General features: G+C 33.2%; 5 protein-coding genes across 8 annotated transcripts; 4 read left to right on the plus strand and 1 right to left on the minus strand.

Annotated features, from left to right (window-relative positions):
* The first annotated feature begins 2,167 nt into the window (after positions 1-2,167).
* LOC7492042 (protein PSK SIMULATOR 1) lies at positions 2,168-8,802 on the plus strand. 2 transcript variants are annotated; one of them, XM_002300182.4, is made up of 13 exons: positions 2,168-2,296; positions 2,421-2,729; positions 3,354-3,676; positions 3,785-3,877; positions 3,974-4,064; positions 4,352-4,436; positions 5,208-5,305; positions 5,472-5,541; positions 6,222-6,325; positions 7,435-7,551; positions 7,635-7,711; positions 7,844-7,888; positions 7,999-8,802. In XM_002300182.4, exons 1-13 carry the CDS (start codon positions 2,216-2,218, stop codon positions 8,552-8,554), a joined length of 2,049 nt encoding a protein of 682 aa, XP_002300218.2. In that variant the 5' UTR covers positions 2,168-2,215; the 3' UTR covers positions 8,555-8,802. The 2 variants fall into 2 exon arrangements, with proteins under 2 accessions (XP_002300218.2, XP_024442070.1); XM_024586302.2 differs by having other exon boundaries at positions 2,174-2,296; positions 2,404-2,729.
* A 59-nt stretch (positions 8,803-8,861) lies between these two features.
* On the minus strand, positions 8,862-15,185 carry LOC18095207 (uncharacterized protein At5g08430). Its single transcript, XM_024586310.2, has 9 exons — positions 14,949-15,185; positions 13,196-13,275; positions 12,780-12,967; positions 11,271-12,123; positions 10,905-11,017; positions 10,461-10,520; positions 9,952-10,002; positions 9,738-9,808; positions 8,862-9,316 (listed from the first exon to the last, which is right to left on the minus strand). The coding sequence occupies exons 1-9, from the start codon at positions 15,056-15,058 to the stop codon at positions 9,169-9,171; spliced, it is 1,674 nt and encodes a 557-aa protein (XP_024442078.1). The 5' UTR covers positions 15,059-15,185; the 3' UTR covers positions 8,862-9,168.
* A 14,336-nt stretch (positions 15,186-29,521) lies between these two features.
* On the plus strand, positions 29,522-35,243 carry LOC7465020 (probable LRR receptor-like serine/threonine-protein kinase At5g63710). Of its 3 annotated transcripts, none has more exons than XM_024585278.2 (12): positions 29,522-29,708; positions 30,745-30,915; positions 31,698-31,827; positions 31,992-32,063; positions 32,544-32,687; positions 32,838-32,933; positions 33,022-33,087; positions 33,380-33,450; positions 33,537-33,680; positions 33,778-34,119; positions 34,240-34,634; positions 34,723-35,243. In XM_024585278.2, the coding sequence occupies exons 1-12, from the start codon at positions 29,690-29,692 to the stop codon at positions 35,032-35,034; spliced, it is 1,962 nt and encodes a 653-aa protein (XP_024441046.1). In that variant the 5' UTR covers positions 29,522-29,689; the 3' UTR covers positions 35,035-35,243. The 3 variants fall into 3 exon arrangements, with proteins under 3 accessions (XP_024441046.1, XP_002300217.2, XP_024441056.1); XM_024585288.2 differs by lacking the exon at positions 29,522-29,708 and adding an exon at positions 29,736-29,771; XM_002300181.4 differs by lacking the exon at positions 32,838-32,933 and having other exon boundaries at positions 29,527-29,708.
* A 1,932-nt stretch (positions 35,244-37,175) lies between these two features.
* LOC18095209 (uncharacterized protein At1g10890) lies at positions 37,176-40,468 on the plus strand. Its single transcript, XM_024585318.2, has 4 exons — positions 37,176-37,343; positions 37,679-37,909; positions 38,262-38,481; positions 39,972-40,468. Exons 1-4 carry the CDS (start codon positions 37,213-37,215, stop codon positions 40,233-40,235), a joined length of 846 nt encoding a protein of 281 aa, XP_024441086.1. The 5' UTR covers positions 37,176-37,212; the 3' UTR covers positions 40,236-40,468.
* Positions 40,469-42,883: 2,415 nt separating this feature from the next.
* On the plus strand, positions 42,884-44,748 carry LOC7465018 (aspartic proteinase nepenthesin-1). Its single transcript, XM_002300179.4, has one exon. It carries the CDS (start codon positions 43,321-43,323, stop codon positions 44,638-44,640), a length of 1,320 nt encoding a protein of 439 aa, XP_002300215.2. The 5' UTR covers positions 42,884-43,320; the 3' UTR covers positions 44,641-44,748.
* Positions 44,749-64,864: the final 20,116 nt, after the last annotated feature.

Raw genomic sequence — 64,864 nt, forward strand, 5'->3', positions numbered from 1 at the left:
TTGTTAAAAACTATCTAACTCTTATTATCCACCCACATCATATTAACTTCGACTTTTTTTTTGTTTTAGTTTAACGTGGGTGTCCGGGTCAGCTTGCACGCACCTCGACTAATCCCACGGGTCCTGAAGTTAACGACCATGTAAGCCTCCAGTGATCATCATATGAACAACCACAGGGCTCGAACCTGAGACTATAGAGGGAGCAAACCTCTTGATCCCAAGTTCTTACCACTGGGCCACCACCTAGATGGTTATATTAACTTCAACTTTAATTTGATACTGTGGATGTGTGATACACACCCTCCTAGGTTAGGTACCTACCTCTTATTTCTGCAACCAAAGCAACAATATCAACATGATCCAATCCTATTAATGTGAGTTGTATTTCAACTGACATTAACATTTTTATTTCTTTAGAAGATTTCTACTTCTAACTTCTCCTAGAAAAAGCATTGCCTAACCTTCTCAAAGCCCTCGTAAATATAGTTCTATAACTCTGCTTAGATCTCGGGGTATGAGTATCAATAATTTTTATTATTTTTATTTAAAATAATATTATTTTAGAAGAAATAAATAATATTATTTTAGAATAAATTAAAAAAATTGGCTACAACAAGCAAGTAAACTGACAGGCCAGGCGAAGTTTCAAATCTGTGCCTATAACTGGCCCGCCCCGACGCAACACAGCCACCTGCCGCCAAGAACGACATCCGCTGGATAAGGTCGAATAAGTGATCAGTTCATACTAGTCAAAGCCCATAGTTTGACTATATTAAAATAAGAAGCAGACGCCTGCTGCTGTCTTTCTATTACAACAACAAGACTTCTTCTTTTGATTCATTATCTGTCTGACTATTGGACACCATTAAAAACAGCACACCAAATTAATGTCTAAGAATCACATATGGTCCCTTTAGTTTTCATGTTTATCAATTCAAATACTCTACTTTATATTAAGTTAAATCAACTCCTCTATCTTAAATAAAAGTCAATTTGACATCTTTCATGTGACCTTCATCTAGCTGTTTAATTATTTTTTTTACCTTAACAATATAGAAATCCTTGTACCCTTTCATTGTTCAACAAAATTATCTATTTCTTTGATTGAGTTTTAGGTAAATCATTTACTTCTGAAATAATATGTTAATAAGAAATTATTTTTTCATGTTAATAATATGGAGTTTCTGGCCACCATTTAACTAGTGACAAAGTTGGATAAAGAGTTAAATGACCTTTGATTGAAAAAAAGGATCAAAATGATTTAAATGAAAATATAGAATTTGATTTGATAAAGGTAAAAAGTGGTTTTTTAAAAAAGTGAATTCTTGAAAAGTGAATTATTTTTCGATGTTTGGTAGTTTTATGGAAAATAAGTTGGAAAACATTTTCCAGTATTTGATTATGTCATGGAAAATGAGCTGGAAAATAACTTATTAATTTTTTTTTCAAGTTTATTTAAATGATAAGGAACAAATCTTATAAATTAAAAAGTTGAATGAGAATGAAATTGAAAAAAAATCTAATTTTATAAATTATCTCAAATAAAATAAATAACAATCAAAATAATAGAGATCAAATCTAATAGATAAAAAAAAATTGAAAGATAATGAAATTAAAATAATAGTAATTATAATTTCATAAATTATTTCAAATAAAATAAGTAACAATCAAAAGAATGAGAAAACAAATTTGATAGATATAAAATTTTAATTAAAAAAATAATAAGAGAAAAACAAATAACAATATAAAAATTAATATAAAAATCAAATTAAATCAAATTCTAAGGGGTGAAATTGAAAAAAAAAATATTCAAAACAAAATATATAGGAATCAAAAGTTTGAGGATCAAATTTGTTATAATCAACAAATAATATGATATTTCTAAATTTTTCACAACTTCTGGAAAATGTTTTTTGCCCAAAATAAAAGGAAAACACTTTTCTGAAAACCAAATCAAATTTTTTTTTAACTGGAAAGTGTTTTCTATTGACTAATTTTTTCAATAACAAACAAACACAAGAAAATTTAAAAAGTAATTTTCAGAAAACCACTTTCTGCCAAATAAATGAGGCCTAAATCACCTTTGATTGAAAAAAAAAGGATCAAAATGATTTACATGAAAGTACAGAATTTGATTTGATAAAGGTAAAAAGTAGGAGGATCACATGTGATTGTTTAACAGCATTAAAGAATTCTCATTAATGGTTTAGGCGGGATGGCTATGTCGGGTGGACTTTTACACACTCTAGCTCCCCCCTCTCTCTCTCTGGAAAAATCCACTTCTTTTATTCATCTGGTAAAGCACTTGTAAAGTTTCAATTTTCAATTTTTCTTTCTTTTTCAGCTTCAAATTTGTGTTCCAAATTGGGTATTTGCTGTTTTTGGATTCACAATTTGTGTTAGTGTTGATTGATCACTAGACAATAACCATGGGGGGGACTTGTTCAAAGAAATCCAATGCCAGTAACAAAAAATCCAATCCATATGCAAAGTCTAAGGGGAATGGTGTTGATTCTTATTGCAACAAGCCACATATTTCAAGTACTCAACAAGTGAAGGAAAAAATAGAGAAAAAGGAATTGCAAGAGGCAAATTTAAAGCAGCGGACAAAGGAGTCATTTTTATATGCTAAAAATGATGTTGGAGACGAGTTTTATGATGGGATTCCTAGATATCCATCATCATCAATAAAATCAAGATCAATTCGCAGACAAGCAGCTGTTGCCAAGGTAAAGTTTGCAATTTTTTTTGGTTTGGTCAACTGAAGTTTTCATGTTTTTTCTTGCAAGAGCAGTTAGTTGTGGCTATTTTTCAAGACTAGTTCTTTTATGTTTTGTTGTAAATTAAGGCAAGCTTGTTGATGATTTAAAAGTGTCGGATAGTGTAGATGGAAAGCTTGATGTGGTGAAACTTGGATTGGAGTCAAACATAGAGAAAAGTAGTTTAAATTGAGTAAACAGGTAGCATCAGCTCTTAATCCCAGTTATCGAATCCTTAATCACCAAAATTGTCCATCCTTAAATCAATTTATTTTTCATCTAATTGTGAAAACTTTGGCGAGGCGAATGGATATCAAGTATATGGCATGCTAGAGTAAATAGGAATAGTCTCCTATATACGATGTTGGATTGGAGGAAAGTTCTTGTTTTTTGAACAAACCAGACCAGAAGCATGATGAGATTGCATTAGTGATTGTAACTGGAATATTTACGAAAGCTTATATGTGTAATCAGCATTGTTGGATGGCTGAAGACCCAGATGAATAATCTAGATTATAACCTACTACAATTCTGCAGTGGTCTGCTAATTTGATATGCATTGAAAATATTTAAGTGAAATGCTATAATCTGCAGGTTTCGGAGGTTAGTTCACGTATAAGTAGAGCTGGCACTCTTGGACTAGGGAAAGCAGTGGAGGTCCTGGACACACTAGGGAGTAGCATCACAAATTTAAACCCTAATATTTTTGCTTCTAGTGTAGCAACCAAGGGCAATGAACTTGGAATTTTAGCTTTTGAGGTAGCAAACACAGTTGTCAAGGGTTCCAACCTTATGCAATCTCTTTCTATACGAAGTGTAAGTTATTTGAAAGAAGAGGTGCTTCCTTCAGAAGGCGTGCAAAATCTGATATCAAAAGATATGGATGAACTTTTGAGGATCGTTGCAGCTGACAAGAGGTGAGTGCCTTACAAATTAGCATCATAATGCATCTATGGGCAAGCTCTCTTCCTATTTGTCTTTTTTCTGTAACAGTATCTTGAAGTCTTCATTTACTTGTTTTGCAGAGAAGAGCTGAAAATATTTTCAGGAGAGGTGGTTCGTTTTGGAAATCGATGTAAAGATTCTCAATGGCACAACTTGGACCGTTATTTTGAGAAGTAATACATATAGCACGGTACCTTGTTTGTCCATTATATTTACAATATACTTCTAAAGTATTGATTACTGATTGAAATTCTTTATTTGATTTCTAGAATTAGCAGAGTACAAACTCCTAGTAAGGGATTGCGGGAGGAGGCAGAATCCATAATAGAACTTTTAACGATTCTGGTTCAGTATACAGCCGTGAGTACAATATTCTTTCTTGCTATGATTTGGCGAACTTTAATTGGTGGATGGATGGCCTCTTTAGCACTTTAATATGGTTGTGCCCGAAAAACTATTCTTGACATTTACGATATACATCCATGGAGTCTGCAGCTTTACATTAATTTTTTATTTATCTGCCTTCCTGATGTGATGATTTATGCTTTGCATAACTGGAGTATTGTGATAAGTTGTGTAAACTTTTGCTGTTACATCATGTGCTTTGGTTTCAAAGAATGATGACATAAATGTTCTTGGGTTTGCAGGAGCTATACCATGAATTGCAAATTTTGGATAAAATGGAACAAGAATGTCAACAGAGGGAGGATGCTGCAGCTTCTAATCAGAAAGGTTATTTTTTAACTTCTATATTGTTATCTGAGAGCTGCTCTTGAATAAAAAATGCTGCCATTCGTGCTTCATAAAAGAGTGTGATGTGAATGTGAATTACACTCTATGCTGAACCTATTGAACTGTGTATATGGCATCCTTTTAGTTACCAAACAGTATGCCCGCTCCTTTGTCCAGAAACTAATGAGAAATGATGTTATTGACTGAACATATCACCTTTGTTGCCGAAATTGACTGGGCCCTGATCACAAAGTGAAAGAAACTAAAAGACATTTAATGTAAATACATCTAGATGAGATGAAGAAAGCTACATTCTTTGAATGGATTTTTATAAATGATAGGATATGGTGCTTTATCTATGCTTTCTTCATCACAATATTGATATATACACACACACACACACACACACAAAAAAAAAAAAAAGAGACCACTTTCTTTATTTGTTAATCTGGGTACTGATTTTGACATTGCTGCAATGTTGTGAGTTGTGCTTATATGATGGTAACATTTAATTTTGTTTGTTATATTTTACATATGACTAATCCTAAAGGTATACAGAGGCCATTTGTTATGTTGCAGTTACTAGAAATTGAAAATATCCGTGTTAAATAGTTTTAGGATTCTGAAAGTCGAGGTGATTGACATGATTGTAGTTGAGAATTCTGATAATGTATCAATTGCTAATTAATGTAGTAACCTGCACCCAGTGCCCTGGGGCACTTGTTAGTGAGGTACTAATTTAAGTTTGTGTCTTTGCTCTCTGAAATGCAGGAGAAAGCCCTGCAATGTTAAGGACAGAAATAAGAAACCAAAGAAAACGAATACAAAATGTAAAGAAGAAATCACTCTGGTCTAGAAGTTTGGAAGAGGTAGCATTACTGATTGTTTTGCTTCTTTCTGTTGCTACATAATTGAAATTATGATTTTTGATTTATGGCAACAAATATCATTGATTATCTACCAAGGTTGTTGATAGAGTAAATAGAATCTCAATAATTGGAATACTTCTTCTAGTGACCTAATTATCTTATGCAGGTTATGGAGAAGTTTGTAGATATTGTCCATTTCTTAATCCTCGAGATAGGCAATGCATATGGTAGCTTCGGTATGTGTTTGGCCATGGTCTTGAGCATGTCTTATTTATGCTCTCCAAGTGCATGTTTTACTTTCATTTTCTTCAAAATATGTAATTTTCATGTTCGAAAATTGCTAGTTCTGGTGTTATCACATTTTGGTTTTAGTTTCAACTCAAAATTACAGGGAAAGTTACTAACCCAAAACATCAAGTCGCAAAGAAATTATTTGAAGTGTATGCTTCTGCAGTATTCCTTGTCAATGTCAACTTTCCCTGTGATTTCATCACAGAAGTCAATCTAATTTTCCTTGTGATTTCTGTTTTGAATATGAATGATCAATTTATATTTTTTTTCAATCAAAATTAATCTTTTATCATTGAAAAATTTCTTAAGGATGCACTTGTATATTCAGTGTAATAAGTTTTCACCATTAACCAATGAAAATGTACTACCATTTGGTATCATTTTCTTTTCTTTTCTTTTTTTCAATACTTGAAACCATTTTGAATAAGAAAAAAGAACATTATACGTGGAGTTCAAACTCGGCAATGGAAAGTAGAAAAGTTTTTCTTGCAACTACTGGCCCACAGATTTTCCTTGGGATTTATGCTTCTGCATATTTGACTTTCCATCCTTTACTCGAAGGAGTTCTTGCATAAATTGATTTCATTTATTATAATATTTGATGGCATTTAGTTGTATACTGCAGATGATTCCATACAAGATAAAGAATCTGTGAGCAATCCTGCAAGATTGGGACCTGCTGGTCTTTCTTTACATTATGCAAATGTAGTTATGCAAATTGATAACCTTGTAAGTGCCATCTATGTTCATCATGTTAAATCTCATTCTGCATTTTGTCTATCCACTATTCTTCAAAGTTAGTAATTATTAGTCTTACAATTTGTAATCAAGATTGGTTGCTATGTGACATTATTTCACATATCTGATGGGCTTCTAATATAGCAAGAACAGTCTTACTCTTAAAGGAAAGCGAAGAGAATCAGAAAGGTTGTGGGAAGAAAAATCTGGAATGAGTTGAACTATTTTTCCATAATTTCTGCACCCATAAGCATGGACGAGCTATCTTATTTTCCATATGTACTATACTACGTGCATAGAATGACTCTGATGGAGTCCCTTACATGCTGCACTAGATTTCAAAGTTTTCATCTTGTAAAATTACATGTTTCGCCTGCAATTCACCAAACTGCAACCGATATTACTTTTGGATGCATTTATGTGCACAACCTTGCATTCATGTATCATGCAGTTACCATGTAAGAATGAAAAGAGTTATTAACAACTTCGTAACAGAACCTTAGAAATGAAAATGGATATCTGTGTGCGTGTGCACCATTGCATGGGTGGTTGTTTATTGTTTATTTTAGAATTCTGACTTAGCCAGTGCGTACTTGAAGAAAAGATGATTTGGCCTTTTGAATAGGACCATGAACTGCTAAATTGGGGTCTTAAGAGGGCTAGTCTCGATTCAGTTACAATGCATTAACTTCAAACACTTGAACACTGAGCTGCTCTATTTTGCATTGCAAGTAAAACGAATAGCCCTCATGCTTCATAAATTTCTAGCTCATTTTCTATCCACAGACAGCTTCAAGGGCCACAACCCTATTAAATGTAAGGCACACCCTCATGTTTTGCTCTGAACCAGACTAAGTTGACAGCTTACAGTGCCCCTGCTAAGCTGAATGACTTGGAACATGATTTGAAGATTTCACACCCTCATTTCCTACTGGTTATCATCTTTGCTTGTTGCTCAGTTTCCCCGCCTTAATTGCACTTTTTTAGTTCACCTGTGTTAAAAAAATTGAGCTCCCTGCTTTCTTATGATCTCCCCATTCATGCATGTACTTGTGTTCTTGGAATCTTGCCTCAAGGCCTTTCTAATTATAGATTCTCAGGTGGCACGATCAAGCTCCATGCCTCCAAATAGTAAGGATGCATTGTACCAGAACTTGCTGCCTGGTGTAAAATCAGCTCTGCGTTCCAAATTGCTATCTTTTCATGTCAAAGATGAGGTATTACTTTTCCCCTTGGTTTTTATTTTCTTAGCCATGCAGATGCTCTAGTTGTTTACATCAGTTGTGATTTGCCTCTCCAGCTTACCATTACGGAAATTAAAGATGAGATGGAGAAGACATTGCAGTGGCTGGTTCCAATGTCCATTAATACAGCCAAGTATGCAATGCCATTATTTTCCCTCCCTAAAAACTGAAAATTTCTCCTGCTTTATATCCTTAATTTTGCTGTGTGTCTCGCTGCCTAATCGTTATCATCGTTTCGCTTTGCATTTTAACTGATCTAAAACAGAGCCCATCACGGTTTTGGTTGGGTAGGAGAGTGGGCAAGTATCGGGTGAGTCCTTAGGTTTCTACCAATTGTTTCTCAGTTTTTCCAATTTATTTTGTTAATACGAGTAAGCAGAATGGCCAGAGTGAACTAAGATATGGTCGTTTTGCATACAGGTCTGAGCCCAATAGAAAGTCTGCTGCTGCAGCAGCTGACATAATCCGGATTGAAACACTCCACCACGCCGACAAGGAGAAAACAGAAGCCTATATTCTTGAACAGGTATTGTGGCTTCACCATCTTGTCAGAAAAACCAAGAGTGTTTCTGGTGGTGGTAGCACACTGGGTCAGAAGTCGAATCAGAAGCAAAAACAAGAGTTGCCCAATGCACCCGAGTTGCCTGACACCATTGTAATGTCAGATGCGCCATCGCTAATAACCAATGACCAAACAATTTTGCTGGAAGCTAGTGAGAAAAAACAGATACTAGAAAACAGGAAGAGCCAGGACTACGACTCGGTGGATACCCAGTTGAGAGATGATGATGGGCCGAGTAAGAGCAACAGTCATTCCCCTCCAAGGGAAAATGAAGACTCAGCTACTGTAAAAAGTGTTCCTTCTGTGCTTCCCATCACTGATGTTGGTATTGATAAGGAGAACGAATCAGATACCATTGACAGAGTTAATGTGCTCAAAAACGAAGGAAAGCATGGACCTGTTACTGCTAAGTAGCCGTTCGTTGCAACCTTAGTTTCCAGTGAAAAGCATCAAACACCAGGAAACTAGTGCAACCTTCTTTCCAAACAGACCCTGAAAACTTAAAAATCATTCTGCAGTTCCATAATCGGTTTTGGGGTTCACGAGAAATTGAATGTTAATAGTAAAGTTGATATGCTCAGATAACTGATAGAACGATATACATTATATGCAAGTGACAAGAAATTTAAGTAATACGCAAACAGAAAAGGCCTTCCCATGTATTTATTGTATTAGTCTTCGTAATTAAAGTTGGCATAGGCTTGGGGCCAGAAAGGAGAGCTTTTGTGCATCATCAAATTTTTTCAACCATGATTTTGCTACAATATCAATCCCCAAATCTAGGATGATAAGCAACCATATGTTGTAAATTATAATATATAGTGCAAATTTATGACATAATACACCCATCCCTGACATTAAACAAAATTTTCTCCCAAATAGTTTGCTAACAAAAAGGATGACCAAGTTGCTTAAAGCAGTTTCAGTCTCAAAATCCATCAGAGATATGGCCAAGCTTGGGTATTTTCCAGTTTAAGTGCTGGGTGATTTCTACACCCCTACACCAGCCCGCACCCCTGCATGATCCATCATATTGGTCTGTATCGTTTCTGAAACATCTGTGGAGAAGTTTTGCACTCGACCATCTGTTGAATGACCTTTGGCGACTGTTGTAACAATCGTTCCTGCTCAGACGGTTTCTTAAGCAGTTCTAGTTCATCTAAATATTCAAACAACGTTTGACACCAATAAAAGGTTAAGGTAACAATCATTCATTGAGATAGTTAATAGCTTGTGAAAAATGCATAATGTTACATGTTCGTTTATGATGGTGAACGGATGACAATGATGACAAATAAAAGAAAAAATCAGTACCAAGTAAATTTTAGAAAGGTATAATTCAGCAAAAGCTAGACCTATAGCATCCCCATCATACCAATATGACAGATTTGATTAGCATGTATGGTGCAAAAAAAGAATATAGGGGACGCATGGCAGAGCCAAGAACTTCGTTTTAGGCTTTAAAGAGGGTGAGTGTACTTCCAATATAATCTCAGGGAAGTTTATGTAAGAGGTTCGAGAAAGAAAATTTGAAGATGATGGAATATGTTACCAAAGCCAACACTTTTATTAAATAGCATACACCATGAAAGGATATTCTCTTCTCCATCCCTTCTCATTCGCTAAATCAATGCGTTTTTGTAACCTTGCCAGCTCTTTCTCAATCCACTGCAGCAAAATGTTTCCCATTAATAACTAGTGAAATGAGAAGTTTTTATAGCAAGCAATATGTAAGTTTGTTTAACTTTTTCAGGATGCAAAGGGTAAGAAAAACATTATTAAGAGGTATAGCATCAAGTCTGAATACATACATGTTTTGTTATATCCACATGCAGCTGTTCTGCCTTCTGTTCAAGCTCCACCTGTCAAGAAAGGCATCCCCATCAATTATTGCCGTAACCTATTACTTTACCCATATTAAGGAGAGAAAAAAAGGACAATTAAGTTGGCAAATTGTTTGACCTATTGTAAATATTCCGTTACCATACAACCAGAAATATTACAGAAAACAGCTTCCATTTCCTAGCTAAACAGTTCCTCAAAGGATATAACTCCACATTTTCGAAAACAGGTATAAAGTTGAATTTCCCTTCTTTAATTATAGGTTTCGAGTGATTCTTTTCTTATCTACAAAACTAGCAACTTGAACTCCGATAATGATGATTACTCTGACGTCCTTAATATTAAAGTCTTAAAATTTCTTGAGATAATCAAAATATATTTGAAATAGTAGAATGCTAAGGAAAAAGCAATATGATTGAGCGTTCAGAAATGTTGCACCTCAAGAGAAAGAGATAAAACTATTCTTTGAAAATCTTACAATAGTAGGTTTCGGATGTAACCCTTCCTCCACATTTTGTCTCAAATCCTCAATTTCATCCTGCAAATGACAAGAATGTGCCTAATACATCAATAAACAGTTCAACCACTATGTGAAGATAATTCAGCAAAGCCCTATTATGCTATGAGTAATGCAAAATGGTAACTTAATTGAGAGACACTGCCATCAGAACTGGCATTTCTCAGAATTGCTTAGTAAGAGGGAAGAACAACAATGTTGCAAAGGGATAGGTAAATAGAATACAAATAAAAATGATAAGAAAAAATGGTAGACTAGTGAATTATCCATTTCCCATGATAAGCACGGAAGACTCGGATAATTATTGACAATACTGTTTCATTTAGAGGAAACCTTCAAAACCTATATTTATTCGCAGAATAAAACATATCATTATTTCTATTTGAAAGCTTCGATAGCAGTTACCTCAGATAAGTCCAAATCTGAAAGCATTGAAAAGCATACATCTATTGGCATACTGGAAACTCTAAAAAGAATTTCACTCTTATTCTCTCCAATTACTGAGGATTGCTTTATACCTGAGATAAAAACAAGAAATAAAATAATGAAATGTGAATAACCTCTGAAACATAGAACATATGTTTAGGCGCAAAAATGAGCTACATTGTGTGAAATTTACCACAAATTACCAATCATGTTTCCACTTTATGCAAATAGGAATAAAAACATAAACGAAAAGATTTGGTTTTGCAGAACTGAAAATAAGCTGCCATCCCCTTCATGCATTAATAATAATTGAATGCTATGGTTGGTCCAGATACAGTGACCTACCTGTAACTTGTGAGAGCTGGTAAGAATTTCTAGCACTGGGGTCTCTGGAGTCATTTTTTACTTTCACAAAGCTTCCCACTATCTTACCTTCAAAACTTTCAGGCTCCTTCAACAGTTCCTCCACTAAGCTTTTCCTCAAGTAGACAAGTTTGATATTCTCAGTAACTATAGCTGCAAAACCACTGTCATGGAGTCTAGGAACTGCTTCTATTTCTTCAGACTTCGTTCGAGAGCCCATTGAGTTCCGTTTCTTGAATGTTATAGTGGATTTTTCACTTTTTTCTTGAAAACTTATTTCGACTCCATCTATATTTTCATCATCCTCTGACTGTGAATCAATTAAGTTTGCAGTAAAATGGTATTCCAGAAGATTAAGTATGGCATTTTTATACATAGATTTCCTTCTAAAAATTGAATAGAGCTTTTCATCACAAATAACTTTCTTTTTCTTTACGGGATCAAGAAGTTCCTTTTCTTGAATGTATGCACAGATGATTGTATTAACTTCATATTGTGATAGCTCTTTTGTTGTATCTTTTCCAAGAAATGTGAGGAACTCAATAAGCTGTTTTGATCCCCATCCATCAAATTCAATTGGCTTTGACCCCTTCCTTTTTCCTCTTGTTTTGTAGGCTTCAGTAATTTCCAGATCACTATCATATATCACCAAGTCACCATCATTTTTGCTCTTCCCAATTTTAGTTGACTTGAAGCTGCGTTTGGAATGCTTTCTCAGCCCAAGCTCTGCCAAATTGACATCATCCCATGTCAAGCCTTCTGCTTCCTTTATGATTTCCCAATATTCCAGGAACAGGCATTCATACGTATCTCGATCTGTCAAGTCTATTTCACCCTGCAAATTGATATACATACAAAATACAGCCACAGTGGAACAATCATCATCATAACTTCGTTCTCACATCCAAAAAAGAGTAGAGTTTATCAATAAATTGAAAGAAAGCATAGATGCCCAACCGTTGAGAGTTCATAGATGAATCTAAGTTTCTATTTCAATCTGATTCATTGTTTAAATGGCTAAAATCCTCTTCATTTGTTGAAAAACTTCCAAGTCCTTTCCATTGGTATCCCTACTTTTCAACAATCACCTAGGAATCAGATTCTTGCTTATCTACTAAAATGCAGATCCATGGTGCTAAAAAACCAGGAAAATTCATGAAACATATCCCTGCAAGATACATAAGTCAACTTTCTTCCCTTCTTCATTCTTTAATTAAAATATATTATGTTTACCAAACAATTACCTAAAAGTGTTGGCAGACAAAATGACCTGTCTAAGTATTCAATGTGATACGCTTATTGCATTTTCTTTCCGAGTGTTTGCAGAATTTGAGAAAAAACTAAACTCTCCAGTCTGTCACAAGCCAACCCAAAACCTGCTATAATGTATTTATTGGGTCCTTCTGAAATGCAGTATGCAGACAAGAACTAGTACAGAATGCACATGTGCATGTTGCTATTAAAAAATGACACACAAGGTGATATGCTTACCCCATCAGCATCCACATCATCTTTATCTTCTACACAATGTACATACTCTACACATTCTTCACACAATCCTTTATTCCCTCTAACAGCTAAGAACTTAGCAGCACTGATGCAGCGACTGCATACAGCTTTAGGACAGCAGTAGCAATATAATTTGGTGGCTTTATGACATTTGGTACAAGAATGCCGAGCTGAAACATCAAAATTTTTTATACATGCTACATAAGTTTTCCTGTCATATTCTTTACAAAGAAAGTTGAGAAAAAGGAAACCTAATACATTAAGATATTTCAAAGTAGCATGGCTAACACAGTGTAATCTACCTCATGCATACTGTAACTACACTTGCTTAGAAATATTTGAATAGAAGACATAATTTCAAGTTAGATTATCATCACATATAACTTTTAGTGACTTACCACAAGTCCATTGCTGACCAGTTCCCGGAAAGGAATCACCCTTTTTCACACACTCTGTATGGTAAACCTTTAGACAATCACTAGAAAGAGGACAAAAGTTAGAAAGGCAACAATGACATTGACAATTTTATTTTAAGAGATGCATGGAAGTAGCTGTCGCACATACTTCAGAGGAAAGTCAAGAAATGAGTGCAGTTTCAATGCAGGATTACCACAATCAGATTATAGCCGTCCCCATAAATTATTCACGGACATGGATTAAATCATGATTTATGGACAAGTGTATATAACAGCAAAGCTTTCTGCAGTATGTACTCATTATAATAATATATGGCAGGTTTTCTCAATTCTCATCATTAGAGATATCTATTTGACTGTCAGAAAACAAGGATGACAACGCTAATTGAAAACCGCTCAACTATCTCAATGTATTAAACACCACCATGCTTCATAACAGTACACTATCCAAGTGACTAACTTCCATTTAGGAACATCAGTATTTTCTTTCTTTTATTTTCCTTGTTGAAGAGAGGCTCGACTTTCATAAAGTAATGAACCTATTACTCCTACCAAAGCTAGCAACATTCATACTGTAAATAGATTGAGCCAAACAGAGAAATTCACCATGATAATAAACATAAGGCAATGCAACATGATCACATGTTATTGTGTTGATGTTTTTGGAAAAATACAATCAGTATTCCCCTTTCTAGATAGAAGAAAACACAACTTTCTTAGTCATCCATACCTTCAAATTTTAGGCATTCTCCATAGCTGAATCTATCTGACATTGAGTTCAGAAAAAACAAATTGTGCACAAATAAAAATTACAGGTACAACATTGCTTGTGACTGCATTTTCAGCGAGTGATAGATTTAAAAATGATCAATGATGATCATAATTGAATGCTAAACATAAACTATCAAAGAAAAAGATCACAAGATATTGTTTCTTAAACAATTAAATCCTAGTACTTTCTATTATTTTAATGTTTTACAAGTACAAGATTTCCATCCACTAACCCTATCTAAGCTTTAATTCAAAGGAAGTGCTCAAGAAAACACTTATGACACACAAAATGTCAACTTTTATTGAGCACAAAAATGAAACAAGATCATCAAATTCAAACAACAAGGACCTCTTTTTCCTAGTTTCCATCAACTTACCAATTAATACCAAAATCACGATTTCACAAGCTCCTAGGCCTATCAATACTGAAATCAAGAACTTCCATATTCAAAAGAAAAAATAGACTTTGGTTGGTAAGAAATTTAATTTCCCAAAGGCAAAGATACTGCCGATCTTGGCTTTTCCACGGACATTCAGTGGCTGTGAAATTCAAAAATAAAAATCACAGAAAACTCTAAATTCTTGAAAAAGGCATTGAAGAATCTGCCATGTTCAAGGTGACAATCTAACAATGTACATAATATAGTGCCTTGATTAAAAATCAAGATATAACAAGAAAATGGATTGTTTCAACTTGGGAAAGCAAAAGCAAATATTACTACAATCCTTGTATGTTATAGCAGCATACATGAGGCAAGTTCAGTCCAACGGACAGAAACTCACCAAGACAAAACTACCCTTTGACCCCCAAAAGACGGAAACTAGCACTCCAATCTCCAGGCATGCAAAATATCTCAGTCATCAATAGCAAAAGAAGAAACAAGAAGAACCCAACAAGACAGTGACTTTGAACAGTAAAGATTGAACTTGAAAGTCAGAAAATAGAAGGAAAAAAAAATCTTACTCAAAGTCACAGAGAATTAACTCTCCACCATCTTTGCAAACAAAACACCAGTCTTCACAGTCTCTTTCTTTAACTATCTCTTGCTTTTTGTCCTTCGTTACCTTCTTCATTGTACAGTATTCACACAATGGTTGAGGAGCACTTACTACTGCCTCTCTTTTCGCTCTCGAAGAACCCAAAAGGACACCTCCAAACAAACATAAAAAATAACAAAGCAAATACTTGCACGATATTCGAGAAGCAAAAAGCCACCGCGGTTCTTGAAACCAAAGTGGTAGTTGGTGGTTGTTTTTTAAGTTTTTTCTTATTTTGTAGCAATTATGACATAACATAGGTGATTCGAAAATAAAAAGGATAAAAATAATGAAAATAAAGAATATATGTTTTTTTTATATTTTTATTTTGAAAATATATAAATTTATTCTAAGATTATATTAAATATGGATTTATTTTATATCTCTTTCTGTTTTATTTTTTTTTAATTTTGAAATACTAAAAAAAAAACAACTTAAATGTACTTACTATACAGGCATTCTTGACATACCCTTGTTTTTTTTATATAGTTATTAATATTTGAACTTGTTCGATTGAAAGAATTTACTGAGCATAAAACGATTAGGCGAAGATAGTCATAGCTTTTTATCAAGCAATTTTTTCATATACATTAATTAATAAACCACAATTTAGTGTCATAAGTTTTAGGTTATATAATAATAAAAAAAATACTTATTTGATATATAATAATTAAATAAATTAAAATTATTAATATTAAGATTTGTTTCATTGAAAAACAGCATCAAACAAATAATATTTTTAACTTTTTATCATGTAATTTGTTTATATACATTAATTAGCTAATAGCATAATGTCATGTCCAGGGCCCGGCCTGCAAGACATTTCAATTATTTTTATTACTTAATGATTAAGTACGAGAAGATGTAATATTTTTTTATTTAAATAGATGGGCCCTTCTAATAGTAAATATATTTGTTATCTTTTACTTTAAAACTCTTTATTCTATGCTACCTACGTGGAAAGAAAAAATATATAGTCATAAATAATTTTTTCAATTGAATGAGCTTTATTGTCTTCTCTCTTGCAGCCTTAATATAAAAGGTATAAAACAAAAATAATTTGTGCCCCAATTAATTCATCTTTCATTAAATAAAATAAGGTAATTGAGCATTAATAACTCAAACTTAAAATTTGTTTTTGTTTTGTTTTGAGATGTTTGTTAAGAATTTGATGAGGTTTTTTTAAAATTCTATCATTTTTGTTTTTTTTTTTTTTTTTGCTCAGATCTGCTAGTTCTACCAAATTTTTTTTGAATTCATGTTATAGTAATTTTTTCTAATTAATTAGATATATTTTATTGGTTTGTTTTTATTACACTTTGATTTTTTTTATGTTTTGTTTTTAGTAGAGCCACCAAAATTATCAATTTTTTCTCACAATATATATTTTGATTTTAGGTTGAACCATGAAAAAATAAGAAGAATTGATTCTTTTTTTAAATAAAAAAATATTGACAACTCACAGCCTAATGAACCAACTCCAATATGTAATGTTGAAATTATGGTTAAGCAGCTTCAATGTGCTTCAATTTACAAAGAACCTGCATTGATTAGTGAGCAGCCTCTTACTAGAATCAACATTGCTTTAATTAGAGATCCAAGCAATCGTCCTTAAATTTGAAAATACCCGGTTAATCAACAAGATGAAATTCGAAGGGCATACATTAATTTGGGGCCATATCAACCTTTGATGTTTGAAAATCCGCTGACTGGTGAAAAACATCCTCGTCGATTTCAATCTCATTGGTTCAAAAGTCATCCGTGGCTTCAATGTTCAAAGAAAAGTACTGCATTTTGTTTCCCTTGCTATTTATTTCCAAGTAAATCATCTGGAAAGCCAGGATCATACACATTTATTGTTAAAGGATTCAATTGTTGGAAGAAAATTAATGATGGGGAACGGTGTGCTTTTTTGACTCATTTGGGAAAAAGTCAAAATTCAGCTCATAAATTTGCTATCAGGTGCTTGGAAAATTTAAAAATCCAATCATGTCATATTGAGAAGGTAGTTAAGAGGCAAACTACTCAAGAAAATCTAAATAATCGATTGCGTATTAAAGCTTCAATAGATATTGTTTGTTGGCTCACATTTCAAGCATGTGCTTTTAAAGGACATGATAAACGTCTAGAATAAAAAAACTGAGGTAATTTTCTTGAAATGATGGAAATTTTAGCATCATACAATGAATAAATAGGTGTTTTTGTTTTGGGTAATGCTCCACAAAATGCTAAATACACCTCACATCAAATTCAAAAAGAACTCTTGCATGTCTTTGCTAGAAATGTTCAGTCTCAATTCGTCATGAGATTGGTGATGTAAGATTTTGTTTAATTATTGATAAAGCTCGTGATGAATCCAGAAGAAAGCAAATGACCCTTGACCCTTGTTATTAGGTTTGTTGATAGAAGTGGATTTATACGAGAATTATTTTTAGATATAGTTCATGTCAAAGATACAACTGCTTCAACTCTTAAGGAAAAAATTTCCTTTGTTTTATCTCATCACAATCTTGATGTTCAAAATATTAGGGGCCAGGGGTATGATGGTGCTAGTAATATGCGTGGAGAGTGGAATGGTTTGCAAACTTTATTCATTAATGATTTCCCTTATACATATTATGTACATTGCTTAGCTTATCAATTACAATTAGCTCTTATTGCTACAACTAGAAATATCTGATGTTCACACTTTCTTTCAGAATTTGATTTTTATTATTAACATTGTTAGTGCTTTTTGTAAGCGTAATGATGAATTACGGGTTTTTCAAGCAGCTACAATTGAACATTTAGTTGATATTAGTGAGATTGAAATGGGTAAATGAGTTAATCAAGTAGGTGGTTTATAATGACCTGGAAATAGCAGATGGAGTTCGCATTTCAAATCAATTTGCAGTTTGATAAAAATGTATGGGGCAACTTGCTTGGTTCTTGAAAACATTACTTTAGATGGATGTACTTATTCTCAATGTGGTGATGTGGTTTTTTCATTTAAGTTGCTAATGTCATTTGATTTTGCATTCATCTTACATATAATGAAGAATGTTATGGGAATTACTGATGTGCTTTGTCAAGCCCTGCAACAAAGATCTCAAGACATTTTAAATGCTATGCATTTGGTGACTACCACAAAGACTTTAATTCAGAAGTTAAGAGATGATAGCTGGGAAACTCTTTTAGAAGAAGTAACATCATTTTGTAAGCATCAAGACATTGAAGTTCCTAATATGAATGCTTATTTTTCTAATGTAGGACGATCTCGCCTTAAAAAAAAATCAGTAGCAGTTGAACATCACTACCGAGTTGATATATTTACAGCTATCATTGATCAACAATTGCAAGAGCTAAATAATATATTCAATGAGCAGACGATCGAGCTTCTTAAGTTGAGCACATCTTTAGATCCTAAAAATAGTTATAAATTATTCAATGTTGAAGATATATGCTTACTAGTTGACAAGTTCTATCCTGAAGATTTTTCTGACCAAGAAAAAAATCATTTGAGACTTCAGTTGTAGCATTATGAGCTTGATGTACCCAACCATTCAAAGTTAAAGAACATGTCATCGATTGCTAATTTATATCAAGGATTGGTTGAAACAGAAAAATCAATAATTTATGCACTCGTTAGCAGGTTGATTCGGCTTATTTTGACTCTTCTTGTTTTAACAGCAACTACTGAACGAATTTTTTCAGTGATGAAGATTGTTAAAACAAGACTTCACAATTGGATGGAGGATAATTTTCTTGTAAATTATTTGATTGTCTATATAGAAAAAAGAAATTGCTAAAAGATTCACAATTGATATGATAATTGATTATTTATATTCTATGAAAGAACGACGAGCACAATTAAAATAAATATGTAAGAATCATTCTTTATTATTTTTTACTTTATTTCAAAGTTTATCAAACATAAATAATGCTTCGCTTTAGCTAATGTTTCTTATATACTTTGTATGTTTATATTTGATAGGTATAAAAACCAACAAAATTAAAGTGATAGATATATTATAAAAATGAAATTAACTTTATCACTTTGACTCAATTTGGTATTGCTCCAAACCTCTTACCTTATACAAAGGTCATTGTGTGTTTGTAGTAAGTTCTTTGAATAAAACTAAATCATGCAGTTTTTTTTTACAACTCATGTACAATAAATTAAAAAAATATTATATCTTGTTATATTAATTTTGGCCCCCGTAACAAATAATCCTAGCCCTGCCCCTGTTTCCGACCATAATAAAGTAGTAAAGTCCAACAATGAGGGCTTTTCTAATAATTACTAGTTATATAACCAACATTGTAATTTTTTTTTAAAAAAATATTAAGTATGAAGATTATTTTATATGTTTTTCACATAAAAAAATGAAAGTATAAATTAAAAAATTTATGTGAATATCTAATTAAATAAATTGATAATCATTTATGTAAATAAATGGAAAAAAATAGTTAACAATAATCAAAAGAGAAATTGAAAAAAAAAAAAAAAAGATGAATGTAGATCAAGATATTCAACAATACAAAATGAGATATTCACCCGATTGTGTTTACTGAATTTGATTATTTAAATCAATAAAAGATAAATCTACATCCTAAAAAACTCATGACCTAAAAGATAAACACAAATAAAACTGATCGAATAAACCCACACTCTAAAAAAATATCATGTAAGGTCGAACACATCATTAATATTATTTAAAAATAAATATTTTTTATTTTGAAAAATAAATTTCTTTTGTTTAAAACAAAAAATATATAAATGAATTACAAGAATGAGGATCGAAATCGAAAAAAAAAAAGGACAATTGTGTATTTGACATGTTAAGAGAGAGAAAATAAGGGGAAAAAAAAACAAACGACCACCATACGTTGCCATGCATCAAACCATGTGGAAGCGAACACGATAGTGCATCCAAATAGACAATGAAGGGCCAATTTGCCCACTAGGTGACGTCACACGCGTCGCCTGAAAGAAGCAACCGCATATAGCCATATTTGATCACCACTAGCACGTGCTAGCAACTTTTCTGATTTAAAAATTCAAAAGACAACATAAAAATAACAAAACTCCCTCAATAACCCTAGTAATTACACAAAATATCGGGGTGAAAGTAAAAAAAGTAACCCCAACTGCAAAGTTTTTTTTTTGGTCTTTTATAAGGTTAAAAACTACTTCCACTATACATGAATAATGAGAAAACAAAAAAGGTCCTTGTCCAATAGCTCAACATTTTTTTTATCCTAAGGGTAAAGAAGTATTTTTACTATTAAGAAGCTTATGAAAAATCAATAAATCTTTTGGTCAACAACTTTAGATTTTGTTGATTTTGGGGGTAAAATCATATTTTTATTGTGTTAAAAAAAAATAAAAAAATATACAAACACCTCCTAATAATTTTTTAATGACCAATAGACCAATGGAAAAAACCAAATCACCCCTAGTCTCGAGGCTTAATTTTTTTTCCCACTCAAAGACAAATAGATAATTTCACTATAACAATCAACAATAAATTACTACAATGAAATTTTGACACCTTTAAAGTTTATGTTAATAGTTCGATTCTACCGGGCATATATATATATATATATATATATATATATATATATATATATATATATATATAAGGGACCAGTGTTTCACTTTAGCGCGGGTTACTGTTCATTGTGAGTGAATTTATTGTGGATTGCGTTGTGTTGCACTGTGGATCCATTGTGAGTGCTTTCACTGTAGACTGCACTGTAACGCGGGTACTGTGCACTATGAGTGCTTGCACTGTGGACTGTACTGTTGGTGGGGGCATTTGGGAGGCTGCAGCCCCAAGCACGAGGCTGGAAGTGCGCCCCCTAGGGCTGCACACATATGGCGCTTAGGTTGCCTGCCTGGGGCTGGGCAAACACAGCGCCACCTGGCGCTTGGTCTGCATCCTCTTGGGTGCAGGCCAAGCGCCACGTGGTGCTTGGGCAGCACCACCCCAAGCCTGCAGCACAGCGCCACCTGGCGCTTGGTCTGCTTGCTCTTGGGTGCAGCCCAAACGCCACGTGGCTTTTGGGTTGCCTATACTTTTAGTATAATTACAAGTATTGGTATTAAAAATATTATTCTTAGTTTTCTTATTATTCTTTTTTTAGTATAATTAATTTTTAGAGTATTAATAGTGAAGATATTATTGTTTGTTTTGTTTTTTTTTTTTGTATAATTAATACTAAAAGAATTATTATATTTTTTCTTAATATAAAAAAATATTATTGTTTTTTTAGTCTAATTAATAGTGTTGATCTCAAAACTATTATTATTTGTTCTCTTAATATTATTTTTTGGTATAATTAATAGTATTAATCTCTAAAATATTATTATGTTTGGTGTTATAAATAATATGATTTTTATAATAATTCATATTATTGCTACTAAAAATATTATTATTTGTATTATAAAAATTTTAGTATTTTCATTTAAATTTATAAGAGCATAAATATTATTATCATCATCAATAAATTTTAAAAAACTGCTATTACTATAAAAAAAATCACTTTGGGACACATGGCGTTTGGGTTCCCTCCTGGGGGCGGACAACCCAAGCGCCACGTGGCGCTTGGCCTGCTTCCTCATGGCTGCAGTCCAAGCGCCAGGTGGCGCTTTGGCTTGGGCACTCAGAGGCATGGCCCAAGGCTAGCCTTGGGCCTGGCAGGGCAGGACCAAAAATAGAATTGGTTCCTGGCCGCGAACAGACCAAGCGTCACATGGCGTTTGGGCAGCACCACCCCATGCCCGCAGCACAGCGCCACCTGTCGCTTGGTCTGCTTCCTTTTGGGTGCAGTCAAAGCGCCACGTAGCGCTTGGGCTGCCTACACTTTTAGTGTAATTGCAAGTATTGGTATTAAAAATATTATTATTAGTTTTCTTATTATTCTTTTTTTAGTATAATTAATTTTTAGGGTATAAATAGTAAAAATATTATTGTTTGTTTTGTTGATATTTTTTTTGTATAATTAATATTAAAAGAATTATTATATTGTTTCTTAATATAAAAAATTATTATTGTTTTTGTAGTCTAATTAATATTGTTGATCTCAAAACTATTGTTATTTGTTCTCTTAATATTATTTTTTAGTATAATTAATAGTATTAATCTCTAAAATATTATTATATTTGGTGTTATAAATAATATGATTTTTATAATAATTCATACTATTGCTACTAAAAATATTATTATTTGTATTATAAAATTTTTAGTATTTTCATTAAAATTTATAAGAGCATAAATATTATTATCATCATTAATAAATTTTAAAAAACTGTTATTACTATGAAAAAAATCACGTTGGGACACGTGGCCCTCAACACAGCGCCACATGGTGCTTGGGCTGCCTACACTTTTAGTATAATTACAAGTATTGGTATTAAAAATATTATTATTAGTTTTTTTATTCTTTTTTTTAGTATAATTAATATTTAGAGTACTAATAGTCAAAATATTCTTGTTTGTTTTGTTGATATTTTTTTGTATAATTAATATTAAAATAATTATTATATTTTTTCTTAATATAAAAAAATATTATTATTTTTTAGTCTAATTAATAGTGTTGATCTCAAAACTATTGTTATTTGTTCTCTTAATTTTATTTTTTAGTATAATTAATTGTATTAATCTCTAAAATATTATTATATTTGGTGTTATAAATAATATGATTTTTATAATAATTCATACTATTGCTACTAAAAATATTATTATTTGTATTATAAAATTTTTAGTATTTTCATTAAAATTTATAAGAGCATAAATATTATTATCATCATTAATAAATTTTAAAAAACTGCTATTACTATAAAAAAATCACGTTGGGACACATGGCGCTTGGGTTCCCTCCTGAGGGCGGACAACCCAAGTGCCACGTGGTGCTTGAGCTGCTTCCTCTTGGCTGCAGTCCAAGCGCCAGGTGGCGCTTTGGCTTGGGCATTCATAAGCATGGCCCAAGGCTAGCCTTGGGTCTGGCAGGGCAGGACCTAAAATAGAATTGGGTCCTGGCTACGGGCAGACCAAGCGTCATGTGGCGCTTGGGCAGCACCACCCCAAGCCCTCAGCACGGCGCCACCTGACGCTTAGTCTACTTCCTTTTGGGTGCAACTTGGGCTATACTTGGATCAGGTTGGGCAGGACCCAAAAATACCCTTGGGTCCTGATCGCAGCAGGACCCAAATATGCTTGAGACCTAGCCTGGTAGGACCCAAATAGGCTTGGGTCTTGCTCCCAATGTTTTTTGGAAGTTAAAGGTGAGTCCGCTGTGTAGCGCGGGCCACTTAACTAGTATATACATATAATGGGAAAGACATGTCAATGTATTGATTTAATGTATTGTTATGGACAACATTATTATTATAGGAAAAAAAAAACAACAGAAACATCGATAAAAAATATTCAATCACGGTTTATCAATAAAAAAATTATTAGTAATTTCTGACAAAAACAACAATAAAATTAAAATTCCATTGATGTTTTTAAGAGGAAATTAAACTTAATAGCCTTTTCAAATACAACCTCAACAAAAACTTTCTGTCATAGTTTCCATGTTCAACCAAAAACCTCCTCTCTTTTCTTTTTCTTTCTAAAACCTTCACTAACCCACACAAATCTAGCCACCATAACCTGTCGGTGCCAAGAAATCTTGTTTTGGGGGGAAAATTAATTTTTTTTTTCTAGAGAGTAAAAGTTAAAATTTACTAGTTTTAGGTCTAAAAGTTAAAATTATTCAAGGAAAAAGCAAGAAAAAAAAAATTACAGGGGCGCAACACCTCTCCTAAGGCTTAAGCTTCCCTTTTTTTGTTCTTTTTTTTTGTCAAGTTTCATTTCATCAAGTAAGGAAACTCATCCATTCATCCATTTATGTCTTAACCTAGTTATGTTCCAAGTTAATCTATTAAAAATTGTTTGTAGTTTTTTGTACCTTGTTTATATACTTAATTAAGTGTTTTAGTTGCTGTATTAGTGTATTAATGTATAATTTAGACTTTAGTGTTTTTGTACTTCTTTAGGAATATTTTTTTATTGGAGTGCATATATATAAAAAAAGCCTTATTTAAATTATTCAAAAAACTATACCAATAATTTTGCAATTCTAAATGAATTTCCCCCCTGAAAATGCTCATTGGAATAGTAGTTGAATATAGTGGGAAGTAGTTTACATGGGTTTGATGTATTTTGGGGATTATGTCGTCAAAGAAAACACAGATCCATCAGTAGTAGCAAATTATAAAAATGGTGCGAGTGGATTCCTTAAAACTCATATTCAAAAAAAAAAAAAAAAAAAAAAAAATTGAAAATCACGGAAAGAATCTGCTATGGAAAGAATATTTCGTCGATAATTTTAATTTTAATTTTTTTTTTATTTTTTTAGTAGTTTTAATGCCAATAAAATATATCTTCCATAATTTTGTTAGTATTTGAAATTATCAACAAAATTATTGTGAAATAAAAAAGTCAACAACCTATTTTAATTATAGTATTTTATTAACAATTTTGTCAATAATTTTTAATAACAACAATTTTTTTAAAATACCAACATAATATTTTATTTATATTCTCTAATTTTATGTAATGATTAGACATTGAATAAATGGAGGCTAGGATATTATTGATACTCATAATAATAATAATAATAATAATAATAATAATAATAATAATAATAAATCTTGAGGGGGGTGACTTAACTGGTCAAACTCTATATTTGTTCCCTAAAGATTACCAGTTTGAGTCTCACAAACCTTAAGGTCACTGAAAGTTTACATAATCGTTAATTTCAGGATCCGTAGAATTAATCGAAGTATACATAAACTGGTCAGAAACCAATATTAATAATAATAAAAATAATAACAATCGATAAATTGGCATATCGATTATCACACTAATATATTTATCAGGGTGGACCTATATTGTGGCCCCGCAACACCCATTGACATCATTGAGCGTCACAGTTGCTATATTAATAAACGAATATGAAAATTTTCAGTTTCAAATTTGACGAGGCATTAACTCTTTCCATGATTGTTTTCTCCACTTCCCAGGGATGGCAGCATTCTAGCAGAGTTCAAGATTAATGCCACCGAATTACGTTTTTGACCCTTACCGATTCACCTAATAAGTGTTTCCTTTTGCCTTACAATATATATTTAAAAAAAAAATTAATTTTTTTTAAAAACATTAAATTAATATATTTTTTTATATTTTTAGATGATTTTGATATATTGATGTTAAATATATAATAAAATATAAAAATATTATTTTAATATATTTTTAAATAATTATTTTTTAAAATACCTTGTGCTACAATACCAAATACAATCATCCAGTGTCATTCTTCATAAGTGTATAACTGAAATCCACAACTTCAGATTTGAATTGGATCTAAATTTATAAAACACGGACTAGTCAAGCAAGTTGACTCGGAATATTATTAACCTAAAACTTTAAATTGATTCGAGTTGAAAAAAAAAACAAGAAAAAGAACTGACCCGATTAAAAACTCGGAGTGACATGTGACTCGGTCACCTTAGTCCAAACCTAGTAAAAAATCCTTTGACTTTTTAATTTTTTTTATTAAAACAATATTATTTTAATATGTATTTTTTTTAAAAAAAAATAGATGAACTCTCCTAACCTAGAGCCTGGAGTCTTACCTCATATCTCCGATGAATCAGATAACTGATGATAAATGACACTGTCCTCATTTTTTATTTTTTAAGTTAAAATACACTTTATATATATATATATATATCCTAGAAATCATTTAAAAAGATTATTCTGATTAATTAATTAATTAATTTAAAAATATTTTTATCACAGTAACATATACAAATGCTAATTTTACTGGATGAAAAAAAAAATCTCTTCAAGTATACACATTCTCGTTGTATGCTTGTTTTGTCGAGCATTATAAGAAAAATATAATCAATCCCACAATGTCCATTCCATTTTGGCATTTAATTTTTTTTTTCCATATATATTGTAATTGTTGAATAGATTGTGCAATTATTTTGGGCTGATCAATCATTTCATTGATCCGAACGAAGGAAGTGATGGAAAAAAAAAGAAACGACGGCTCGAAGAAAAAAAACATGGATACCTTGCAAAGCTTCACACTGCTCATCATTGGAAAGTTTACCACATGAATCAGTAGCTTCCTGTCTACGTTTACTGTATTTTGCTAATTGCCCTAAACTGATTGAAGCAGTTTGAATAAGGCAAAAAGTCCATTACCCACATGGTTTAAAAATAAACTTAGCAAATTCTGAAGGATGTAACTCAATTGGTCAGGTTCTGGATTTGCTTTTTGGAGGATACCAGTTCAAGTGCCATAAATCTCAGGGCTACTGGAGGCTTACATAATCGTTAATTTCAGAACCTTGAGGATTAGTCGATGTGCGTGTAAACTGACCCGAACACCCACAGTTACCAAAAATAAATAAATAAACTTGGTAAGGGCTAGACTCTAAACCAAAGAATTATCGAGTCATTGGATCGATTCATTGGGTTGGGACACTTTGATAAAAATGCAAGTAACTACACAAAAGGCTATATCAAGATTTTTTGGAAAGTAGCAGTTAACCTTGTAACATCCCGTGAAGACCACCTTTAGGAAAGACAATTATTAAGTAAATATATTAACTATCTAGTAGGTAGTCTAGTGGTAAGAGCTTGGAATTAAAAGGTTTGCTTCTCCTGTAGTCTCAAGTTCGAGCCCTGAGGTTGCTAATATGATGATCACTAGAGGCTTACATGGTCGTTAATTTCAGGGCCCGTGAGATTAAAAAAAATATCTAACTTGGAAGTGAAGAGAAAGTGGAGCTTGTCCTAGATTGTGGAAACACAATTGACTGTGGAGAAGATTGGAGTCTACCTCCTATATGGCAAGATGAGGCAAGGCTTATAATGTATTTGTTTTCTTGGTTATGTATAATATAATTATGTATAAAAATTAACCATAAAAAGTTACTTTTTCTTAATTTTTTAAATTTTTTTAATAGCTTCCATGCACAAACCCAACCACAAAAATAAATATATTCTTAGAGTGTGTTTATTTTTGTAGTTGGGGTTGAGTTCGAAACTGTCTACAACGCACAAAATTCAACCACAAAACGCTAGTTTATCTTATTTTTTCTATCTTTTTAAGTGGATTCCATGCACAAACCTTAATCTCAACTACAAAAAAAACACATCCTAAAATGTGTTTGATTTTGTGGTTGAGATTAAAATTAGTTAAAACCCAATTATATACAAAACTCAACCATAAAAAAGTTAGTTTTACTTGTTTTTTCTATTTTTTTGGTTCCATGCACAAATTTTGATTCCAACCATGAAAACAAACGTATCCTTATCATGACACGTGGAAGGATCAAGTTGCGGTGAGAAGCAACAAGAAGCCAAAAATAAAAAAATTAAAGTAGGAGACTAGTTAAGAAAGTGTTGATGAAAACATGGATGTGGAATAGCATCAGGAATTTGTGTTTTCAATCTTGTTATAATGTTTTTATATTTCATTGCTTCATTTTTAAAATGGAAGAATATGATTCTTTCTTAAGGAATCTTAGCTTCCACTTGAAACAAATTCTGAGTACGTATCAATTATAGTATTTGTTAAATTATATAATATCCTTATTTACTTTTAAAAAAAGAAGCATATGATGTTTTAATTTGTGTTTCCTTTACTTATATTATTAAAAAAAAATTGTTTTATCAACACAACACCACACAATATAACACTGTTTATTAAAAAAAATTCTGACGTGGAAAATGAAAATTTTGTACATATAAATGCATTAGTCAATCATCAGATATTTAAATAATCAGAGAAGATATATAAAGGAAAATGTGGTCAATAGCTTTAAAAATGTAACGTGTATTCTTCGTGATAGACTAGCCCTATGAAATTGGTAGAGTGGAGCATGCTTTTATTGGACAAGCATTTGGCACAAGTTTTATTATTGATATGCGAGATCGAGTTATAGGAAATTGAAAATGTAATAAAAGTGGGGTTGTTACAATTAACTTGGTATAATTCAAAATATAAATAACAACAACATCTTATTTTGCTTAAATTGATCGATTGTTTAAGGGTACAAATTATTTGATTAAATAAATAGTTAAAGTTATTACTGTCTCAAACGGTTAATAAAACCAATTGATCGACTGAGTAGAGAAACTAAAGAACTATGAGAGAAAATGGTTAATCGAGTCACTAAATTGAGTTATTCTGGTTGACCGTTATCATTGACAATAGATTGTGACAAAAAAAAATTTAAAGTTATTACTGTCTCAAACGGTCAATAAAACCAATTGATCGACTGAGTAGAGAAACTAAAGAACTATGAGAGAAAATGGTTAATCAAGTCACTAAATTGAGTTATTCTGGTTGACCGTTATCATTGACAATAGATTGTGACAAAAAAAAAATAGTCGCGTTCTTGACATTAATTGAAGAGGAAATTATCTATAAATTATATTATAAACTTGAGGTTGTTACAATTATCATAGTTTTAAAACTCAACTCAAGGATTTTTCCGAGATAAGTCTCGAGTTACGTGTTAGAAGGGTCAACATAAAATAAAAATAGTTATTATCATAATTTTAAAACTTTATTCGATCGAGGGTCAAACCGGGGCAAGGCCCGGGTCACGAATCAGAAGGATAAATTAGGGTTAATTTAAAGATAAAAGTTGTTATTATCATAGTTTTAAAACAAGACTTGGGGATCGACCGGGGCAAGGCCTATGTCATGGGTCAGGAGGGTCAACCTAGTTGACTTAATTTTTTTTTTAAAATAATCAACGCAACCTTATTTTGACCAAAATCTTTTTTCAAAAAAATCAATGAGTTTTTGACCCGTGTTTTATCTCAGGTTCACTTGTTTTTTTGATGTGGTCAGGTTGAGTCAATCCTTCCTTTATGTTTTCTTAAACTCGAATCAATCTAGGTCCCATGTCAACCCACCAAGTTAGTCTTATTTTTATAACTAAGAATTAATGACTCAATAAAGAAAGAAAAGAACCAAGAGAACAAAGAATATATAAAAAAGCCTTTTAAGTTTTACCTTACACTTATATATTTCTAATTTATCCCAATAGATGACTTCCATATACCATGAATTTGACCTAATTGCATACCCTGATCCCAAATTCTCGTACCACAACCCAAACGTTTGGATATTTTAAAAGATTAATGAGGCCAAGAAAAATTGACTAAGGAAGAATTGACTTTGTCTCCGCAGAGCATGGTTTATTTCATAATGGAAGCTTCTCTAAAGACAGATGCTAATAGTCTTCTGATAGATATGTATCAGAGGCATCTCACCGGGTTAATTTGGATATTTTAAAAGCAACAACACCAAAAAAAAGTGTTAATCATTATCTTAATCCAATCCAATTGCAAGAAAAAGCATAGCAAAGTTTAATTAGTGGGATTCTCATTCTCGTCCTCCACCAATACACCACTAGTCCCTCCCATATTCTCTGTTATTGGCCTTTCAAGAATTCCATATTTTTTCATATCAAAATGCTTTGTGGGTCCATTGCATTAATCATCATTTATTCCTTATGATCATCATGATAGTGGCTGCGTTCAGCTTCTTCGTTTTCTTCTTCTTGTGCCACCACCTTTTTTTCAGTCTTCTGCACTTTCCATGACTGAAGTTAATAGTGGTATGTTTCTTTTCATTCCTTCTTGATGTATCTGTCTGCCTGTCTGTTATGTACATTTGTCGTGTGAGTTTCTTGCAACTGTTACATTCCAAACAAGAGATTAATTTTTTGTGTAATTCTTTCTTGGTTGTTGTCAATTTCATAGCTTCTCTCTTTTGTTCTTCAGGCTAGTATATATTTTATTTTTTGCATGTCCGTGTGGGGGATCACTAGCTGGTTGAGTTTATTACTGATGCTGAGGGATGGTAGCTAGGTTCTGTAGTTGACGATCATTTTGTTGAAAGATTATGAATTTGAAGTCCAAATCTGCTGTTTTTCACTACTAAGAGAAAACATAAAGAAACATTGCTTGTTCTATGATCAAGCCAAGTAGCTTTGTACCAAGAAATTGGGACAGAAAAGTTGAACGAACCTTGACCATTAACAATTTATGGTCCTGCAAAGTTTGTGGTGGGAAAATAATACTTGTCTCGTTGTTGTGAAAGTAACACATCATGTATTCTTATAGGGAAAAATTCCTTAAACGGCAAGAAAGAAATAATAAAATGAAAAAAGAAAAGAAAAAACAAAATCTATCTTGTTTCATTAGGGTGTGTGGTGGGAATAAGTAGATTTTGAGCTTCCATTTTCCCATCAGATGCTTTTCTTGTGGAAGATGAGGATCATGGGAATATTTTTCTGTCAGAATTATGTATGAAATTTATTTATGGGATGTGCAGAAGCTTAGATTGAACTTGTTCTGACTACCTGATAGAATGTTTTTCTTTTTTGGTGTGCTCTCCTTTTCCTTCTTTCACCATCTTAGGCCATATTAGGGTAGCATAATTGAGTCTCCTAGAGTCTAGATGCAAGCATAAAGGAAACTTGCATACAAAAAAGTTAAACCTAAAGTGCATGATCTTAAGAAAGAAGGATATATTTTGTTAGTGAAATCAATAGTGAATGCTTTGGTCTATTACTTTAAATGAGGAGTAATGGTAAAATTAGAGCATGCGCTTAATTTTTCTTTAAACTGATAAAACTTTTGCTTTATTAGAGCATCCAAGTGGTGGCAAGAGGTCTGCTGCTGAATCCTTCGGCTACACCAAATTCGGATACATGTTTGGAGTGTTCTCCATCAGGAATCCTCTGAAACTAGTTATCAACTGTCTTGTTCTGCTCAATTTTTTACAAATCATTAATTCATCCAAGGAACCTGACACTGAAGGTATGGTGTTATCTACAATTTGCTTTACTACAATGTCATTTGTTGGCTCCAAATACTAATACTGGTGGAAAGATACAAGGCTTGGAGATAGTTTGAAACTTCAGGCCTGAAAATGTATCCTGGCCTCAAAAAGTGGATCATTGGCATTTAAAAAATTATGGGAGTCTCTATAAGTTTTCATTTCTTTTCTTTAAGCTTTGTTCTCCCTCTGTAGTATCATTCCTTGGAAATAGTTTTACTGATTTCAGGCTCAATGTAAATCCATGAATTAATATCTTGGTGGAAGTTTGGTAGTCTTGAAAGAAAGCATCACATTTAAACTCTGTTCAGACATTTCTCAGAATGTTTTGATTTTGAAAGTTATCGGGACCCAATTATTATGATTTTGATCTTGAGGGAAAGAAGAAAACAATTTCTGTCATCATTTAGCATGTTTCTATTGTTGCTCGAGAGCAGAAAGGCAAGCTACACTTCTTAAACTCAATTGCTTTATGTCTTGGAAAACTGCTATTAATTCACTGTAATTTCTTCAAATCTGGATATATTTATACAACATTACCTTGGGAAAGAACCTTATTGGTTGGATAATTCACTTACAGAAATCTAACTTGTATAGCCAATTATGCTTATGAATGAGAAAGGTACAATATATAGTTGTCTCTTCCTGTTTTCATTTTGAAAATATTATCTATTTAATGAAATATGGGGAGCTGCTGCCAGTCATTACCTTCTACCGAGCATCAGATATTTACTGACACGTTTCAACTTTCTCTAATGTTCAGGTGGTGCTTTAAGAGATCTTCTACTGGCACTAAATGATTCCAATGGACAAATAGATTGGGATCCTAATTTAGTGAGCCCTTGCTATAGTTGGACTAATGTCTATTGCAAAAACGGACATGTTGTATTCCTGTAAGTGTCTGTATTTGGAATACACTTCTGTTTTGCCTATTTTTGCAACACACTACTGTTATCCAGTGGGACTGCTGCATTTTTATTTGAGTCTTCCTTGATTGACAGTGCTTTCGTCAGTAAATTTTGCAGTGCATTTACTCTGTGAACGTACTACTTTGCAGGAGCTTGAATTCACTTGGACTTTCAGGAACTCTTTCACCTGCAATCACTAAACTGAAGTTTTTGGTTTCCCTGTGAGTTTTTGGTTAGCTTGTAATTCACATGGATTTTCAGTTATATGTTTGCAGAAGCATTCATCTAACTATCAACTGAGACAGTTTGGCCAACCCAAATGTGAACCAATCTATTTCTAATACGAATTGATGTCCCTATTGAATCTGATTTTTCATGTGAAAATACTGATGGCAATAATTTACTCAGTTTTCCGGGATGCAAGACCTACTGTCAAAAAAACCTAGCACTTCCACTGCTTAACATGAATATAAAGTTTCGGGACGAAGATCGATGCAATTGAACGGTAGAGGATGAAGTTAAAATTGATACTAATCTAGGAGAACTATCACTTTAATGTCATATTGTTTTCTTTTTATGATCTTATTTACATACCATAATAGAATTAAAAAAAAAATATTACCTTTTGTGTTTCCAGAGGAGGTATGAGTGCTGGTGGTGAATTATGGCCATGTTTTTAAAACCTACCCTTCTCCATGCAGGGAATTAAGGAACAATAATCTATCAGGGTCCTTGCCTGATTATCTGGGCAACATGGTGCAACTAAAAAATCTGAATCTTGCCAGCAATAAATTCAGTGGTTCGATACCTGACACTTGGGATCAGCTATCCAATTTAAAATTTTTGTAAGGATTCTTTAATGCCTCTTGAAGAGTCATATTTCCTTGCTTTGTTATTCTTATATGCATGAAGCAGCACATCATCTTTGTTTTAACAGTTTCTTAGAAGATGGCTTTGTTTTAAATTTCAGTCATTTTACTGTTTCTTCCATCAAGGAATCAACATTATGAGGTTCTACAAGGCTTTTCGGTAGTCTTGCTCTTGCGAATATCATCATTCTTAAAACATTTCTTGGTTGCTTTACATGGCTGGTTAGCCTTTTACATATTGTTTGTAGTTATATTTCTCTAACTATGGTCGTACTAAGTTCAATTGCTCATGATTCTTTTTCTCTGACAGGGATGTCTCATCTAACAATTTAACAGGAAGAATACCAGATAAACTCTTTTCAGTTGCAACATTCAAGTAAATCCCACTCGAATCTTCATCTCATTGATCATCTTTTGTTTGGATTCATTTGTCTAACCATAGCTGGTCACTTTCTTTCTCATCAACTTGGTTAAAAGAAATCTCCTAACTGTGAAAACATGGTGGAAGGAGAGCTTAAAAGAGAACCCATCATTTAATGATAGAAATCAAGATTAATGTGTATAGTGATTCTTTGTAATTTAAGTTCTAAAACTTTTATCATCTTTTACTGGTAGGCACATAGTTATGAAGCTTGGTTTGCTTGACATTAATTGTTATGTATCTTCAGTTTTACAGCGACTTATATTGCTTGTGGCCTGAGCTTTGAAGAACCTTGCCTGTCAAGGTCTCCTCTTCCAGGTTAATTTCTGAAGACACTGCATTTTGTTTGTATTATTCTTCATGACATGATCTCCAGATGGAACCTAATCATGAAACATTTGCAGTTTCAACCAGGAAGTTAAGACTTAAAGTAATTGCAGCTTCTGCAAGCTGTGGTGCTTTCGGTCTACTGATACTTTTAGTTGTCTTGGCATACCGATATCAACAATTTCACAAAGAGAAAAATGATATCTTTGTTGATGTTTCTGGTAAATTTTGTTTTCGGTTGTGTAGTTGAATTGGTTTCAAAATAATTGTTGGTTAATGTTAACTAAACTCTGCCTTTTTTTTTTCCTGTGATTTTAGGCGAAGATGACCGCAAAATTTCATTTGGGCAGCTTAGAAGATTTTCATGGCGTGAGCTTCAACTTGCAACAGACAACTTCAGTGAAAGCAACATAATAGGACAAGGAGGGTTTGGAAAAGTTTACAAAGGTATCATCTCAGACAACATGAAAGTTGCTGTGAAACGCCTCGAAGATTATTACAGTCCTGGAGGAAAGGCTGCATTCCTGAGAGAAGTTCAACTTATTAGTGTTGCTGCTCATAAGAATCTTCTAAGGTTGATTGGATTCTGTACAACTTCATCTGAGAGAATCCTGGTGTATCCATATATGCAAAATCTTAGTGTTGCATACCACTTGAGAGGTATTTTTTGAATAAGCACCGTGCTTTCCATCTTTGAGATTTTCATGTTATAAATAGCACTCCTAAATTGATTCATAACAGTGACTTGTGTTATCTATTTTCTTTTGATTCATTTTATAGATTTAAAGCCTGGCGAGAAAGGCTTGGACTGGCCAACGAGGAAACGCATTGCCTTTGGTGCAGCGCACGGCTTGGAATATCTACATGAGCATTGTAATCCTAAGATTATACACCGTGATTTAAAGGCTGCGAACATCCTATTAGACGACAATTTTGAACCTGTTCTTGGAGATTTTGGGCTAGCGAAGCTGGTTGACACAAAATTCACTCATATTACAACTCAGGTGCGGGGTACCATGGGTCACATTGCCCCAGAATATTTATCCACCGGAAAATCATCAGAAAAGACAGATGTGTTCGGATATGGCATTACACTTCTTGAACTGGTAACTGGTCAGCGTGCAATAGACCTTTCTCGACTCGAGGAGGAAGAGGATGTTCTTCTGCTTGACTATGTGAGACTGCGTCTATTATCTGTCTTTCTTTCCACTTATACAAATGCTTCTTAAATAATGCTTAAAATGTTGGAAATATGATGTACAGATCAAGAAGTTGCTGAGGGAAAACAGGCTTGATGACGTAGTGGATGGAAACTTGGAAACTTATGACCGCAAAGAAGTCGAGACTATTGTCCAGGTTGCATTGCTGTGCACGCAGAGCTCACCTGAAGGCCGCCCCACAATGGCAGGAGTGGTGAAAATGCTGCAAGGAATAGGTCTGGCCGAGAGATGGGCAAAGCGGGAGCAGCATGGGGATGCTAGGAACCAAGAATTCTCACTCATGTCTCAGCAATATATTTGGTCCGAAGATTCGAGCATTGACCAAGAAGCTATACAATTGTCCAAGGCAAGATAAAGCTTCTCCAAGATTTTGAGACAAACTTATCAAACTAATGCATGATAACGTACTACATGTTACCTGTAGATTGATGTACATAAGCTAGAAAATCACTGGAAAACACATACTATCCCATGTGGGTGGGCATATAGAACATGCCAGTTTCATCTTCTATGTCTTGTATCAGTTACAATTGCAGTAATTAAGGATATGGTATTGTTTGGTAATGGTCTGCCTCTGAGATGACTCTTTAGTTAATCCCCTACTGTTCGGTCCTTTTCCCTTGTTCCCTGTCCGAAGAAGAAAGGGCTGGATGGAGGAGTCACAAGTTGTCAACTTTTTATTTATTATTTCTAATGCTCGATCGGACATTGCCAGTTAAATTTCATCTTAACAGTCTTATAGATTGAAAGTTGAAACATGCAGAAGCTGACATGAGAAGTTATGGTAGCATGTCACATTAACCCATGCTAGGAGGACTCGAAGCTTAAATGACGAATTTAAAATTGTATTTGGTTAGTGTTATGAGATAGAAAAAACACATAAAAAAATAGAACTATATTTAATTAATAAAATATAGATAGAAATGTAAAATAAATCTTATATTTTCAAAATAAAAAATAATTTTTTTTTTGTTTTTGTTTTTATTATCTCTGTTTTTCTATCTTGAAACTCCAAACATCACCAAAAGTCTCAAAAAAACAAACACTCAAATATTTTATGTGAAAGGCAAGAGAGTGAAAGGAAAAAAATGGATTGAATTAAACTAGAGGAATGAGAAAAACAAGATATTGCAGTTTCCCCTCTTGTTTGGGGGGAATGAAAATGGGAAAAAATATCTTAAAATAAGAAGAAGATATGTAAATATAAATATAAATTATCCTTATTGCACTCTTTTTACCATGGAAATGGTGGGTCCAATTAGAGATCACTTAGATAAAGGTTGAGTTATAAGTGAGGTGAGTTGATTTAGGTAAATTTTAAAAAATAATTTTTTGAAAAATCAATAAGTTTTTGATTAAGTTTTGATTAAATTTAACTTGAGGTGATTGGATTAGAGATTAATCAAGTTTTGATCAGATAAATTTTCTCTTTTAATTTTTTATTAAACATGAACTAAGATCTCGAATTAATTGAATTTTAAAATAACTTGTTAAATAAATCTAATTTTAATAACTAAATTCTAGTAATATAGACAAAGCAACCATATTAAAATTAAATATTCATGAAAATTCATTTATCATGACTTGAAATCGGAATTATTTTTATTGAGTATTTGATAATGTGTAGCTCATAAGGCATTAAGAACCTGTTTGGTAACGAGGTTGCGTCTGCGTTTTGTTTAAAACGCAGATGCAACCCGTTTGGTAACCAAAAAAACACATTTTACTGTATATGGGCCCCATGTTTTTTCGCGTCCGAGACGCAGGAAAGGAAGAAGCAACATTTTGCTGCTTTGTGGACACTGTTCACGCTAAATTTAATTAGCATGAACAGTGTAGCACACACTGTTCAAGAGTGAATTGCACTGTTCACGTGAACAGTGCAAATCACTTGCACTGTTCACACACTTTTTTTTTTCTTTTTTTTTTACATTTTTAAAAAAATTTAGTTTTAGAGTAAATTAAATTCATTCGCACTATGATGTGAACAATATTTTTTTTCTTGAAAAACTAGTATATAGTGAATTAAATTCACTCGCACTATAATATCAATTTTATACCTAGTAATATTTTATCTAATTTTATTACACGTTATTTAAATTTAAAACCATCAATATTAATATATATTTTTTAAAATTATTTTATAACCTTAATTTCAAAATCATTCTTAACCAAACACATTAAACTATTTTTTATTCAACCTCAATTTCAACCACAGTTTTAACCAAACACCTATTTTTTCAAACCAACCACAACTAAAAGTACTTTTTTTAAAACAACTTTTTTCAAACCACAACCACAACAGCTACCGCAATACCAAACACACTCTAAAATTACTATGCAAGGTTCCTCCAAATTGCAGTAAATCATTTTTTTTTTCAACTTTAAGAAAAAAAAGGAAAAAGCATAAGGGATAAATGGACTAGAACTCATTTCCGAGACAGTAGATTGGGCCTTGGCCCGTCTAAAACAAATAATCCAGCACAGTTCATACAAAATCTAAGTTATGGCTTGTAAAATTAAATAAAGAGAGATGGCTAGAAGCATCTCCCGGTCGCCGTCGTACCGGCGTAGGCGCTCACCGTCGCCAGCGGAAAAGCACCGTAGTAGAAGAAGCAGAAGGGCTGACCGCAGCCGATCTCCTTATTTTAATTCTCAATCCAGGTCACATACTCTTTGCATCAAAAGCTAATGACACTATTTATTTCCTTGTTTTTTTGTTCTTAAAAATTCAATCTGGTAAATTATGGAAGTAATTTGATAATCCAATTTGTGTGTCTTTTGTTACTCTCAAAAGGGTGTTATGCAATGTTGTAAAGTTGTGATTTTGAAGTCGTCTTTATTCAATCTTGTAATGGCATTTTTTGGGTACTTAAATTCGAACTTACAGTGAAATTTGGTACAATATGGAGGCGAACTGATGTTTCTATTAGTGGCTTTTTTATTATTCTTAAAAGGGTGTGTTGTGATGATGTAAAGTTGTGAGTTTTTTAGTGCAGGAGAAGAAGTGATTCTGATTCTCCACCTCCTCGTCGCCATCGGAGCAGTCGTTCGCCCAGTTATAGGAGGCGTAAAAGCCGGTCTCCAACACCTCCTAGGCGGCGTAGAAGACATAGAAGTAGAAGTAGGAGTGGATCATTATCTCCATTGCCTAGGTCAAGAAGTCTAAGTATTGCTTCTACCAAAATTGCTATCGAGAAACTAAAGAAAGAGGAGGAAGAGAAGAAAAGGTAAATATCTTATGCATGTTCTTGCTGACATCTTATTAATATTGCTAATAGCTTAGTGACGTGAGTTTTAAATTTCTTCAATTTTTATCCCTATTTTATCCAATTGGGTTTTTGCCACTTTTCAGTGAGCAGGTTGATATTTAGTTCTGACATGTGACAGGTTAGCTTCTATGGGTTTTTGAATTAGTAAGCCACTGCTTATTCTAACATGCGTTGTTTAATGAATAATTATTTTCTTGTTTATGTGTGCTTCCTCGAAGTGGAAATCTGCAATTTACTTAGGATAGTTTTTGCTTGCTTATTGAATGACTCTTGCTGTTATTTTTGTTTTTATTTTCGTACACACTATCAGGCGTCAACAAGAGGCTGTACTAAAACTATTAGAGGAAGAGACTGCAAGGAGACTGGAAGAATCCATTCGGAAAAATGTGGAAGAGAAGTTAAACTCTGAGGAAGTTCAGTTAGAAATAGAGAGGCGAATAGAAGAAGGTCGAAAGAAATTGTTTGATGATGTTGAAGCTCAACTTCATAAGGAAAAGGAAGCAGCGCTTGCTGAGGAAAGAAGGAAAGAAGTAAGAATTTTGAACTCTCGCTAGTTACTTGTCCCTTTGTTGCAGGTTGGTTATGAGCTTACACCTGCCACCTGCCACCTGCCACCTGCCTATTGGTATTTTATTTGCAGTCGTAAAAAATCAGGACCTTAACATGTAAAATGTTTAAAGGAAGTGGCCTATGTTATATAGTACTCATTTGTTTTAACTTCTATTTATATTGCAAAGAGTTTTTGAAGAGAAAAGAAGTAATTGAGGCATTGTCAATCTTGTAAATTGAAGCCATCTTTTCTATTCTTCTTTTAGGTGTGAGGATAGATTGGTGAGTCTTGTGCATCCATTGCGTTTTCTATCACTGTGTTTAAATATCATACTGATTTTTTAGGCTTAAGTTGGGATTTCCACTTGTAAGATATCTTGAGAAGTGATGTCAATTACCGCTGCCATTGCATCAGTCATTCTCAATATTGACACTATCAGGAATGTTCTCAGTGTTTCTGTTTGCACTCGCTGTCATTGCCAATGCCAATGTTATTGTCCCTTACGTGGCATAAATAATCTTGAGTTCCCTTTGGGTTAGGTCCCTGAATAATGGAGAACTGACCGAATCCCCAGCATTCAACTGTCGTTTCTAACACGTATCATCATAAGATGCTAACACAAAAGACTTAGGTTTGCTGTTATATAGATATTGGCAATGTAGAATCACTTGTGCAAGTCTCCGCAGAGTACCTTTAAGGTTTGGGATAGAACTGAGGCAGTGAGTAATAGGAGGTCATTACAGTGGGCAAGACCGATTAGGATGAGGAGGTGCTCCTGCATGTAGAGTTTGTAGTTCTCTCCAATATTTCCTAAACTCAGGGCCTAACTTCTTTCTAAAGGAGATAAATGCCAAAAACTGTTTTAGCTAAATCATGTTTGAGTTAAGTCTTAACATTAAAGAGCCTTAAAGTACTGTCCAAGCATTGTAGTTTTCAAACATGAAACCAATGAGGGGAGCTGTAAGATCAAAGAATGTTCGGATCAGTCATCTATCTGTTGGGCAAAGAACATATCTGTATTTACTAAAATCATAGTAGGTGCAAAGCCAGAATCTGAAGATTTTTATCTGCTGAACCTTGAACCTAGATAAGTATTTGAGATGGTCACTCCTAAAGTTAGTTTTCCCCACCTCTCTTTCTTCTGCTCTTCTACCCACTTACATTAACCATCTCAGATATAGATTTACCTGGTCTGTCTGTCATATGTAAGGGGACTGCACCACAGTTAATTCTTACAATTTGTATCAGTTCCCTTTTCTTCTGTGCCCAGCAGTGTACCATTCGATATCTATTTTGATCAAAGTTTATTGCTGAAAGCATATGAATAAGCTTTTCTTTTATTTTCTTTCTTTCTTTCTTTTTTAAAGAAGCTAGAAGTATCAGAAATTTGCTGCTCTCTAAAAACCAGTTCATTAGATGTTTCTGTCATTTTGGCCTCGTGCACATTTTGATATGACTATGACCACTCAGGAACAAGCTCGAAAAGAAAGAGAAGAGCTGGATAAGATGCTGGAAGAGAATAGGAGGAGGGTGGAAGAAGCACAGAGAAGAGAAGCCTTGGAGCAACAAAGGAAAGAGGAGGAACGATTTCGTGAGTTAGAGCTGATCCAAAGACAAAAGGAAGAGGCTGCTTGGAGGAAAAAGCTGGAAGACGAAGAAGAACATGCAAACCAGATGAAACTGCTGGGTAAGAATAAATCTCGACAGAAGCAACCTTTCGGAATTGGTTTATGACAACAATTAATTGCCTGTATGTTGTATCCAAATAAGTAGGAAGTGATGACTAGAGTTTTGACAAGAGAATTGAAGGTAGGTTGTCGCGAAGGTATTGGAAATTTGGAATTGGCTTTATTTTGCTTATTTTACTCCTCTTTCCTCGTTAGTGATATTACACCGACTTTTATTGATGTTCTATTTCATTGGATCAAATATCTATAATCCCAGGAACTGCAGCAGTTTTTGTTGAATGTCGTCAATCATGCGTACAATTCACCTTGCGCAGAAAATTTGCACCTCGCTCCCAAATTTAACTATAAATGGTCTAGAATTATCTCAAACACTGGAATTATTGTTTTGGTTCTGCCTCAACAACGCTCAAGAAGACAGCAAGCACAGAAAAACAGAATTGTTGCCGGAAGGGGTTATCATCATAAGAATTCTAATTCGTATTTTGTGGAAATGTTTTTCTCTAATATGATATACTGTACTTGTACTTTAATTAGCTTAGAAAACCAACATTTACAAGGAAAATCAGAATCTCAAGTTCAAATAGAAAAGAAAATATAAAGTTCAAAATTAAACAACGAATCTGAAAATAAAACAGAAATATATTGAAATTGACTCGAATAGAATCGTTTGGGTTTAATTTGAGGGTCTTCTTAACCTACAAACTCAAATATAATTGAATTTGTAGAGTTATTTTGCAAAATTTAAGTCTATTTTAATGGTTGAATCTAAAATTATGTGTTTTTCTTATTAGACTATTCATCTGGTGTGAATAAACCTCCTTTTAGGCCGTGCTTCGTCCTATCAACTAGCAATTCAGAACTATCATATTCTTTATACTCGCCTACATAATTTGTCCTACACATTTCAGCTAAAAATTCTCCTTTTCCCGCTAGTTTTCTACAAATTTTTATGTTTTAACTGAAACTGGTCTTACCATAAAAAATTATGGATCTGTTGGCTGTCTTTCTCATCTTAAGATTTGCTTTTTGTTGTGGTTACATCATCATACAAATTGCCATGAGATTTTTGCAACTTAGACAGTCTTCGAACATCAAATTTCTGCTTACTCAAGCTTCTATATTTCTTGATCAAAGTATAAGATGCTAAAAGCTGCAAGGCTTACCCCATACATGACTGTCATGTATTCGAAACTTTGTATAGTAGTTCAAATGTCTGTTCTTTTCTTTTTGGTCAGCAAATTCTCTTTACATTCCTTAGGGAGAGTGTCTGAATGAGGATTGAGTATGAGGTTTCTTCACTCAAATTCCTTCCTTTGGACCCAACTGAAATGTTTCATCCTGCTATGAGTAGGTGTCGGGAGAAAAGCTTGCGAAACCTTGTACTGAAAGGAAAGCCACCCAAAACACACACACTGTAATAGAGCATTTCTTTTCTTTTCTTTTCTTTTCAGAGCTTTTCGAACTAATCAGCTGAGTCCATCCTATTAACAGTTGATACAAGTACAATTCAAATCAACTCAATGTAAAAGGGTCAAATTGAAAGAAAAAGAAGTTAAATGGCTGGATTTCTTTTTTAAAGGACCCAAAAAAAGGAAAGCAGTGGACAAATTCACAATGCTCTCTCTCTTAATCCACTTGGAGGCCTTTTAGGGTTTTTTTTTTTTTTTTAATTATTTGCGAAATCTAATTTCTGATGCATGTTTTTTTGGATGTATAACGTGCTCCTAAGTCCTACCCTTTCCCTCCAACTCAATTTCTAAGTTAGGTTCGGAGATGAGTTCAAGAAAGTGATGTTTTCTTTTCCTCAAAGGACAATTGCTCAAACAGTCTACTTATATAATGATTCATGAGCAATCCACATTGTCCCATCATAATATGAGATCTTCTCATATTTGAGAATAACATGATAGGTTATACCTCGTATTGTCTCAATTTCTTTAAGGTCATATGCCAAGATTATCCGATAATCAAGAAAAAAAAATCATGAATTGTTCTATTTTCCTATAAATATAACAAGATCATGACAATTTCTCGTTTTTTTTTTGTATTTTTTTTCTCGTATGTTATAAATAATCAATAATTATAATTTGAATATCATGAAATTATGTATTATTTGTACGAAGATAGCATACTAATCCATAACATTAATCAGTATCAATATTTAACTCTTAATGTCAAAGCCAAAAATGTTAACTTGTTTTTTTTTTTTTGGTGAATGGGTAATTTTTCTAACCAAAAAGAGAAAAAATACGAAGAAAGATGTGTAAAAGCACAGATGGCATCTGCCATAATAGAACCATCAAACCAACTTTGTTCCATCAATATATACCTAATTATAATTAGTAAACCAGTTAGCTCACCAAACTTCAACACAATTCTTCCACTTCTCTGTAAATATATTGCACTAGATAGAAAGAAGCAAAGACAAATGGAATCAATGAATTAAAATCTGTGGAAAAAGAATAAAGAATAAAGAATTTTCCAATTTAAGGAGGGAAAAATCCTTATGGTCTGTCTATATATTTTGCAATATTTACATCATTCAATCAAGTTGTAGATCTCAAGCACCAAGTTAATGATTCTAGACTTAACTACAATTGGTGAAAGCAAATGAATACAAGTACTATGATATACTCATCAATATATATATATATGTATGACAAATTGTAGGGAAGTCCAAAAAAACAAAACTATCCCGGTTATTAAACTCGGCTATCTGGATCGATCGACCTGGTTTGTAAATTACTTGCAAGGTATTAAGATATTGTCATCCTTCTTAATTTCTCAAAATGGTTGTAGCAAACATGTGAGTTCAGTCTCATTTTTCCCAACCACCACTCATGACTCGGCCTTTGGTTTCACTCTCATGACCGATGATATCTCAACCTTCACTACAAGTTCAAATGTCTTGGTTTCCACTTTAAACCATCTTCAATGATCTCCTGTAATATCTCCTAGCTAGTCTTCTTCACACATGCCTCCTCCATTTTGTTCTCCTTTTTTGTAGAGTCCAAAGTCCATCATGCAAGACCATTTCTTCCTTGGCTAACCTATATAATTAACCTTCACTAACCCGTCCATCTTTTCTCTCCAGCAAACATTTTCTTCTTGAGTGATTGCGTTATTCGATCATGGCTAGTATGACTTCTTTGTGTTTTGTTTTGGCGTTGGCAATGTTTACCATATTTTTTTCTCCCGCATTTTCTACGTCACGGCGAGCTTTAGAACATCCGAAGATGCAAAAGGGCTTTCGTGTTAGGCTGAAACATGTTGATTCAGGTAAGAACTTGACGAAACTTGAGCGTATTCGACACGGGGTTAAGCGTGGAAGAAACAGGTTGCAAAGGCTCCAAGCAATGGCCTTGGTAGCATCTTCAAGTTCTGAGATTGAAGCTCCAGTTCTTCCAGGGAATGGTGAGTTCTTGATGAAGCTAGCGATTGGCACGCCGCCGGAGACATACTCTGCCATCTTGGACACTGGTAGTGATTTGATATGGACTCAGTGCAAGCCTTGTACACAGTGTTTTCATCAATCGACCCCTATTTTCGATCCGAAAAAGTCCTCTTCTTTCTCTAAGCTATCATGTTCTAGCCAATTATGTGAAGCACTACCCCAGTCCAGTTGCAACAATGGCTGTGAATACCTGTATAGTTATGGCGATTATTCTTCAACACAAGGGATTCTGGCAAGCGAAACTCTAACATTTGGCAAGGCTTCGGTTCCTCATGTTGCATTTGGTTGCGGAGCAGATAATGAAGGAAGTGGATTCAGCCAAGGTGCTGGCCTAGTGGGGCTTGGCCGTGGGCCCTTGTCATTGGTTTCTCAGCTCAAGGAGCCCAAGTTCTCTTATTGCTTAACCACTGTTGATGACACAAAAACCAGCACGCTATTGATGGGATCTCTAGCTAGTGTGAATGCATCAAGTAGTGCCATCAAAACCACCCCTTTAATCCATAGCCCAGCACATCCATCTTTTTACTATCTTTCTCTGGAAGGAATATCGGTGGGTGACACTCGCTTACCTATCAAGAAATCCACCTTTTCACTCCAAGACGATGGAAGTGGTGGCCTCATTATTGACTCTGGCACTACAATAACCTATTTAGAAGAAAGTGCCTTTAACTTGGTAGCCAAAGAGTTCACCGCTAAGATTAATCTCCCTGTCGATAGTTCTGGCTCGACAGGGCTAGACGTTTGCTTTACATTGCCATCAGGCTCGACTAATATAGAGGTGCCCAAGTTGGTATTCCACTTTGATGGAGCAGACTTGGAATTGCCGGCCGAAAACTACATGATAGGTGATTCAAGCATGGGAGTAGCTTGCTTGGCTATGGGGAGTTCAAGTGGCATGTCTATTTTTGGCAATGTTCAGCAGCAAAACATGTTGGTGCTCCATGATCTTGAGAAGGAAACTTTATCATTCCTTCCTACACAATGTGATCTGCTTTGAGCTTGTAGTACTTAGGTTATTTCTTTGTGTGCTTGTTTGTGTGATTTTACAGAAATTTGCTAAATTTATTAGATGATCTGATTCAATAAAATCAATATTTTCCATCAAGGTTTCTAGTGTGCACATTTTCTAGGCCAGCACCTTGGCTAAACCTTCTCTTCCTCCTTATTTCGTTACACTTGAGATGCAACATTTTCAGCTCAGCAAGCCATCATAGGTTACATCAGGAATAAATAAATAAATAAATAAAAGGAAGCTAGCTAACACACACTATCAAAAAATTAACAAATACAAATGGACACACTGATAGAATATTTTCGTCGGTAGATTGTGGCGAATATTTCCGACTGAATATGCCCTTACAGTAGCCATTGGTAAACACTGACAAAAAATCCCCTCTGTATATACTAAGGGAATTACAGTGGGAGAATAAGCTAGGAATGAGAAAAAACCAAGAAGTACGATGATGTGTCATTTTTTCAAACAGAATTACCGACGGATTTAAATCCGTCGATTAAATGCATCGATAAATTCATTTGTAATATTTAATTTATAACATGACGAGCGACCTTCCACTCTCTCCTCCTCATTTCTTCTTTTTCCTTCATTTTTCTTAAATTCAGCCACCCTGATACTCAGTTTGCCAGCATCCCTGTTCTGATTCAAATTATCCCTTTTTTAAAATCAATTTTAAAATGTTAATTTTTATTGAGTATTTTTGTAGTATAAGTATTTTGTTTGGGTATTTACTTCTTTTATAACTTTTCCCTATAGAAATTTGTTGTATAAATGTATGATTTGTATATGTTAGGGTTTGTTTAAGATTTTGTAAAATTATATTTGTTTGTAAATTGATGAAGTTTAATTTGAATTTGTGACTTAGGTGTTTTGTGATGAAATAAATAATAACTTATTTAACAGATCTGTTTTATATTTTGTCAATTTTATTGTTGAGTTGAAATTTTTAGTAAATGTATAGAAATTTAAATTTATATAGATAATTGATAATGAGTTACTTGTACTATTAAAATAGTTTGAATAAGTTTGAGTTAAACCAATGTTCTATTATTTTTTTAGTTTACATAATTAATTAATTGATATTGTCATCAATATTCTATATAGGTTTGATATAAGTAATGAATGATCGTTCATGGATGTGTCGAGATTCACCCAAAGGGTTGCGTAAAATGAATTATTGTAATGGAGTTCAGAGTTTTATTAATTATATACTATCTAATCCGAGAAATATTAGTGAATACGATATTAGATGTCTATGTAAGAGGTGTAAAAATAAAAAGTTTCTCAATTTATATGTTGTAACGATGCATTTTCTACAAAAAAGTTCATGGAGAGATACCTGTGTTGGTTTGCATATAGAGAACCATATGTTCCTCACGAGACCATGGTAGAAAGGATTGTTGAGTCAACTTCTAGTTCTAGCAACGTGCATGAGGTTATAGATGACAATAGGGAATATGGTTATAGATGCGATGAGAATTAATTAGGCTTATGTCGGTTAATTTACAATAGTAGATAAATAACCTAATATAAACGCGACTAGGTTTTTTTTTTTTTTATCTTTTGAAAGACTCTGACAAACCATTATAGGATTAATGCACAAATCACAGAAGATTATTAGTCGTTGTACATGTGTTCACATTTGAGTCAGATCATAGGTTGAATAAGGCCAATTACAACATAATTTTTGAATGGGAGAAAAACATTTTACATGAAAGGAATAGGCTAAAAGAAAACTTTTATGCTGCTAAATCCATGATGAAACCCTTCAGTCTAAGATACTAGAAAATTGACACGTGTCCACACTTCCGCATGTTATACTACTTTAAAAATACAGAGTTGATCGAGTAAGAACATGTGGGCATACTTGTTATAAACCCATAATTGGCAGGGAAAAAACTCTTGTCGCATATAGAAAACTTAGATACTTCCTAATCACAACTAGATTGTGAAGATTTTTCATTTCATAAAAGATTGTTAAGCATATGACATGAAATCATTCACATGATGCGGTGGATGAAGTGATGGTATATTTTAATAGGATGCATCCTCGATTTTCAATAGAATCAAGGAACGTTCATCTTGGGTTATGTATAAACGAATTCAATCCATTCGGGTCATTTGCTGCTCTTTATTCTTGTTGGCCAATGATACTCACGATTTATAAATTACCACCGAGGATGTATACAAGGCTGAAGTTTATTTTTTTTTAATCTATGGTCATACTCAATCCTAATAGTTTGAGTCGAAATATAGATGTTTGTCTTTGTCCATTGATTAATAAGTTGAAGTAGGTGTGGTCATCCGAGGTTTTAACATATGATGTATCGAGGAAACATAATTTTTAGATGAAGACAACTTTAATGTGGACTATTAATGATTTTCCTACGCATGAAATAGTTTCTGGTTGCAACACACATAAAAAACTAGCATGTCCATACTATATAGAAAATAATAAGGCCTTCACGTTAACAAATAACAGTAAAACATCTTTTTTTTATTATCACATACGGTTCTTATCAATGGATCATAAGTACAAAAATGACTTCTTTGTTGGCAGAGTTGGAAGGGATTGTTGTAACCCATTTTTGGGTCCCCCCACAAAAATATAAATATATAGCCGGAAGAATATAGAAAAATAATAAGAGGTGGGAGCGCTCAGAAAAGAATCAGAAAAATTGATGAAGGAGGTTCAGAAATACAAGGAGTGAAATTTTTTACAGGATATACTTGAATGATGAGAGCCCTGTTAGAAAAGAAAAATTAATTTTGAAGAGAAAAGGCCAAAATTGGATGTTTATGGACTCAATTGGATTTTATTGAAGGTTTAAATGAATTTATAGAGGATTTGATTGCAAGAAAAATTGATTTTTAAGTCAATTTAGGCTTTAATTGGAAGAAATTAAAGTTCTGGGGTCGAATTATAATTTTTTAGAGTTGATTTGGTTAAATCAGGGGCTAAATTGAAGAAATTAAAAGTTTGTTGATCAATTGAGGGTCAAATTGCATAAATTAGAGACCAAGGACCGAAGTGAAACACACGGCTAACTATGAGGGGCGGAGACCGAAATACTATTCCTCTTTCTTCTTCCCCCAAACATGCAGCGGGGAAGAAGGAAAAAGGAGCTTTTGTTTAAAATTTGTCGGGGCCTCTCTCGCCTAGAGCCCACCGACCAACCCGAGGCCCCATGCCGTTGGAGCCGAACCTCGACAGTAGCACCCAATGGCCGACCAGCCGCCGCGAGACCCGCTCCCATGCGCAACAGCAAAAGCCACACCCACTTGCTCTATAAATAGCACCCAACACAGCAGAGAGAGAGGGGGGGAAAACTTTTTGAAACGGAGAGAGGAAGAAGTTTAAAACGAGGAGAGTTTTGTTGAACGGGAGAGGGCTGGAAAACTAAAAGGGGAGGCGTGTTTTTTGGAACGAGAAAGAGAGAGAGCACCCAAAATCAGTCCCCCTCCTGGCCATTCCCCTCTCTCGGCCATTTCTTCCCTGCACCCGAAACAGCCTTCTCTGTCAACGGAGCCCCAGACCGACCTCATTTTCTCCTCCATCCCAGCAGCAACAACAACACCAGGAGGAGGAGCAGCCGCAGTAACACGCCAACTACACCAGCATTGCCAAACGCCACCACCATCCCGCCTCAGTTCATCTCCTTCCTCCCACCCGGCGCTGCTGCTTGAAGAAAAAGGGAGCGCCTGCCTCGCGAGCAGCAGAAGAAGAAGAAGAAAACAGCTGCTGTCACTGGAACCTCCGCCATTCCACCACCACCAGCGCTGCCAACAATAGCAGAAAAAAACACTGCCCGCCACTGTAGGGAAGAACCACCGTCGCTCCATCATCATCACTACCAGCTGTCACTGGCCTCCCAGTCGACAACAACACTGTGAGAAGCAAAAAGAATAAAACAGAAACAGAGGAGAATAGAGCAGAAGAAAAACACAGAGAAGAAGAAGAAGAAAGGTCGACCACCGTCCAAGCCGCAGCCATGCCCTGCCACCAGCACCTCCACGAAGACGTTGCAGAGAAGGAAGAACATTGTTGACAGCAGAAAACACCATCAGCAACAGAAGGAGAAGACAAAACAGGGGCGAACAGAGGAGAAAAAGAGGAGAGAAACTGGAGTAAAACGGACCAGAAGGAGAGAAGACTTTGGGACAAGGGAGATGAAACAAAGACAGTGACAGAGAGTAGAATAAAAGCAGAAGTGAAAAGGAAAAAAAACCAGAGGTGGGCACCTCTGCACAGGGAAGAAGAAGAAAGAACAGCTGCTGTCATCGGGCTCCCCAGCCACCGACCACCCTCCCGGCCATCCTCCGGTCAGCAACCGCCAACAGCACCGCCTTCAGAGCCACCACAGGTCAGTCCTCTGACCCTTATCTCTGTTTACTGTTCATCGTCTTGCATGCAGAACGTGCACTGTGCACGTTCTGCAAGCAAGGAAATAATTACCCGGTTACTGTGTGCACAGTAACCGGCTAATTAATTAACGGGTTACTGTTCACCTGCACTGTGTGTACAGTGAACAGTACCAGCCATGTTGGTTTTGGGCTGGGCTGAGTCCAGCCCTGTAGAAAGTAGGCCCAATTTATTTTGGGCTGATTTCGGCCCAGTTTCCTTTTGGGCCGGGTCTGGCCCGTTCGAACAAAAACTCTTCAAAAATTATTCCAAAAAATATGTGATTTTCTGTAATTTTATTACTGTATTCTGATCAATATCGGTTTGTATTTTTATACTGTAAAGATACAAATCCGGTATTAAAATACCTGGTTTTTGTCAAGTTTTCAGAAAAATGTTTTGTTTTCATGCATACGGCCTAGTCTCTCCAATATATATATATAAATATTATAACATCATATTTTCACACAACAAAGGAAATTTCAAAAAACAATATATGTATTAACATGCATTTCGGCTTTAATAACCAGTTTATTAAAGCCTTGAGAACTAGGCCAATATTTCAAAAATTCTAAAAAAATCTTTTTGTCTTCTTTTAGTATCTGGGATTATGAATTTATACGTAAAACATATTCCTGATATTAAAAATATAGTTTTTATATAGATGTTAGAACGGTTAGGTTTTACCCGATAAGATAAGGACCTCCTTATTGAGGAGGACTTTTCTTGAACCATAGACGGACCAACAACTAGGAAACACAACGAGACCTTGAATTTTATCAGACAAATGAACAATGCAGCTTACCTTAGGTAGGGCGTATTTGGGGTGCTAATACCTTCCCTTTACGCAACCAGTCCCCGTACCCAATCTCTGAGACCAGTTAGGGTTCCTAGTGACCAAAATACTAGGTGGCGACTCCCATTCCATTTTCCACCAATAAAAGACTAGATTTTCTTATCCCTCATATTGGCCAAATAAATAAAGATAGATACCATACACACTTCTTAGATTTAAAAGTGGAATACTCGTCGCGACGCCGCGCACCTGCGACAGGGATATTGCATCACTGCTACCATCGGGTGAAGAATTGTTTGACGTGGTGTCAAAGTAAGATGAATTATTGTAATGTAGTTTATGGTTTTATTGATTATACACTATCTAATTCGAGAAATATTAGTGAAGGTGATATTAAATGTCTATGTAAGAGGTGTAAAAATAAAAAGTTTCTCGATCTAGATGTTGTAACGATGCATCTTCTACAAAAAAGGTTCATAAAGAGATACCTGTGTTGGTTTGCACACGGAGAACCATATATTCCTTACGAGACCATAGTAGAAAAGGTGGTTATGTAAACTTCTAGTTTTAGCAACGTGCATGAAGTTGTAGATGACAAAAGTAATCCTTATAGGAATATAGTTATATATGCGATGAGAATGAATAAGGGTTATGTTGTTCAATTTCCAGTAGTAAATGAAGAACCTAAAGTAAACACGACTAGGTTTTTTGATCTTTTGAAAGACTCTGACGAACTATTATAGAATGGGTGCACAAATCACAAAATATTATCGGTCGTTGTACATGTGTTCACATTCAAGTCAGATCATAGATTGAGTTAGGTCAATTATGACAGAATTGTTGAATAGAAGAAAAGCATCTTACTTGAAGGGAATAGGTTAAAAGAAAACTTTTATGCTGCTAAATCTATGATGAAACCCCTCGGTATAAGATACTATAAAATTGACATATATCCAAACTTTTACATGTTGTACTACCTTGAAAATACAAAGTTGACTGAGTGCAGAACATGTGGCATGCTTGTTATAAACCCATAACTGGTATGGAAAGGACTCTTGTCGCACTTAGAAAATTTAAATACTTCCCAATCACACATAGACTGTGAATGTTATTCATGTCATAAAAGACTAATGAGCAAATGATATGACATCATTCACATGATGTGGTGGATAAATTGATGATGCACTCTTTCGATGGTGAAGCCCAAAAACATTTTAATATGGTGCATTATTGATATTTAGTGGAATCAAGTAACGTTCGTCTTGGGTTATGTATAGACGGATTCAATCCATTCGGGTTATTTGCTGCTCTTTATTCTTGTTGGTCGGTGATATTCATGATTTACAACTTGTCATCGGGGATGTGTATGAGACTGAAGTTTATGTTTTTATCTACGGTCATACCCGGTCCTAATAGTCCTAGTCGAAATATAGATGTTTTTATTCGTCTATTGATTAATGAGTTGAAGTAGTTATGGTCATCTAGGGCTTTGACATATGATGTATCGAGAAAATATAATTTTCAGATGAAGGTAGCTTTGATATGGACTATTAATTATCTTCCTGTGTATAAAATGGTTTTTGGTTGGAGCACACATGAAAAACTAGCATGTCCATAATGTATGAAAAATAAAAACGCCTTCACGTTAACAAATGACGATAAATCATCTTTTGTACGAAGGACCAAAAGCAGCATGTTCACGGTTTTGTTACCACACATAATGACAACTCCATCCTATTCATTTCGCATGCGAAGCGGATGGTAAGATTTTTTTTTTAATTACATCCATTTTTTTATTTTATTTTTTATAAAAATATTTAACAAATAACAATTTTCTCTTGCAGGCTATGGATCTTAGACGCGAACCAAGCCCGATGGAGCTTTTTGTGGAAATGCATATGCGAATTGATGACCGCTAAAAAGAAGTGTAATAGCTCGTGGATAGTCAAGCTCAACACTTTGAGGTATGTTGTTTTCAACCTTTTTTTTCTTAAGTTATTGTTTTTTTTTTAATTTGTTGACTTTTTTCTCATGATACATATAACACCCTATTAAAGGAGAGATACAATTGTTGTAACCCAATTTTGGATCCACCAAGATTTTCTTGGATGTTATTTTATTTCTATTATTATTTATAAAAATCCAAAAAAATTAAGAAAAAGTTTAAAAATTCAAAAATATATTTTTCTCGAGTCAACCGCATCTTTCCATCAAAACCGAATCTACCGGGTCAATACAGGTCAAACCATGTCGACCAGGGTAAAAAATGAGTTTCGGGCCGTTTCGGGTCAAAACCGTTATTTTTGACCAAAACCGAGTTCACCAGGTCAATACGGGTCAAACCATGTCGACCAAGGTAAAAAATGAGTTTCGGGCCGTTTCGGGTCAAAACCGTCATTTTTGACCAAAACCGAGTTCACCGGGTCAATACGGGTCAAACCATGTCGACCAGGATAAAAAATGAGTTTCATGCCGTTTTGGGTCAAACCTGTTATTTTTTGGTCAAAACCCGGTCCACCGGGTTTATATCCATTGAAAGTTTTTTTTATGTTTCAACATAATTTTCGGTAATTAAAATTGATTTTTAACGGTTGAATCGGGCTTTTTCTAATACTGATTTAAGTTTTAATTTTACCTATATAAATATATATTATTATATATAATAAAACAAAATTAATAATACAGAATTGTCATATTAGGCGGGGCAGTTATATTGTAGGCGAGCAGTTGGATGAATATATTTTTTTTATTTAAAGCAGATGCTTGCTGTCCCCTCTCATCATTGGCTATAAATAGCCAGTGACAGTAAGCCAGAGGGGGGAAGAAAAAAAGAGAAAGAAAAAGAAGAAAAAAAAGAAAGAAAAGAATTGCAAACACTATTCATGTTTTTTTACTATTTCTTCATGCGGGTAAGATATTGATTTTTATTAAAAACAATATGGAAAATACCAAATATATCCTAACCGTTAGATTTAATAGTGTTTAGATCTGAACCGTTGATTTAATAGGATACAATAGGGCTTACCACACCCAATTAAAACCCAAATCAATCTCAGCCCTTAAAACAACTTTCCCTTAGATCCAGTGGCGCCACGTCACCCAGTGTACCAAGCTCTTGGTACACCGCGTCACACCAGATCAAACCGCTGCTCATCCGGACCGTCCGATCAACCTGCAGATCAAGCCAATCACAGTCGCACGATCTTTTGATCAGAGATCCAACGGATCCCAGGCTTCAGCTGCACCGGTGTACCGTGCTAGCGTTCACAGCGTAGTATAACCCAGAGCCTCTCTCTCCTCTCGCCGGCGACTCTCTCTCTCTCTTCCGATCTCCACTTTCCGGCCGTGTCCAGCCTCCGCACCACCACAGAAAGGTTTCTCCCCTGCTGTAAAGAAAACCCCGGTGGTTGTCATCGTTTTCTCCGCCTCATCTGGCCGGAAAAAGACCGCGATCGTCGTCGTCCACCGAAGCTTCAAACCGACGATTCTCCCTCGTCAGCCATCAACGGCCGTCGAGACCACCGCCATCAGAGTCCTCGCCCTCAGATCTACCAGAAGCAACCATTTTTTGGCCGGAAATCTCGCCAGAAAATTTCCTCGCCTCCAACAGTAACCGCGCGTGGGCCACACGCGCCGCCAGTGGCATTTTTGTAAATTTTGGAGAAATCCAAGGGTATTTCATTATTTTGCCTATACAGTGGCACTCAGGTAATTTTTCGGGGTTTCTACTGGTATTTTTGATATTTTTATATATAAATGCTTGTAAATTTTCTTGCATGTTGTAAAAAATACAAAAAACCAAAGTCGACACGTCTCTTTTTTTTAAAAGGACCGATGTCAAAAATGTAAATACCAAATATGGCTTATGTCCATTATTTTTTTGGTAACCCAGACGTAATTCTCCTTTTTAGGGTTGAAACGTCATATTTTAGACAAGTCTCCTAATTTTTAGGGACTGATGTCATTTTTAACGCGTCTCCTATTTTTAGGGACCGACGTTAACCATTTGAAAAAAAACAAATTACCAATAAACCCAAAATATAATAGATTATATCCATTATTTCTTTTGGTAATCCAGACGTAACTCTCCTTTTTAGGGATAAACGTCAATATTTTAGACGAGTCTTCTAATTTTTAGGGACTGATGTCATTTTTAACGTGTCTCCTATTTTTAGGGACCGACGTTAATCATTTAAAAAAGAATTACAAATAAGCCCAAAATATAATCGTATTTGAATCAAACAAAAAACACACAAGTAAGGGTAACCTTTCTATTGAAAGGATGTTTTAAGGGTGGTGTCTACCTTCCCTTAATCATAACTAACCCCGTACCCAAATCTCTGGGACCAGTGTCTAATTTGGGATTTCTAGTTCCCTCAAATTACTCCAATAAAATCTTTGTTTCCCTCAATCGAGAAAAAAACCCTTTTTGTTAAATAAACAAAAAAAGCGGGAGCCGTCGCCCGACGTCGTGTATCGACAACAATGATGATATTTCGACCCATCCGGATCTCGATCCGGATTTATGGTTGGAGACAGGATCGTCCGATGGACTCGATAGAAATCGGGTGTACGATCTCTCTATCACTACGATGAGGATTTGCAGACGACCCGTAGTGTTTCAACCATTGAATGCTCACTATCGATTCTGAGCACTCAAACTCTAGAGTTCAAGGTGATTTTAGACTAGCGAGTTCAAGCTAGGACGACCCATCTTGCTACTGATTATGAACGACTCAGTGTTGAGACAACTGAACTTTGCCGATTGGTAATGAAGATGAGATCACAGATGAGTGGTATATGTGCTCCCTCTTATTCACTCCACGATCCAAGCGAAGACCTGCCTCCTCCTCCTCTTCCAGCGCCTCTATTGTAGATTAGTTGTATTTGAACTTATAAATGTTTAAATTTGTAATAAGTATTTGAATTTTATATTAATTTATTTTTTAAATTATTCCGTATTTCTGTTTAATAGATTTATTTCTAAGAAATATTTTTAAATTATTAAAATATAACACAATGATTAAAAAAAAAAAGAGGTTAAATTAAGGGACGCCTTCTAGACAATCTTAGCTATGGATTCCTGGAAAATCACGTAATAATTATTTATGATGCTAATAAGGTGCAATATCCTTGTCCATGGAATACATGCACTTTCATGGGACTAAAAAATTAAGGGATTAACTTACATCAAATAGTTAATACAACCAAATCCAAATCAAACTTTCTACTCCAAAAACTTGACTTTTCTTTTTTTTAAAAAAAACTTGCCCGGGGTGAAGGACCGGTTCAGCTGGGTTTTGTGACTATGGTTGGGATTCCTTGGGTCAAACAAAAAGAACCATGGTCTTGCAAAATGCTTTGTCTAGCGATCAATTAATGTTAGGCCCTTTTAACTTTCTTCAGCTTCCTAATAATCTAATATAATATGTCATGGCCCTTTCTTGTGAATCATTGGCGCCTGTATCTAGCCTAATTGAAAATTAGAAAATAATAATAATTAAATATTTATAAATTAGAAAATAAAATATTTAACGAACACATTAATAACTTGACTAATATATATCCTCTCAGACACTTTATTATACAAAATAAAAAAATTGGACACCTATTTGAACAAGATTAAGTATAAGTCACTTAATTATAAGAATTAGATAATTCCAAACATTCTTTTTGGTATTGAACACCTATTTGTAGGAGATTAAATATAAGATATTTTTCTAGATTTATTTGAGAATGTGGTTACTTTTTAAAATGTTATTTATACAAGATGCATCAATTAATTTTTAGTTAAAAAAAAAACAACATAACATTAATGAAAGTTATAAAGGCAGAGCTAAGACGACTAAGATATATTTACCACGTGGCATAATGGGTGGATCACCCACCCCAACTTTCAGTCTTGAAATGAATTAAATAAAATATTTTAATTGAAATTGTAGAAAAAAATTTAGGATCTAACGGAGTTTTGTTTTGAATGACTAAAAGCTATTATTACCTACTCTTTATTAGAGTGCACCAAACACATCTACTTAACTGTTCATCCTACTTCTTTTTCTTTTTTCTTTTTAATTCTACCTTCCATTTTTTTGAATTGAATCCTTTTTATTTTTAAATTTCATTGATTTTAAATTAAATTTCATAATTTTTATTTATTTATTTTTTATAAGCATTTATTTTTATTATCATATCATTAATTAAAAAATAGTTATAAATGTTTTTTTATTAAACATGGTGGAGTCCATGATCCAGATCGTGAGTTTAGCAGGTTAAGCCATGAAACCCAAGTCGATTTAATAAATCATTGTCTAAATATTAAAAAAATATTATCTTGAATATTTTGTTAAGTCAAACTATATTTTTTACCAGTCGCCTGGGTTGCCTTCAGATCTGTCAAGTTGATTGAATCATATTAGAGCAACTTTGACTCAAGTTAATTTAAACCCAGGTTAGGTAAAAAGTTGGTTCAAAAGATTTCAAAGTTGTTCGCTAGGTTAGGCCCCTTTTTATTTTTTATTTTATTTAAATTCCATCTTCTAATTTTTTTTCTTATGATTGAATCCATTTTGATTTATTTTTTAAACTTTATCCTTCACTATTTGATTGATTTTGAATTAGTCTTCAGAATTTATTTCAGTTTGCTATCTATGAAGTCATTATAATCTCAAATAAATATCCTAGTATTTGATTGATGCTCAATTTTACAAGTTTTTATTTTTGTTATCATATCATTAAGTAAAAATTAGTTTTTTTTAAAAAAATAAAACATTGTTAAACCCAGTAAAGTCCACGATTTGGGTCGCGGGTTTACAGATTAAGTCGCAAATCGATCTAATATGTTGTCTTCTCAATATTAAAATAAAAAAGACATCATTTTTATTTTTTTTAAAAAGTCAAACCACTCTTTTTACCGATTATCTGGGTTGCTTTTGGACCCACCAAGTTAACAGGGTCATGTTAAGGCAACTATCACGTAGATTAATTTTAAAATCGAGCTAGGTAAGGAGTTAGGTTTCAAGGTTAACTTGTTAAATCGAGTTTAATAACAACCATATAATTTCTTGTGATTTGAATATATATTTTTTATGTTCAATTTTTTTTTTGATATAACCCACATTATAGTGTATTAACAAAAACATTAAAACATATGAGGTGGTGAACAGTATTTATATGAAAAGTGAACCACCTAAAATGTTTTCCTTTTCATTTAGGTCTTTTTTTTTTATTGCATCTTATTTTTCATTCAAGTCTTTTTTTCTTTATTGAGTCATTATACTTCCTATTTAACAAACCTCAATCTTTTTTTTCATTAGTGTTCTTTTTTTATTTGATATTTTTGCTTCCCATCTAACATTTGCAATGAGGTTTTGAAAAATTAAAACCAAGTAAAACATGAAATGATGTCTAGAATCATGAAGATGTTATGTAATGCATGTGAGATGAAGAAAATATTAAAAAAACAAATGAAAATACAACATAAAAAAAAAGCAATTTATTATAGAGTGGCATAGTTACCCATAATTTAATATGTCATGTTAGATTGACTTGGAATTGACTTTAATGGTTTGTTTTGGTTTGCTTTAAATGGGGCTCACGCGATGTTGAGAATACGTTTGAACATTGAATTAATACCTAAGTGAAATAATTTTTTTTATTAATTAAAGTTAATTAAAACTTTAAAAATTTAATTTATTTAAAAAAAAAACTTATTTCACCTGCAACGTAGTAGTGCGATGAATCAAACTAGTATATATTTAGAAAATAACCTAGAGTTAAAGGTTTTCTTGTAGGTTTTTCTCAAGGCTAAGGACTGGACAAATTGATTAAAATTGCAAGATTTAAGCTGTGATATTCTTTAAAAAGTAAGATACGTGGCAATTCAGCAGCCCATCATACGCAGCAAAATATCAAATTATCTCTAAAAAGTTGAGGGACCAAATTGACCATTAAACAACACAGTTGCCTGACACGTAATTAAAATTTGGGAAGCTACCAAATTCCATCCGATGAGAGAATTAAATTCGTATCAGCATATAATTTATGAAAAAAATATTATCGGGATTCTTTTAATTTTTAACCATAAGATTATTAGGAATCTTTTAAATTGGAAGGAAATAAAAACAATTAGTGGAAAGTATATTGTGATGTACAAGTCCAATTCAAGTCGTGGTCCATTGAAAATGGTCGGTCACATGTGATCATGGCTCCTCCAGTGCTTCTGGAAAGTCCTCCATTACATATTCGTGGTATAGGAATAATCCTATTCCTGCCCAAATTAATTTACAGTTCTATAGCAACATTGATCTGTATGAGGGCCAGGGCTTGATTCTCTAGCCATGTTCGACCTCACATCATACAGCAAGAATTTCACATAGTTAACTCTGAAAGACATAGTTTAATTAGTCAAGTTTTGAATTAGGTTCCTAGAGGTCATCAATTCAAATATCATAAATCTTAGGGTTATTGGAGGCTTACATGGTCGTTAACTTCAGGGTCTTGAGAGATTAGTCGAGGTGCGCGTAAACAGACCCAGACATCCATAATTAAAATAATAAAAAAGAATTTCACATAGTTGAGTTTGACTCAATATGCATGAAAATGTACTCTTTGAAGAATATATGTTTAACTTCTGTAAAAGAAAAACAAGGGGTGATGAAGAAGATGAATGAGAATAGTAGCCGAGCTAGGAAATTCTTTTTGAGGGTTAAGATCAGGAAATAATTTCTAGGGGGTCTAAATTTTAATTTTATTAGTTTTAATCCTAAAGTTCGAGCCCCAGCTGCCAGTCTTTCCTAGCAACGCACCTGAATAAATAAGAAAAGAAAGAGTGAGATGTATAATTCGATTATTAAATATATAATATATGATTGGTTTTCCTATCCTTGATGTAAAATACAAACCATATTCTAAATATTTTGTATGGAAATAGAAAATTCTAATGAAATTGCATAATACATAGACGAATCAAGCCATTCTCATGCCGTTGAAATTTACAAAAATCTCTGATTAATTGTATAGAAGTTTGATGCCATAAAACTATATATATACGTTTACTAAAGTCAAAGGATCTTAGATTTTTGTCAACGGGCTATTTTCTTTTGTCAAAATACACTGCCACATGCTAGATTCTCCACTGCCAAGAGTGCCAAGTGGAGTATCATTTAATTTCAAGATCAAGAGAGAAGAAGAGTTCATGCTGAAAGCTCAGAAATAATGGAGAAGAACACCTTGGAAAAGCTCACTAACACTAATATTGATCGACATTTATCAACTTCCAACCAATAATTTTGTAAGAAAGTGCTATAGTCCATGTGTCATGAAACTCAAATCTAAAGTATTAAAAGCTACATGATCTTGAAAATAAAGCCAGGCAGGTCGTCCCCTCTTGACCTCGGATCGTGGCTGGTTCCAACAATTTTGTCCACATAATTATTTCTCTTTTAGGATGATTATACCTAGCTACCAACTAGTCATTTAAAAAATGTATTTTTTAACATAAAAAATTTAAAATATAAATTAAAAAGTCTATACAAGTATCTCATTAAATAAATTAATAATCATTTACGTAAGTAAACAGGAAAAAAAAATAATTAAAAAAAAATTATAAAATTGAGAAATGAATGTAGATTAAGATATTCAACCACACAAAATGAGACTTTCATCTTATTGTATTTACTGAATTTGTTTATTAAAATCAATAAAAGATAAATCCACAACCTAAAAAACTCATGACTTAAAAGATAAGCACAAATAAAATTGACTAAATAAACTTATACCAAAAAAAATATTATGTAAGGTCCAACACATCAACAATATTATTTAAAAATAAATATTTAAAAAACCTGAATTATAAGAGCGAGATAAATTCATAAAAAAGAAATTGAATATAATTACAAAACCAATATTTAAAAAAAAAACAATTGCAAAACGATGAAGCCGAGTCTCTAACAAATCAAATGTCAAAAGAAGAAATCAAGAAGAAAAAAAGTCAATTACACAAAAGGATCTAAAAAATAAGGGTGAAAAAAAAACATTAATTGGAGAGCAACTAAAATTTGATTTAATATGCACTCCGTAGCGGGTCATAATTTTTCTTTCTAAAAAAAAATTTGAGTATACAGACTATTTTGATATTTTTTTTACATAATATAAATTATAAGTGTAAATTGAAAAGTTTATCCAAACATCTAATAATCATCGATGTAAATAAATAAAAGTTTTTTATTAATAATAACTAAAAGAGAAACTAAAAAAATTGAGAGATTGACGTAGATCAAGATATTTGATCTCGTAAAATGAGACATTTACCTATTTGTGTTCGCTAAACACTACCAGAAAATCGGATAACACCAACGGAATTACCGACGGAATTATTTCCATCGGTAAAAAATGCCGACGGAAATAATTCCGTCTCAAAATCTGTCGGAATTACCCGACGAAAAAACGCCATCGGCGATGCCGCCGGTATATACCGGCGGCGAGAATTTTTTTTTTGAAAATTGCAACAGTGGGATGATGTGGATTTTATTTTGGCGCGCTTATCCGTCTGTAATTCCGTCGGCATTTCCGTCGGTATTTGTTTTTTTTATTACCGACAGAAATGACGACTGAATTATAATTACCGACGCTCATGACGCCGACGGAATAAATCCGTCGGAGATACCGTCGGTAAAATTATTACCGACGGTTTGTGTTCCTTATACCGACGGAATTAATCCGTCGGTAAAACTGTATAATGGCGTAGTGAAATTTATTCATTAAAATCAATAAAAGATAATAGAAATAAGAACAGATATGAAATAGAGTGAATAAAATAAAACGAAAAAAATATGCTTGGCCAAACATGTAAGAAATATTATTTCAAAATAATTATTTTTTGTACAAAACTAAACCTACTTGTATAAAGTAAAATAAAAAATAAACAAAAAATAAACACAAAACAAAACAGTTTTTTTTTTTTAAAAAAAAAACCTTTATCCAAAAACAGCTTGCAAAACATGTGGTTTAGGTAATGAGATAGACAAACTGATAGAAAAGAATATGAAGTTGACCACAAAATAATTTTTTTAAACAATGTAGAATAATAAAATCACAAAATATAATGAGGAAAAAAAATTCCTAATCGTATTAACACTTAAAAAAACTTGTGACCCATGTCATTAAATGGAAGCATTACAAATGGAAAAACTGTGAAGCTCAATCCCAAATAAATCAAACATTGAAGGATGTATTTGGGGAAATCATCATCCATATAAAAACAATTAATGAAAAAATAAGGGTGGAAAGCAAAAAAAAATATAAATTTGAGGGTATTTAAAAATTAAATTGCAGGGTTAAATCGAAAAGAAAAAAACAATTAACAAAAGGAAAAAAAAAAAGAAATCAAAAGAATGAAGGCTAAATTGAAAAACAAAACAACTTAAACTTTGATTGAATGATGAAATTGAATAGTAATAAAACTTTAACTAAAGATCCAAGGGTATAAATGACAAATCAAGAGAATAAAGATCGAATTTGTGAAAATAATATATGAAAAATTATAATTTAAAGACTGAATTGAAAATATAAAAAACTTTTCTTAAAGGATCAAGAACGAAAATAAGCAATAAAAATATAAGGGCTGAAATTGAAAAACAAAAAGAAAAAAAGGGACATTTACGTACTTTAATTGGAAGGGAGAGAAAAGTAGGAGGAAGAAAGAAGAAATGATCACCGCCGAAAAACCGTCGGATCACCACCGACACGCTTCATGCCAGGAGGAAGAGCATGTGACAACGCTTCTAGTGACACTACATAAGGTCATTTTCGGACAAACAGTGGTGTCGCATATGCCATTGAAAGAGCGCGGACACCACCAACGCGCTGAGATGTGAAAAACATTCACCAATAGCTTTTTGGAATTTAATATTAGAAATAAATGTTAAATTACTAAAAAAAAAACCTTATAACCCTGGAAATAACAAATAAACTAATGTGAAGGTACCTAAATACCCATGAATGCATATAAGCTATTTTGTCTTATCTAAGGAAAAAGAAGTATTTTATTTATTTTAAAGTTTGTGCAAAGTAAAAAAAAAAAACAATTGGTCAGTGGGTTTAAATTTCGTTGATCTTAGGGGTAAAAAAATATTTTTACTGTACCAAATAATAATAAAAAAACAATAATACTCATGTTCAATCTTTTAATGATCAATGAGTCATTATAAAAAGATCAAAATACTTTTATATTTTAGCCTTCCAACTTTTTCATTGAGAGATACAAAAATAAATTCACTGTAACTAAACAAATATATATGTTGCAAAACTTTATATATATATATATATATATATATATATATATATATATATATATATAACAAATACATGAATGGGTCAAAATCTTTTTTATCATAAGAAAAATACTTAAATATGACAATCGGTATATCTTTTAGAGAAAAAAACAAAATAAAATAAAAATTGAAGCAATTGAACAAGATGTATACCTCAAGTCCATCAATTTAAAATTTTAATAAAGAGTCTTTTCGTAGGAAAGTATTTCATATTCATGAATTAAATTAAAATTCTCAAAGTAAAGAACTATTATACAATATAATTTCGATAAATAAATAATACCAATTAAATAATATTTTTATTCAGACCTCAATTAATTAAATAATATCCTGATTAATTAATAATTTTTTATAATTATAAAAATATTAATTTCTAGAGTCTTAATTGTATATGTATGTGTATACGTGAATATGAGTGGATTTACATGGAAAAGATGAAGGCAGTTGCTCTATTATTTATTTATTTATTTATTTTTGCAAATAGTCATAAAGCTCTTGATAGTTTTATTGGTTCAAATTTTGCCTTCTTGTTTTTATACATTTGTACCGTAAAATTCTTAAAACTTGTCCTACGTAATTAGCACAAGTACTTCTAAATGGTTTTTATTTTTTTGTGGAATGATTATGTATGAAAGCATGGTTTAAATGTGCTATTTTGTGATTTATCAATTCAAATTTTTATTTAAGTAAAATAATTATGTAATTTTATATTGTTGTCATTGTTATTGTTATATACCTCTAATAGAGAACACTTATTGTCATTTTGGTTGTTGCATAAACACCCTGTTTGTTTTTATATATATATATATATATATAAAAGGATTAATAAGGAAAGGATAGATAACATGAGAGGGATGTGGGATGATTATCCAACGAGTGATTGGAGAGATCCTTCCATTAATCATTCTGATTTAGAAGGATTGACTTCTATCCTTGCAATTCTCAATAATTTCAATTTACATAGATTGACTCTCATCATTTTGTTTCTTGTTAGTCAAATAATTAGAAATTTGGTGTAGATAGTTTTTTCCCTTGAAATATTGAACTTCTAGGTACCTAAAATTATTGATAGTTCACATTAAAGTTGTCCTCGTAAGAAAATTCTGTTTCGTTGATATATCATAAGTCAAAGCCTTAGGTGAATCACATCCATGAATGATTATCTATAATTTCTATCGAACCGATATCAAACAATGATGACAACAAGTATTAATTAACTACATTAACTAAATAAATTTATAAAAATATTGGTTTAACTCAAGATTATCCAACCTACTTTAATACTTCTTTTAATTCATTATCAATTATCTGCGTACATACAAATTTGTACACATTTACAAAAATTACAATTCGGCAGTAAAATTAACAAAATATAAAATGAACTCATTAAACAAGTCACTATTTATTTCATCACAACAATCTAAGTCTGTAATTCGACATAAGTTTCAACAATTTACAAACATATACAATTTTATAAAAATCTAAAACAAACCATAACATGTACAAAATCATAAATTCATATAACAAGTTTGTTTGAGAAAAAAAAATAAAACAAACAAACACCCAAATAAAATACATATACTATAAAAATATGCAATAAAAAATTAATATTTTAAAATTGTGTTCAAATTAGAAAAGTTGTAGATTTACTTATTTAAAATGAAAAATTCACAATAAAATTCCAATCAGAACACGGATATTGTCAAACAGAGTGTTGTTGTGACTGGAAAGATTGAAGAAAGATGAGTTGTGTTGAGATGAGGGGCTGTTTGTTTAGTTCCAAAGGGGAAGACAGAGAAATATGGGAGGCGAGGGTCAATGGTCAGGTCATATATTAACTATTACCGATGAATTTATCAATTAAATATTTTCATCTATCAATACGTGGGCAATTCTATCGGTATAAATGACACATCAGTGTACAAACTTTCCTATTTGAATTCAACTATAATTCTGTTGGTAACAGCGTCCACAAAAACTTACATGCCATCGTACCGTTTGATTTTTTTAAAATTCCTTCTATTACGACTGAGATTCCCTCAGTATATACCGACAGAATATTTCTATCGGTAAATACCGATAAAGTTAATGGAAAAAAAAATTCAGTTGGTAAATATCACTCTAAAATATCAACAAAAAAAACTCATCGGTAATTCTATTTGTATTCATAGATTTTTTGATAGTGACCTAGAAGTTCGACATTTGTTGAAATTACATTATATCAATACATTCTAAAAGAAAATTATCTCAATTGTTGGCAAACAATAAGCTGCATGTAGGGACCAACCCAGACCTGGTAGAGCATCACTCCTGGTTGATTGTTTAACGAAAATATCACTGAAATATATAAAACATTCTGTGTGTGTGTGTGTGTGTGTGTGTGTGTGTGTAGAAAATCTATGCTTCCAAGACGAAGTAGAATTTGTTCCAAAAAGCTATACTAGGGGTGGCCCTGGGGGCACCGACCGCATACCAGAGAGAGGGACAAGCCATCATCTCATCACAAGATACTATACTTGGCATCTGAATCTAGTTAGATAGCATAACATTTCAGCAGAAAGTGAAACGAGGAAAGAGGAACGGGCAACTTAACCACTCCGAATCGTTAAAGAGAGAGAGCTTTTCTAGGGCAAAGTTGCAGGTACAATGGAAGATAATACTGGTAGGCAAATACTTGTA

The sequence above is a fragment of the Populus trichocarpa genome, chromosome 1 (genome assembly GCF_000002775.5).
Source record: "Populus trichocarpa isolate Nisqually-1 chromosome 1, P.trichocarpa_v4.1, whole genome shotgun sequence".
Classification (NCBI taxonomy): domain Eukaryota; kingdom Viridiplantae; phylum Streptophyta; class Magnoliopsida; order Malpighiales; family Salicaceae; genus Populus; species Populus trichocarpa.

What these genes read in the sequence shown, in the direction of transcription:
- LOC7465020 (XM_024585278.2), top strand. An exon ending in CTATCCAATTTAAAATTTTT is followed by an intron (nt 32,688 to 32,837) that starts GTAAGGATTCTT and finishes TCTTCCATCAAG; the next exon opens with GAATCAACATTATGAGGTTC. An exon ending in GTCAAGGTCTCCTCTTCCAG is followed by an intron (nt 33,451 to 33,536) that starts GTTAATTTCTGA and finishes AAACATTTGCAG; the next exon opens with TTTCAACCAGGAAGTTAAGA.
- LOC7465018 (XM_002300179.4), top strand. Translation starts at nt 43,321, where the DNA reads ATGGCTAGTATGACTTCTTTGTGTTTTGTTTTGGCGTTGGCAATGTTT.
- LOC18095209 (XM_024585318.2), top strand. Translation starts at nt 37,213, where the DNA reads ATGGCTAGAAGCATCTCCCGGTCGCCGTCGTACCGGCGTAGGCGCTCA. An exon ending in TATTTTAATTCTCAATCCAG is followed by an intron (nt 37,344 to 37,678) that starts GTCACATACTCT and finishes TTTTTAGTGCAG; the next exon opens with GAGAAGAAGTGATTCTGATT. An exon ending in CTGAGGAAAGAAGGAAAGAA is followed by an intron (nt 38,482 to 39,971) that starts GTAAGAATTTTG and finishes ATGACCACTCAG; the next exon opens with GAACAAGCTCGAAAAGAAAG.
- LOC7492042 (XM_002300182.4), top strand. Translation starts at nt 2,216, where the DNA reads ATGGCTATGTCGGGTGGACTTTTACACACTCTAGCTCCCCCCTCTCTC. An exon ending in TGCAGCTTCTAATCAGAAAG is followed by an intron (nt 4,437 to 5,207) that starts GTTATTTTTTAA and finishes TCTGAAATGCAG; the next exon opens with GAGAAAGCCCTGCAATGTTA. An exon ending in GGTCTAGAAGTTTGGAAGAG is followed by an intron (nt 5,306 to 5,471) that starts GTAGCATTACTG and finishes TATCTTATGCAG; the next exon opens with GTTATGGAGAAGTTTGTAGA.
- LOC18095207 (XM_024586310.2), bottom strand. Translation starts at nt 15,058, where the DNA reads ATGAAGAAGGTAACGAAGGACAAAAAGCAAGAGATAGTTAAAGAAAGA. An exon ending in TTAATTCTCTGTGACTTTGA is followed by an intron (nt 13,276 to 14,948) that starts GTAAGATTTTTT and finishes TCCTCTTTCTAG; the next exon opens with TGATTGTCTAAAGGTTTACC. An exon ending in CCAGCTCTCACAAGTTACAG is followed by an intron (nt 11,018 to 11,270) that starts GTAGGTCACTGT and finishes TTTTTATCTCAG; the next exon opens with GTATAAAGCAATCCTCAGTA.